At 26.8% G+C, this 71191-nt stretch overlaps 1 protein-coding gene across 1 annotated transcript; it reads left to right on the forward strand.

Moving 5' to 3' along the window:
- The first annotated feature begins 515 nt into the window (after positions 1 to 515).
- On the forward strand, positions 516 to 19156 carry LOC135931091 (peroxiredoxin-6-like). Its single transcript, XM_065467964.1, has 6 exons — positions 516 to 671; positions 12094 to 12259; positions 12657 to 12788; positions 13445 to 13518; positions 15033 to 15105; positions 18845 to 19156. Exons 1-6 carry the CDS (start codon positions 586 to 588, stop codon positions 18971 to 18973), a joined length of 660 nt encoding a protein of 219 aa, XP_065324036.1. The 5' UTR covers positions 516 to 585; the 3' UTR covers positions 18974 to 19156.
- The last annotated feature ends 52035 nt before the right edge of the window (positions 19157 to 71191 follow it).

A 71191-nucleotide genomic window follows, 5' to 3' on the forward strand; every position in this document is an offset into this window, starting at 1 on the left:
ATTTGAGACTTATGCGCTAACCAAAAAGAAACCGAGTACAATCGAAATGGAAAAAACTTCTAGGACAACAAGCTCTCAAGGACTGCTGAGAAGAAGCTTTGTTCTTTGTAGAAGAGGGGGAATGTTGATTAGTCTTATTTGAATATTATTTATTTTTAAAATATATTAACGTTATATCATTTGAATATCTTATATTATTTAAGTTGATTGTTTAATATTTTTCAATTAACTTTTATATATATATACTGATATTTTTTTAGTTCTTTTAGACATAGAATAATAATAAAATATTTTAAAAAATAATTAATTTGAATAGCGTTTATATATATACTTTTTTTTTATAAATTAGAGCTAGAGCGTAATTTAGTAAATAACTTTATGTTCTTTAACAAAGAAAAATACTAAAATCCAAATATGGGCTACTATAAATATCATTTTACGTATTAATATTCTAAATCATATTTGATGGAAAAGTTCCAAAATAGCCTTTTTACTTACTCAACATAGATTAATGTTTGATGTTAACCTAACATTTCTCTTTCAATTTATCTCTCTATTCAATCAGTGTTGTAAAAATTTTTTAAAATGCTTCTCTTGGGTGATATTGTGCCAAATCTTGATCTTAATACTACTGAAGGAAAGTTTAAATTTCACGATTGGATTGGTAATAGGTATGCTTTCCCATATATAAAATGTTATAATATTTACATCAGAGACCTTCAGAGGTCTTGATTTTAAGCCTGACCTGGATTTTTTTAAAAAATTCAATTTTCTAGCTTGGCTTGAAAATTTTTTCGTTATTTGCCTGTATTTATTTTAAAGAAAAATTTTTAGAAAATATATATTTTTTTATATATAAAATTTTTAAGTCTGACTTGAATTCTTAAATTGACCCATTTTTTCACCAGGTTCTGGACCTTCTGGTTTACATTTTGTTTATGATTATAAACAACTTAGTTTTATATTCTTGATTTATTTTATGATAGAATTTATATTTTGATAATAATATACTCATTCCAATATTATATGGAATAGGATTGCCAGATCAAAATATAATTATGATGCACTGTTAAAAATCTTTAGATAAAAACTATGAATTTTACTGTAAAAAATTATAAAATTTTGAAATAATTATCTTACACCTATAACAATATTATAGATAATCCTTTTAATACATTGTCTAGTATTGCAAAATTACTTCATTTGAGCGAATTTTTAAAAATCTATTTCACTAATATATATCCAAACCTATGAGCAAAATCTTCAGACTTCTGTAATATGAGTTAACCATTCTTTAAAATTGGCTTAAATAGAGCAATTTTGCATCACTAATACAATAAGAGAATATTATATTTAAATTTTAAATATTTCATTTTAAACTTGTTTGATGTACTATTTTTAATTTCTTTCTTTCTTAGTATCCCAAATTATCTAACATTAACTACTTCTAATTTAACATAGATCAATCTCTTTTCTTTCCCTATTAAATAAAAAATTTGAAAATTTGATATTATAAAGAAATAAATTCCACATTTATGCTTTTAGCTCCTTCCAGTGGCGTAGCCAGGATTGATCCATGGGGGGGGGGGGGTTTGAAATTTTTTTTGGGGACTTTGCCCCCAAACCCCCTTATCAAAATTTGCCAATATTTTGTGTATTATACCCAGGCCAGCATAAATATTAAAAAATATTAGAATTAAAATTTTTGCCAAATTTATAATTAATAAGTGACTGAAAGCATTATTTTGAAAATGTTACTAATGTTTAGTAAATTGTATATTAATTCAATCTATTCGATGTAAAAAAATTTGCCTCCCCCCAAACCTTCCAATTTTATGATCAACTCAATATATCTTATTCTATGTTAAAAATAATTATTTTAATTAAATTTTTGCATATAACAATATTTTGCAGAGATTTTATTTATTATTAACTTTATTTATTTAACTATGTATTTATTTTAATAATATATAAAAAAATAAATTTCAAAATATATAAATTTTATACAGATTATTATATTAAAAATTGAATGTAAATAACTATATTTTAAAAAAATAAAATTGCAATAAAATATGTAATTCTTGCTAAAAAAATACAATTTAACAATTTTATTTAGTATAAACCCTTTATTTAACTATGTGTTTATTTTATATAAAAAATAAATTTCAAAATTAGAAATTTTATACAGATTACTATTTTAAAAATTGATTGTAAATATCTATATTTTAAAAAAATAAAATTACAATAAAATATAAGCAATTCTTGTATGCAATTTAAAAAAATATAATTTAACAGTTATATTTAATACAAATGAGTATATTATATAAATAATTCTTATTGTAGGTGCAATACTATTATTAAATATAGTATAAAAATATCATGACTAAAAATTCATTATAATTAAGTTTTACATATAAAAATTTTATGACTAAGAAAATATTACAATTATATGATTTGAATTTATAAAGAGAGGTCTACTTTTCTCTGAGATTTGGCTAATTCATCTAGAATCAAATTTTTATCTAGAATAATCTCCTTATAAATATTTAATAGGGCTAATCCATTTAAACGGTTTTCACCGGTGCTATTTCTTAAATAGGTTTTTAACCTTTTCAAAGTTGAAAAAGACCTTTCATTAGTGCAGGTACTAATCGGTAAAGTAGCTAAAATAAAAAACAATGTTTTGATATTGGGCAGGGAATCTAAAGTGCAATTACACATGGAAAGGGCCTGCAAAGCATTTTTTGGTCTCAAAGAGTACTCTATTCTGCCAAGATTTTTATACCAAAATTCGACATCACAAAGTAACTTATCATACGACCCTAATAAATCATCAGAATAAAACTCTGAGATGTTCTTAATATCCTCTCGCGTTTCAAGTGTAATCAACAATTCAGACTCAACCGGCAAAAGAAAATAAAAGCTTTTTAAAATAAAATTGTGACTTATAAATCTTTTCTTTAATTGAAATAAAAATGTATCAATAAGTGGAATAAAAATGTTAATTTTATAAAAATCCTCAATCGTAGATGCATCAATATTTGAGCGATTGGATTGTCTAGAAACTACTCTAGGTTTAAAAATTTCAATCCCAAACATAGTAGCGATCTCCTTTACTTTCTCATATATTTCGTGAAATTTTTCATCCACATTATCTCTGATATTTGTTAATATTTCAACAATATCCTTTGCCCTATTCATAACCTCCCTTAAATCCAAATCAATTTTTTATAACATTTTGCTAAATTCATATGTATAATTAAATAAAAAATAAACACATTGAAATGAAATTAAAAATTGAGGCAAAGATTTTCCGCATCTGCGGAATCTTTTTCTTTGCCTAATATGTATGATTCTAGTGCCGCAAAAATAACCTCATATAACTCGATGAAAACCTTCACCGATTGTTGTCTTTCAATGAATCTTGTGGGACAAAATCTTTTTAATTTTTTTTTGAATCAATTTCATCGAACGTTTGGGTAAAAGTCTCCCTCTTCTTAGGTGGGGTAAAGAAGTCACAAACCGACGATATTGTTTCTAAATTTTGAAAAATATATAAAAATTATATAAAGATATCTATAATACATAATAAAATCTAATAAATTTCAATTAAATCAAAATCTTTTTACGTAAACTGTTCCGGATGTCTCTAATTTCACATGCCTCAGTTATCATCAAATTCAGGCAATGTGAACTGCAGTGAACATAAAGAGCTGTGCTATAAAGCTCTCTAATTCTTGACTGGACCCCTTTAACATGGCCACTCATCGAGGGAGCTCCATCGTACCCTTGGCCTCTCAGTAGATTTAAATTTAAATCCAGGTTTTGAAGTGATTTAATAATTTGATTAGCAATCGTTTCTGACTTAGTGTCAGGTAATTCAATAAATTGAACAAATAGTTCCTTCATTTTATAATTACCTGATTCCATATCAATAAACCTTATTGCTATGGATAGTTGTTCAATATTACAAATATCGGAAGTTTCATCCGCCAAAACACTAAAAAATGGTGATGATTTGACTTTTGAAGAAACTTCCTTTAATATAAACTGATTGCATATTGATATTATTTCATTTTGAATAGTGGGACTTAGGTAAGTAGCATTTTTAGAGGAGCTTTCAAAAAGCTTTAGGTAGTTGTCATTATTATTACATAAAAATTTCAATAATTCCTTGAAATCTCCTTCATTGTGAGAAGGGGATGTAAGTGTTAGGGGGCCAGGAGATATCCTATGAGCTCTTAACGCCAAGCCCTGTCTCCCTAACCAAATGATAGCATCAATAATTATAATTATTCTTGATCGATTTTTTGTAACAATATCAAAATTTTTTTTATTCAATACATTGGATATTGATATCTTTTGATTCATTGAGATTTCTTTTAAAGAATCCATTATCTCACAGGAATTAAGTTGATATTTATTTTTTTGATGATAATTAAAATTTTCGAGCGCATCTTTCCATCTTGTGTACACCTGACTTACCAATGTTTTGAGTTTTTGTAACCCATTTCCAGCATATCTTGGGGAAAATATGGCGCAAACTTTACAAAATGCGCCCTTTTCATCGGCTGAGTAAGCAAGCCACTTATATTTGTTAAACCAGGATGCTTGAAAGGTTAAATTTCTTTTGCCCAAGGGCAATGGAAATTTATAACATTTGTCAGGTATCCAAATATTTTCAACAGCTAACAATTTTTCATTATCATTTTTAAAATGAAAATTTAAGTAAAGTGAAACATCTTTTTGAGAACGGTGTGGTGTTTCTATATTTTTTTTTAGATTTTAAATGATATATTTCAATATGAATTTCAATGTTAAGAGCTGAGCAGCACAAGAAAAAAATCTGGATTATAAAAAATGTATCTCAGATAGATATCAAAGTTTCTTAATAAAAATTTAAAGACAGATACAAGTATAAGGAAATTACTATAGAATATCATTACCAATTTTAATTAATATTTTTATATTTGTAGGATGATTTACACTCATGGAAGTGAAGAAGGTAGTAATATTTAAATTATGAAAATAAGTTCCTAAATATTATAAGCTGCCCAAGATTGTATATACAAAAGATTTTAAGAAAATAATTATGTTCTTCACAAATAAATAATAAAAACTGTATTTTATAAACTATTCTAGTTTAATTGGTAATGGTAAATCATCTGTATCTAAGATTCATTTTTTCACAACAAATCTGTATCTAGATTATTTTTCTGGAGGGCCTGCCCAACTCTGTTTGTATTGTAGATACAAGTTTTCAATACTGCTCAACTCTGTTTGACTTATAATACCTGACAAATGTTATAAATTTCCATTGCCCTTGGGCAAAAGAAATTTAACCTTTCAAGCATCCTGGCTTAACAAATATAAGTGGTTTGCTTACTCAGCCGATGAAAAGGGCGCATTTTGTAAAGTTTGCGTCATATTTTCCCCAAGATATGCTGGAAATGGGTTACAAAAACTCAAAACATTGGTAAGTCAGGTGTACACAAGATGGAAAGATGCACTCGAAAATTTTAATTATCATCAAAAAAATAAATATCATCTTAATTCCTGTGAGATAATGGATTCTTTAAAAGAAATCTCAATGAATCAAAAGATATCAATATCCAATGTATTGAATAAAAAAAAATTTGATATTGTTACAAAAAATCGATTAAGAATAATTATCATTATTGATGCTATCATTTGGTTAGGGAGGCAGGGCTTGGCGTTAAGAGCTCATAGGATATCTCCTGGCCCCCTAACACTTACATCCCCTTCTCACAATGAAGGAAATTTCAAGGAATTATTGAAATTTTTATGTAATAATAATGACAACTACCTAAAGCTTTTTGAAAGCTCCTCTAAAAATGCTACTTACCTAAGTCCCACTATTCAAAATGAAATAATATCAATATGCAATCAGTTTATATTAAAGGAAGTTTCTTCAAAAGTCAAATCATCACCATTTTTTAGTGTTTTGGCGGATGAAACTTCCGATATTGGTAATATTGAACAACTATCCATAGCAATAAGGTTTATTGATATGGAATCAGGTAATTATAAAATGAAGGAACTATTTGTTCAATTTATTGAATTACCTGACACTAAGTCAGAAACGATTGCTAATCAATCACTTCAAAACCTGGATTTAAATTTAAATCTACTGAGAGGCCAAGGGTACGATGGAGCTCCCTCGATGAGTGGCCATGTCAAAGGGGTCCAGTCAAGAATTAGAGAGCTTTATAGCACAGCTCTTTATGTTCACTGCAGTTCACATTGCCTGAATTTGATGATAACTATATATTTAATAATTAAATTTATAAATATCTAATTTAACTATGCCAAGCCAGAAAATATTTACAAAATATCTTTATTGTTATTTAATAAATTTAACTATGCCAGAAATTATTTACATACAATATATCTTTATTCTTTTATTGTTATTTAATATTTTAGTTCATATAATTTATATATATTTTTAAACGATGTGATCATTTAAAATTAAAACTCTTTTTTTTATAAATATATTTCATTGTGATATTCATATTGTATTATATATAATATATTATCTTATTTCTCTAAATTGAAACCGTTTTTTAAATATAATAATTCGCAATAAAAAAATAATAATTTTTTATTTTATAAAAAAAAAAAATTAAAAAAAAAAATTATTTTTTCCATGGGGGGGTTTCGACCCCAAACCCCCCCCCCCCCCCCTTGTCTACGCCACTGGCTCCTTCACTTATAATGGTTGAATATCAAATTTTGGATTCTGCTTCCAGTTTCTTAAATTTGATATATTTACAAGGATTTTAGTTCAAAACTGTTTAAAAAAAAACAATTTTAAAAAATTTAAGCAATAAATAAATCCTCTAAAATGAAATGATATTTTAAATGATATATATATATAAATTTCTTGCACTTTTGATAAAATCGGTTTCTGCAAATTTAAAAAGGTTTTTTTTCTATAATTTTAAAAGTTCTGGTTTAAAACTGATTGCAAAATTGCCAGATTTAAGCTAAGCAATGAAAAATAAAAATTAAGAGTGGCAAATTATAGACCAAGTTTTTACATGAATGATGGAGGGTAGCAGGATCAGTTTGTTCACAATTTTTATAGAATCAATTTACCTTCAACTTATCATGTTTTCCACTATCATATGTGTGAATTACATAGTTCATCCTAAAATAAAAATGAATTGCCATTTTACATTTCAAATATAACAATGAATATAAAATAAATGAAATTATCCATTAAAGGCGTTACTTATCGGTTGAATATAGAGTGATTAGGGTATAAAGTAATTATAATACCGATCGAATTGCATATTAAAAAATCAGTTCCTTCATAATAATTTTTTTGCACCCATTCTTGTGTTTTGGTAGAAAATAGCGAATAAAAACTAGGAATATTTTATATTATATTATAGAAAATGTCGAAATAAATATTGAGAATAATATTGGTAGATACTTTGGTAAAAAATCGCTAAGGGAGATTTTTTAAGATGTCGCTTGAGAATTAGATTTTATAATTTTACGGAAGAGCAATTTTAAAAATTAAGTTTATATTTTTCTTAATATTGGCTTGAATTAATTTATTTTATAAAAAAAAATTGATTTATGGAAAATAAGTCATTTTTGACAAAAAGTGACGATATTCCCAATAAATTTCTAAATTGGGAATATTAAAAAAAATCTCCCATTTTTACCATTTTTTAAAAAAAACTTGATTGAAATAAAGGTATTACCTTTTTTTAGTATCTACCCTATTAAGATTTTCTGGAATATATATATAAAAAAAATATTCCCAATTTTTCGCGTTTTCGATCTCATATCTTTTAATATTCATTTCATATGTTTTTAAAGCTATTTAGTGAATAAGAAAAGTCCATCCGAACGCGCGAGAAAGGATCATTTTTATTCACTTATATAACCCTGATATCAGATTTATTCGCAGCGAAGAATACAAAATACAGCACATATTTCGTATTCAGTTTATTATCAAATATTTTTTTTATAATACATATCATAAAGTTTTAACCCTTAGGAAATATTAGTGTGTGAAACAATTACAAATTTTTATAAAAAAAATCATAAAAGTAATATGTAAATTTTTTCATTATCATAAAGAAGAGAAGAAAAAAATACGCAAATCATAAAAAGTTATAATAAAGTTAATATATTGTGTCGATTAATGCTTAAAAAAATTTTTTTTTTGCTTTGATTAGAAATGAATTCATAGAAGATAAAAAAATTCAAAAATAACCCTCTCCTCTTCCTATAAGGGTTGCTTTTTTCGGGAAATTATCCTCCGCTTACCCTAAAAATATAGTAGATAAAAAGATTTGGCTTATTATTATTTTTTTTGCCTAATCTTAGCGGGAAAGCTTATACAGGACCTTTATGGATGCAATATCATGATATTGATAAAAGAAGTAAAGAAGAGTATTACGAGTTTATATAATTTATGGCTACATAATATAAGGATATTTATTGTATATTCTTCAAATTGTGAATTTTTAAGGAATCTTCCAGGTTTTCAAGGATTTTTTTAAAGAAAAATTGTAATACGTTTTTTAATTATATGCCCTAACATCTTGATTTTCCAGAATACATTATATTTACAATCCATTATTTTTTGTTTTAGAGATTTAGAACAGATATCCACTAATTTATGCATATAAATATTAAGAAAATTTTTTTACCACTTATTTTAAATTGTGATGGTATTATTAATTATGTCAAATCAAAACTGATACTTTGATGGCAACGAATTATAAAAAAAACATAAATTCTTAATTAAAAAAATAATCCATGAAATTTGATTTATGAAAACAGATGACTGATCAATTGACTTCGTTAACTTTTTAAGCTTGAGAGCAAAAAAATAAAAAGTATAAATTCGCGAAAAATAGAGGAAACCAAAATATAAGGGAATCCATACATTTCAGATTATTTAGGCGGCTTTTGTCGTTTTCGTTCAGGCTTCACTGACTTCTAAATTGGTTTTTATAATTAAATATTTTTGTGGCAAACTAAAACATTCAATAAAATTAAATCTTAAAATTTATTATTAAAATGATAATAAAAATTAGTTAAATAAATGAATCTAAAATAAACAAAATAAATATTATCAAATTTCTTATTACTTTATAAAAAAAAATTAATTAAAATAATTGCTTTTAATTATGTATAACGCATTTTTCCATTAACATGAGGTTCTTACTAATTTAAAGGTAATTTAATAGTCGATAAATCGATAATAGAGTTTGTAACTAGGGAATTAAGGTTATAATCATGTGAGTTATCCGAATTCTTATTGGTAGTTTATCTTACTAAAACTCTAAAATATTAAGTTAAGCAAAACACACTGTTGTTAAAAGTTACTTTTGAAAAGTAACTTATTAAATCCCTAGTATAGTTACATTTAAATTTCAAATTTAACTAATTATTTTATAAGTAATTTTTATAACCCATGAATTTTAATATTATTTATTTATTCTATAAAATTTTTATAAATTTTGATAAAAGAAAATTAAAATACAAATTAAAAAATAAATAATATTATATGATATGTATACCGATAAAATTTGCCTTTTCTCCAAAAATAAGCTTCCATATACTTAAACATTATATAGGAGCGTCTTATGTAAATGTGACATTATATTTGATAATCAGTGATTTTGAATTTGTGAAATTATAGGATAATAAATGATATATAAATATTTAACCTATTATTGAAAAGTAACTAGTTACTTTTGTAGTTACATTCTGAAAATATAACTAGTTAGTTACTTTTTTGCTAGTTACTTGCACCAAACTACTTAAAACAATAGTTACAACACTATAGAAAGAGTTAAGAGTTAACCTTCGTTCTATAAAAAAAATTCATAAGTTATTGATATTTCTGGTTTCGTACATGAGCCTTATCTCCGAATATTGCTAAGGTAATTATTAGTACATACTATTTGGTATTTATTAATGAGATTTTAATTTTATTAATTTAATTTTAATTAAGACTTGATTTGAGTTTTATTTTTTTAAATAAAATTTTCATAATTCTATTTTTTTTTAATCAAAAAGAATAATTGGGGCCGTGCCACGTTGATCTCTGATTTAGTGACGAAACCGATGATTGAATGATATGAGTCACATAAATTATCTTTTATAGTGCACACGAATTGAGCGTTTACATTATGCCATAATTTTTTAATTATTAAAAAAACGCATACCTTGTTTAAATTGAGGTAGTCTTTTTATTAATATCGTCGCTTCAAAATTTTATAATTTATTTTAAGAATATTATGTCCATAGTACTTATTTCTTCAGATGAAGATGATTTAACCCTTCCCTGGCCACAATTTTAAACATATTTTACACCAATAAAGAAAATTAAGAGTACCAAGTCTAAATTTTGTAAATTATCTCCCAACGCAAATATTATAACTTAAATGTCCAGCAGTAAAAACTTAAAATAGCATTTAAAGGTAAAAAGATGAATTATTATATCATTTTAAAATAGAATAGTATTCTTCCATAATATGTTGAATAGCTTAATCATTAAATTAAAATATAAGCAATTAAATTATACTATAGTATAGGGCTGGGAACCAACAAAGATTAACAAAATATTGATATTGGTTCAAAATATTATATTGTTTTTTTAACAATATCTTCTATTTCTTGTTTTAGTATTGCTATTGGTTTAACTTCAAATTGTTAATAAATTTAAAGAATAAAAAATTAAGTTAGAGAAAAGATCTTGATAAAGAAAGCAGGATTGATTCTTTTATCCAACACATATACAATATTTTCTGATGATAAATTTTTTTTGATGAGTAAATGAATGAGGATTCTTGCGAAGATGATATATTAGGTTTTTTCAAAATAAAGATAATTCCTTAAATATTTTTAATAAATTCCCCGAATTAAAATCTTTATTAAATATAATACAACTCTCCCATCCTCTGCGCCAATTGAACGTGTGAGCAAGGCAAAAGCTGTGTTGAGCACTGAGCCCTCTTGTTTGTCTGATCAAAATTTTAGATCAATTGTGTCTAAAAATAAATAAAAAATTGTTACAAAAAGATGTTATCTTATATTGTCGGAAAAAAATAAATTTTTTTTTGAATATAATATTTAATTTTTTTAAGTAACGAGTAACCCATTACTTTTTGAATAGTCGGTTACGCGTGTTTTTTTTGAAAAGGTAACGAGTAACGTTAACGCTTTCCTTTTTTGTAGTAATAAATTTGTGCACACTATATTAGATGTTTAATTATTATTTTTTATTTTTAAAACTCACAAATGAGAAATTTATGCGACATAAATTCAATGTTCATGTCAGCATTAGTTATGTAAAATATGATTTAATTTTAATTTTGAGCAGATATCATAAAAAATTCTATCTAAGCCATCAGTGAGATATTGGAAAATCTTATAATGGAGCGCCAAAAATATTCCCGACCAAATATTTAAAATCCAGAATTTAAAATAAAAAAATTTCAAACCCGGGCAGGGCCTAAGATATTGATTTTTACTGGGCTTCTGATTAAAATTACAATACGAAATGTTGTTGATTTGCCGCAGTATAATTTTTTGCTTTCATGATAAATATTAAATATATAAAAAAATTGTATCATCCTAAACGTTTTACTGTTTTTTTTTCGGTTGGAAATATCATGACCTTAACGTTTTTTTTGCATATTTTACAAGATGTGAATACTACATAAGCCCACCATTTGGGAAGAAAATATAACTATGTCGTTGAAACTCTTGACTCTTATTTTAAGTTAATAAAGTCGAATCGAAAATGGGTTGATTTGAAGAATTCAGTGAATTTTTATGGGATTATTGAGTGCATCTTTTGGATAATCGGTTTTTAGAATCCTGCATCGGCTGACCCAATCCAAGAAAATTAAAAAAATTTGCTTTACCAATCCGAACCGAAAATTTTTTATTTTCAAAATCTGAATCAGAGAAATGTTATTTCAAAAAATCTGAGGTTTTGATTTTTTAAATTAAAAAGCGTTATTACTTAGACTGACGAATAGTTATATTTTTAGCAAATTTAAATAACAAAATTTCTTCCAATTATATTTTAAGCTGGGCCATTCTATTTTCACATCCCGCTGATTACACTCCCGTCTGTACGACCGAACTTGCCAGAGTGGCTCAACTTATGCCAAAGTTTGAGACTAGGGGTGTTAAATTGATCGGGTTATCTTGCGATAGCGTCGAAAGCCATATGGGATGGATCAAAGATATTCAGGTATCATTAACCAATTTTACATGGATGAATAGGAAAACATTTCTTAATGGTTAATAAAGCAATTAAAACAATTATAAATCCAATTAACTCTCTATTTTTTATCAGGGTAGATAAGTAATAATCGATATTTCGATTTAAATCAAGAGATTTTTTTCGAAAAAAAAGTTTTTAATTTATTAATTTTATGTCACAGTGTCGAAATTACTTATAAAGGCTGTGTTCACGTTATCGAATTAGTGTAGGTTTTGGGAACACAATCAACCCTTGTATAATTTCTAAAATTAATTATCGTCCCACCCTTCCACTGGCACCCTATAAGCAATAAAATTCATAATAATAATGACTTATATTTCACGATTCACATAATTATTTTAAATTTAATGTTATACAAAAAAAGTGCTTCGGAAAATTGAGTGGCGACTTTCCTTTCCCTCTCATTGATGATCACAAACGAGAAATCGCCATTAAATTAGGAATGCTGGACCCCGAAGAGAAGGATAGTAGCGGCCACGCATTGACATGTAGAGCCGTAATTGAATCTAATCAATTTATTAATTACCATATAGGATAGGGAAGGCCAACTCGGGCGGGTTCAGACAACTCCACGGTCATGACATCGATCAGCATGGAAAAAACTCTGACCACGGAGAGGTGGTTCTGGCCCACCTTTACTATTTAATTTTTAAAAATTATTATTGTTATGAATTAATTTTAGCCAAATTAGATTTTAAAAGCTAGTTTAAACAATTATTATAATTTAAACGTTTTATTCAAATATGAAGTAATAAATTGTAATTTCAAAGAGTAAAAACAAAAAAATGGTAAGAATAAAGTGTATTTCTTCATTTCTTTAATAATAAAAATTGTCCACCAAAAATTTACATACTCGATAAAATAATAAAAATTATAATTATTCAAATATAAAATCATTCGATTTACTTCAAACGAATAAAATGAATAGACTAAAATATATTAAACAAAATTATAACAGACAAAAGATAAAAATAATTTAACAACACCAATGTTATTCAAATATCAGAAAAACATATAATATATATATACTATCCTAAAATAAGTCATAATATTACCTAACCAAATTCAATATTTTACTATATGACGACAATTATATTTTGATAAGTAGGTTTTATTTTAGCAACCAAAATAATTACTTGATTTATTTGTTAGGTTTTTATTATAGGGCCTGACAAAAAGTTGAAATTATCAATATTATACCCGGCAACGACTGGAAGAAATTTTGAGTAATATATTTTTTAATTTTATACCACCCAATTTATAAAAATCATTATGTGATAATTGTTTTTGGTTTGGATATTATTTGATGAGAGATATAACAGTATGAATAAAGCACTGCAGGGCCGAACAGAGTAACTTACAGCTCGAAATATTATTTTTCCCTTCTCCATTAGATCAATAGTCTCTTCATTTTACAAGAATATATTAGACTAGTAGGATAATAATGAAAAAAATTATTTCAAAACTTAAATAAACCAAAAATGTTTAATTTAAATTTTACAAAGTTCCGGCTATTTTTACCACAAGGATTCGGCCCTCGTCAAAAGAAAATATAATTGTCAAAACATTTATTATAGATTATAAAGAGCTCTTTGTTTTTAAAAACACATGGTACTTAGTACTTGTATCAGTCTATACCTTTGATGTTAACCGATACTAATCGCCAAACCCCCAAAATTATATTATTAATAACTCGTATATATATTTTTTTTAATTTGAGCCATAAAATCATTATATTAATATTAAGAATAGTGATAGTATCAAGGTAAAAGTAGGGCTACATCAGAGTTCCGTGTAGAGTCTTATTTATATAGCAAGGAGATCATGGCTTAGAGGAACTCATAAAGGACTACCATGAGAAATATCGTATTACAACGATTTAGTAGTGATAGCAAAAAGTAAGGCAGAATTGAATGATAAAATAGTTTGATGTAGAAGAGTTGAGGAAGAGATGGGATTAAAATATAGAAAAGACGAAGATGATTTTTGGAGGTGAAAACTTAGACGAGGAGACATGCATGTGATGTATGTAAGTGTTGCTAGAAACTCCGTCAATTGTCCCTACTGTCGTAAAGGGATATGATGTACGGCAGCGAGACATGGGCAATTTAGGCGACTCACGAAGCCAAATTAGAGAGAACGGAGATGAGAATGATTAAGATGGATATGCGGAACATCTTTACTAGAAAGAAATACAAGCCAGGAACTGAGAGGAAGGATTAGGAAAGAAGCAATAAGTGGATATCTTGAGAATAAATAGACTGAGATGGTTTTGACATGCTGAATGGAAGGCAAAGGATGATTGGCTGAATAGATACCGTTGGTTGGAAGTGGAGGGAAACAAGACTTAGAGCGCGAACAAAGACATTGCTAGACAATGACATGAAAAGGTTAGGTTTGACCTGATGCGATGCCCAGGACCGTGTAAAATGGAGAAGGAGGATTAGAAAAGAAAATGGCTATTTTTTAAAAAATTTATTTATTATTTATAATAATTAATTAAAAGTAAATGGAAACTATGTAGAGAAAACAATTTTTTTAAAAAATAACCCCTTCCTTTCTTATCGGGCATAAGAATTTTTTAAAAATTAAGGCATATATGTAGGCTAAATTTTATAATTTATAAAAATTATTTATCATTTTGGGGGTATCTGTTAAAATTAAATGTATCGGGCTGATATAGATTGATACCGTGATTATCGATGCATGCAATCTATATAAAATATTAATATCATAACAGTGAAATTTTAAGAGTGATTGATTCACTTCAATTAACTAGCCGCGCCAAAGTCTCCACCCCCGTTGATTGGAAGGTATGATATATATTTTTTGTTAAATTATTTGATTTAATATATTATGGGTCGAATTAAAACCTTAATTTACGTACTATTTTTTAAAAAATTATGATATTCATATTAGAGGTCCACGATGGGCAGATTTTAGCCAGCCCATTCTGCAGCCAGGCTATAAGATTTTAAACATTTGGTGGGTGATCGGTTGGGTTGAATTTTTTTTTAAAATGATGGGCGGGTGAATTTGAGATAATTTTTGGAAGAAAGGGGCATAACATTTTATTATTAAAAATCCTTTAGAATAAAAAGCCACACTGACCAATAAAATAATTTTTAAACATTGGTCGCGCAGGCTAAACAAATTTTTTGACAAATAAGCTGGCGGTCACATGGTGGGTAAATTTTTTTAAACTATGGGCCAGTGGGCGTTCGAATTAAAACCTACCCATTTCAGACCTCTGATTGATAAATTAATTGCAACCTAAGCTTCAGATTCTGATATTTTTTTTCCGTGATATACAAATTGGTGATCCGCATCGGGGCTAATTTTTCAAATCCAATCCGGCCCGAAAATTTTTTAAAAAAATTTGCTCGGCCAGATCTCGAACCAAATTTATATTTATTCTGAAAAGCTCGGGCCCGATATCAAAATAAAAATTATTTGTCCACCTCGGTTCGAATTTATTTCTAATATTTGTAAAGTGTAATATATTTTTAATTTTAAAAATAATATTCTACAAATAGATAATATTGGCGCCCTTGTTTTCATGCAAAAATTTTATAATATATCAATTTATTTAACAAGAATATATATATTTAATAATTTAAGCCCGGCTCGAATTTTTTTAAAAATAATTAGGACCAGGCGCGTACGCAGCGGGGGGGGGGGCAGGGGGACAAATCCCCCCCCCCCCCCCCCCCCCCCAAAAAAAAGCCAAAAAATGCAGATGCCGGATATATTTTTCAAAAATATTATTGTTTATATTAATTATATTTGTTAATATTTATTCCTATCTCATATTAAATATTTAATTACATTTATTATCACATTTATCTACTAAGTTATTTTATCAATTAATTTCGATTTTAAGTTTTCCGGCGTAATATTTACTTATTATTTTCAAATTTTAGTGGCGTAACATTTATCTACCATTTTCAAATTTATAGTCAAATAATAATTATTTATGAAACTTTTTGTCCATCGGGGAAAAAGAAATTGCAATCTTGTCCAACGAGATAGAGTCTCTGCCATCAAGCAGTAACAGCTTTTAAGGAGTTAGAAGAGCCAATTATTTGCTATTACTGAAATATCACAATGGCCTGAAAGAAATATTTCCTCAGAAGGGAGAAAATTATTGGATTCTATGCTTATTCCAAATTTTATTTCTCATTAGAATGTATTATTTAATTATACAATTATTTTTTACTTTATAACTTTATTTTATTTAAATGATTTAATTTTTTTTTTTTATATAGTTTATTATCAATATAAGGTATAATAATTTAAATTTTCATTATAATAAATTTTATATTTAAAAATGTTTGAAAAATATATAATAATACTATTAAAAAAAAGAACGGAGATGGTGTGACGCAGGGAAACAAAAATGAAAAAGGGACGTAAGCGTTGTCTATGATAGCTCTTTGGCTAGAAGGCTACCATTGAAACTGATATAATTAGCTTTGTGAATCGCTATGGATAATCGTTGACGAAGAAAAAAACCCTCTCGTGGTTCTTCTGAGAGTTTGCTGATTTGTGATCCTAAGTTTTTGAAAAATGCTAAGGCGAGTTTGCCGAAGGTGCCAAGAGTGGTTGATATGATTGGGATGAAGCAATGATCGTTTATTATTTCTGTGTATTTAGAAATTTTAAGTTGTTCCTTCTGGTCAAGGATGTTGATGGCGTGGTTGGATGGGGCCAAGGGGTCAATACAGGAATAGTCCCATACCAAAAGTTGGTCTCTCCTCCATGGGATATTACTTTTCAAAAACATGACATTGACTTGATTAAGAAGATGAGAATAGCGGAGAGCATTTTATCAGAACTCAAGGAAATTAGGGCTAATGTTGATGAAGAATTTCATATTTTATATTTTATTTAATATTTGTCTCCCTCGACTTGTAACAAGGCAGGCTCATCGTTAAAACATTAATATAGGATCAATAGAAGAGTATATCTTAAATACAGATACATTTATAACCCAAATAAATGAATTTTTAATTCATCCTGCAGCACTTACTAATCTGCAAATATTACTTCCACAAAAGCCTTCCCAATCTTTTTCAGATGGTGATAGAAAAAAAAATATTTGTTAGATTTTTATTATGAAGATGTTAAAGTATCTTATGATGCCTTACTAGCTGAATAACTATGTTTATAAGATTAACTATGGTTGATATAGTCCCAGCTATGGATGCTCTGCATTATTTCAAACATATTTTAGATTAAATTCCCAATGTATTAAAAGGGTTTATAAAATCTTCCCATTAGTAAACTAAGGAGAGAACATTCTCTTTTTTAAGAAGAATAACAGAGGCCTGCAGAAGTACCATTTGCAGGGCACGGCCCGGATTTTTTTAAAAGATTTTTTACGGCACGGCCTGGGTTTTTTTTAAAAATTTTCAGGCCCGGCCCGGCTTTTTTTAAAAAAAATTTTAGGCCCGACTCGGCTTTTTTTAAAATAAAATTTTCAGGCCCGGCCTTGATTTTTTAAAAATAAATTATATTTATTTATGATTTTTATAGCTAATAATAACGATTTCAAATATAAGCTGTTTTAAAAAATACAGCCCGGATTGGGTGTTTTTTTAAAAATAATTCAAGCCCGGTTTGGGTGTTTTTTTAAAAAAATTTCGGGCCCGGCCAGGGTATATGTAAAAAAATTAAAATACTGTACGGCTTGGGGGCCTGGCCTGCAAGTCTCTGAAAAACATACCAAGAAGTACAACATCTGAAAGTAGATTGAAAGGTTTGGATGTGAATATTCATAGGCATTCGACGACAAGCAAGGATGAGATAATTGAAAAATTAGCTCAATCACAACGAAGATTGAATTTTACATTGTAAATATATAACATACAAAATGCAATTATTCCTAAGAAACTTTTTGTATAAAGGCTCAAAAAATTCAAATTTCTATTTTGGGTCATTTAAGTGATTCTTTACATATAATTTTTTTATAATTCACATTAATTTAAAATTGTGTATTAGAAATAGTTATTAGTCCTAATAAATTTATGCTTGATATTTTTAAAAAACAATAATATTTCTTAAAAAATTTTATTATCCCCCCCAGACCAAATTCCTGCGTACGCGCCTGATTAGGACCGACCCAACCCGATCTGAATTTTTTTAAAAGAAATAGGTTGCTAATCTTTAACACAAATTTTATAAAATTTTATATTAAAATTTTTTGAGCAAATAACAAGATTACCAATTTAATATTAAACTTTTTTTTCAAAAAAATAAATTTTTTATAAAAATAACGCTATCATAATTGTAATTAGTGTAGCTAAAACGGCTCGATTTTTAGAAAAAACTAACCCGATATTTTAGCCGAAAGTAACGCACGCCTTCCTAGATGGCAGATAGGTTTAGACATCTATTAACCAAATCTCGAGACTTGCATAATATTATTTTAGCTAAATTCTTAATTTGAAATAGATTGAATCGAGCCGTTTAACAACATTAATTGTATTCTTAGCTCTTTAGAATTGTTTATTTTTTTTTGATTTTTTTAAAAAATTTATATAAAAACAGCCAGGAACCGAATGCATGGTGCTACCTAATATTTCAACCCAGGACGCTGATAAAATATTTACCAAGGGATATGAAACTGTCGAGTTGCCTTCAAAAAAACATTATATGAGGTTCACGCCAGCACCATAAACGCGTCAATCATTATATATATTTCTAACATACGGTTATAATCCACTTGTTAAACGTTCTTCATTTTTATTTAAATAAGTTTTAGTAAATTTTAAATTTGTAATAATTTGAGAAACTTAAAGCAGGTTATATACTGTAATTACCTCATGAAATTTTTTTTTATATAAAGCAAACATAGCTCATAATTTAATAGTTTTAATAAATTGGTACGAATAGTAAATATTCGATCCGTTTAAAAGAATCGAATAAGAATAATTTAATTCATTATTGAATTGGCCGAACTTTAACATTGAAATACATATATAATAATATATATATAATATCCCTAATATATAGCCTGTATAGTAAGCTAATTCCTCTACAGTATGTTATTTAAACGTATCTATTTCATTATTTATAGATGTTTTTCCCTTTTCGAGATATTCTTATCTGTTTTATTGATCATCAGGTACGCATGCGTAGATATCTATTTTATGTTTTTTTTAACTTTAGAACGATTATTTTAAATTATACAATACCTTTTAGGTTAGGGTAAATGGTAATAGGAAAACACAGATTAGAGTAAAGTTTAAGGGGCAACAAAGATGCCTGGAAGGGTTAATATACTATTAAAAAATTACATATAATATCACAACATTTGTTTTGATTGAAAAATATTTGCCAGACGGTTTGCTTCAAAAACTTAGTCTTCCAGTTTAGATTAATAAAAATTGATTGCTTCAAATGCATTCGGGGCCATTTTTAAATTTTAACCAATAAAAAAATTCCTTGCTAATTTTGATTAGTGATTTGGTAAGAATATTTGAGTAAGAGGATTTGTAACCATAAAAGTGAGCAAAAAGTTTTGAAATTTAAAATAAAAATTTTATTCATTTAGTTAATCTAAGAATTGCGATGATTAATAGAGCTTGAATAATAGATGCCCATATGGAATATCTATTGATTCATATCAGAAATCATCCATCATCTATGCATTTAAGATGTAAGAAGGGTTAGAATAAACTAGTAGGGGTAGATAAGGAATTAGGAATGTAGAAATATACCATATGTTTATAGTATAGCTCATTTATCCACTTTACAAACCTCCTTAGATCCAGTCTTAAAATATATTTTTTAAACAGAAAAGTTGGTCAATCTTGAAAATAACTTAAAATTACTTAGTTGGGACAAATCGTATAATAGCTCTTTTAACATTCATTTACTGTCACATTTGCAGTTTTTTTAAATATTTAATTAACAAAATTTTTAAAATCTAGGCTAGGCTTAAAATTTTGTTCCCACTGCACGTCTCATATAGTTCTTAATTTGTTGTGTCTAATTCTTCGATTAGTTTAACCCTTCAAATTTCAACTCATATTTTTTTTAAATATTATTAATTGACCCGTTAACAGTAAAAAATTGGGATTGTTCAGTTTTTATAAGCCACTCAAAATGAATAAACGAATATTCATTGTTAGATGTGACACGGTTCAAGGTTTTATACTGTATTAACATTTAGGCTCCAAGAAAAATGAAACAAAAATCAGCATTACTATGAGAAATGCAACAAAATTAATTAAAAATAATTATCCTTATTATTGAAATTAAAAAATATTTAATTTTAATAGATAATATAACCTTTTTTAATGCCTAAATGTAATTTTTTAATTGACCAGAACTAACATTAAAAAATACTGAGTAAAAGGATAATTATAAATTCCTTTATCAGAATTGTTTTATAACTTTCTGAACAAAAACTAAAAATGCAAAACTGGTATTGATAAACGTAATCTAATAAGTTTTTTTTATTACAATACAATTTTTATAAAAGAGAAATATTGAAAAATATCGTAAAATAAATTAAGAAGGCTTTATACATTGAAATAAATGAAACGCAAAATTTAGGATGACAAAGAATGAATCATGATTTGAATATTTATCACCTGACTTTAATTTTACACATAACATAAAAATAAAGTTTAAGACCTCATTTATAAAAACGATCAAGAGTTGCGTTATTGCATAATTAAGCCAATAAATAGGTATAAATGTATGAATATGAAACGTTATGATGATAACGCTATGATGAGATTTGAAAAACATATGTTGCGATGCGTTGATGTAAAATATGCTGTACTATTATAAAAATAATAGCGAATTCGATAAAAAGGTATATGATTTTTCTTAAATATTATATAAAATAATTATATCTATTTTAGTTTTATCTTAAATTAGTTTTTAAAACTGAATCAGCTGTAATAACGCTGCGATAAATAATGCGTTTAATCTAGCGCAGCGTAAGAAACTTAAATTTTTCGCATCCTATTAATAATTTTGCGGGTTTCCATGGACACATCACATTGATTATATAATATCTATTAATTATCTATTAGGTTTTGCATGAAGGTTGAATAATAAAATTGCAAATTTTGTTTAATTATTTAAACTTAAAGCTGAGAATAATATAAAAATAGTTACAAGTGGATAGGAATAATTATTGAAATTTTCGCTATAAACTTGTTAAATCTAAAAATCTTCTATATTCCACTCGATAATGGCAGATGAAACAATGGATATAATATATAAAAGAGTAGCTTTTTTAGATTTATTTTATTTGGAAGAAGATTTAAATATAAATTAAATATTTTTAGGATTTTATATAAAATATCGTTAACAAATTTTTAACACTTATTTAACGTGATAAAAGGATGTATTATTTAGATTTACTTTCGACATCAAGTAATAGAGAGGGTATTGTTATGATGGCTTGCCTAAAGTTAGTAGACTGGCTTATAAATGAGGCGTTAGTGTTCTAGAAGTCATTTAATTTAAAACAAGAAATTAAGTGGGTGCCCCTTTTAAAAATGTTAGAAGAAAATGTCTTTTTAATTAATATGCAAAGTATGTTTTCAATCAAGTATTAAATAATCGTAACAAACTAGCAGTGGATCACTCAATAAATAAGGAACAATTTGCGATCAAAAAACTTGATGGAAATCATATGTCAAAGTTCTATTGAGATAATTTAGATTTTTTTTTAGATTACACGATGTTTGAAATATATACACTAAGGTTTAAATTTTTTAGTAGATACTATCTTAAAGGAAAAAATATTTACCATTCTTTTCTAAGTATAATGATTAAATTATTTAAAATTCTAATTCACCCTCCCTGTCACTACCGAAAGATCATTTTAAGGTCAACATGTTTAAAATCTTACCTACGCTCTAAAATAAAGCAACAAGGAGTAAATAATATGGCAATTTTAAATGTTAATAAGGAGGGGGCAAAAGAATTGGATTTAAATGCAATAATGAATTATGTTTATGAATAAAATTGAAATTAGAAGATTGTCATAATAACATTTATTTTATTATATAGATTATAAGCTAGTCATTCAAAATTGATAGATATTAAAAAACAATATTATTTCGTCATTTATGCTTCATAAAATTGAAATTTTACATTGTCCAAAACTCAAGAAAAATCTTATTTTTGACATATACTTGAAAAATGAGTCACCACCTCAGAAATATACTGGAGAATTTTGAATTGCTAACCTACTATTTCTTGCAAATTATTATTAAAGCAAATGGAGGATAAAAATTTATCAACCAAAATAAAATTTGAAATCGTCACAAAAGATAAAAAAAAAACTTAAAGGTAACAAAAAAAACATAATTTCTGAGATATATTTATCAATTTATTAGGATTATATTAAATTTTGAGAATTCTTCTATAAAATATTAAACAATGTGTTTTTGAAAATAATGTGACAAGTATAGTTTTTCCAAACATGTATTGACTGACATAATTTCTAATCACATTGACTATTTTTTTTACCCCACAAAATATAAGAAAGAAAATAACAAATACATTTTATATTATAATTGTACAAAAAAATATTGTTCCGTCACCTAATTTTTTCCTTTGAATATTTATCCTTTTTTTTACAATTGTTCATCAGCGGTAAACAGGTATAATTTTGTTTCAAACAAATGTTAAGCAAAATCTTTTTGGCATGTTTGGCAAAATCTTTTACAAATATCAAATAGACGTAAAAGTTAAGCATGTAATTCAGGGCTTCTAGTACATTCGTGAAGATTATTATTAACCGAAAATAGTTTTGTTGTCTCAAGTGCGGATTATCTATCAAGGCTGCCACCGCCTGGGGTACGCAACATATAAAATATTGAATTCCGGCACTAATCAACATGGATGTCAATCGTTTTTCATCCCTTTCATATTTAGCCTTTTTGCGTGTTACGGCTTTCAAATCATCTTTAGGTTTGTGGTTACTTTTGCTAGACCTGCTGGTCATTGAGTTAATAGGCTTGTCAACCATGTCTCGGGCATATTTAAACGATTTTTTAAAACTGAGTCTAATCGGTTTTATTTCTCCTGCAATATCGCTACTTAACTCTGAGCTCATTGTAGGAATCGTATCGTTAGCATTCAGAAACGACGAGTCTGTCGGAATTTCCAAAGAGTTTTCCATGGCGCTAACGTTATTTTTTTCTAAATCTTGTTTAATAGACTTCCTGATCAACATGCCGCTTACTGGGCTGGAGTTGTTTTCGTTATTCAATATGTTATTTGAATTTATACTATAATTCATCATAAATTTCTCCTTTAAAAATTTTTTTGACGATTTTTTCAAAATACCATTTTTATCTTTCATGTTTAAGCTCAAACCCGCATCATCTTCAATTGGATTAGGAATACTCTCTTCTATATTCTCGACACTAATCGAAGGATTGATATGCTTAATTTTATTGTTCATCAATTTTTCCTGCATACTAGGTTCACTAAACCCCGATTTCATTAACCTCTTTCTCATCACGAGTTTCCTGAACCTGAGAATTATTTGTGTATTGAGAAATATAATGACTATTAATGGTACTACAGTGAGTAATATTTCTCTTATCCAATCGTAGACCAGAATGACTTGTTTTTCTTTATATTGTTCGTTTAAGGTAAAATAGTATTTGTCATGCTTATATTTACTCGCGTATTTCGTGACATTTATAATAGGCGATATCGTAATATCCCTCGTGCTATTCAAATATCGTGGATAATTGTTGCTATTCAGTATCGGGAAAACTTTAAAACGCATGGTTCTAGGTATCATAACAATAAACGAGGTCAGAAAGCATACGATTATTATTATTATCACGCGAGGAGGGGAACTAAAAGCTTTGTATTTATGTGGAAAGGTCAGAGCGGTATAACGGTCCCACGTTAGGGCGCAAGTTAGTAATGTACTGGATTTCATGAAGCCATTTATTAGAACAAACGAGACATGAGCTAGGAAAAAATTCCAACCATATCTATAGTTTAGTTGCCATTTTTTAGACGAAGCCATGACGTGTAACAATGGCCAGGGAATCATAAGAAAACAAGAGAGTAAATCTGACATGGCCAAGAAGGTGATGTACCTTAAAAAGAATAATTTTTTTGTTAAAAAAATTTAATTTTCGATCAAATTCGCTTTAATAATATTACATTTTTTGTAACTCAAAAAATATTAAGTTTGAGTCATCAAAATTTAGTTTATGTTAACAGTTTAATTAATCCTATTATAATAGCGAACTCAATATTCCAGAAAAATATAATGCAAGCCTGAAGATTTTGCTCAGTGATGGCACAATAGTTTGGACATCTATTAGCGAAATCCTAGGATTTTGTAGAAAAAAAATCTCGAGTTAGCCGTTTTTAAAAAATCTGTCAAATCGAGCCATTTAACCACACTACTTGTTACTAGTGTTTTTAAATGGCTCGTTTGAGCCGATATTTAAAAACGGCTAACTCATTACTTCATCCAGAGAAAAATATTACCCAAGATGGAAGATTTTGCTCATAGAAGGAACAAGGGTCATATATTATCGAAATCTTGAGGTTTAAGCAATATTTTTCTGGCTAAAATATTGAGTCAGCCGTTTTTAAAAATCGGCTCAAAACGAGCCGTTTAACAACTATACTTGTGACTATAAAATATTGACAACTAATACACTAATTTAAATATAAATTAATTACAAAATAAATATATATAATAGACGTAAAAATCATTATAAAATAAATGTCTCGAAAATGACATTGTAAAAATGGGGAATTTTTTAAAGCATATAAAATTTGATATATAAATTTAAATTATACGTATAAAGAAATATTGGAAATATGGATTAATGCACAAAAAACATTCTTAAGAATTATTGCATATATAAATTCAAATTATTCTTAAAAATATATGTTGTATCTAAAATTTATTGTTGTAACATGGCTGGAATTAAGCCAATTTTTAAAAACGGCTAACTCACATTTAAGTCAGAAAAACTGCCTAAACCTCGAGATTTTGCTAATTGGTGTTCAAGCCTTTGTGCCATCTATAAAAATCTTTCGCCTTATATAATATTTTTCTGGATAAAATATTAGGTTAGCTATTTTAAAAATCGGCTCAAATCGAACTGTTTAAGATTACTATTAAATATAGTAAAAAATATAATTAAGAAGCCTAATTATATATTTTATGATGTAAAACTCAATATTTTTGAGATTGAGATAATTTTTTAATGATTTCATCAGTGCTTGGTGTTATCCCTATGTATATTAAGAAGGGTAAACACCCATTAAATTTATCAGAGGTATAACTTCTTAGTAATGTTATTAAACCTCCCAATTTGAGTCAATTTTTAAAGCAGCTCACCTAATATATTATCCAGGAGATTGAAAACCTGAAGAATTTTCTCATATGGTATAAAAGTTTGGACTAGAGGTCTGCAATGAGCGGGTTTTTCGCCCACCCATTCATGCCCCTCCATACTTAGGGCGGGCGTAGTTTGGGCGGGTGGCGGGCGGATTAAAAGAATTTTAAGTAATAAGAAGGCGTGGTTTTATTTTATAATATTGCATAGTATATATGTTTAATAAAAAATACATAAAATAAATAAATAAAGTGCTGTTATTATTCATGTTAAAGATGGAAATGTTCTCTTAATATGTGAAGCAAGCATTTTTTGGAACATTATCAACCATATTTAACCTTTTATACCACAATTTGCGTTCACTAGTAATGCATTATGGGAATAAAAATCTGCCAAATGTTTAATTTTTCTCTAACAAGACTTGTAAAGGAAGGATTCGGAAGGATTTTATTTTGCGGTAATAATATTTGCTGATAAGTGCCAAGAACCTTTCATTCATCTTAGTTATAGAAGTATACAAGAGGGTGATAACGAGATTTATTCTATGGCATTCTTCGACTGACCCTATATTAATATGGGAACGATAGGCTAGCCTTGCTGCATGTCGAGGTAGATAAATATTACAACAATGACATAATATATGAAATTCGTCATCTATATTTGCCCTAATTTCCTTAAGTTCCAATATAATGCTTTCAGCTTCATAGTCTCAATCATACTTTGAAATATTTTACTTTAGTTTTGCAGTGAAAAAGTTTCAGATGATTTGCGAAATTTTAAAATGGTAAAAAAATATAACGCCAAAGAAAATTTGAAATCGATATTAATTATAGAATAAATTAGTATTCTATTTATTTCTGCTGTGAATGTGATAAATAAAAGTAAATTGGAATATATATGCAATATGATTTAGTAATCAGTAAGGTTTTGAAAAGTATTCTAGCCGCCTTCTGGATTTTTTCACTTTAGGTGGGATTTGTCTCGCCTCCCTCGCTACGTACGCGCCTGGTTCTAAAGGGCGGGAAAAGTCCCAGATTTTCTCGGGAGAAATTTTAATAAAATTCCCGACATTTCACATGTCAACAAAATTGGCTAATATTTCATTTTAACATTTAATTAATTTAATGTATAATTAAGACATGCTTCAAAAACTTTCAAAATATAGATTTTTATCATTTGACAAAAAAAAAATTAATAAGAGTAATAACAAACAACAATCTTTTAATATTGTGTAAGTTTATAATATATATTTCCAAATAATATAAAATTGACAAAATTTTTAGAAATTAAAATATTCCTTTTTTCGTTAACATTATTAGTTCCAATTATTTACCGCACAAAAAATAAAATTAATTAACTCTGACAAAATAGTAAAGTTTATTAGGGTGTACAATGCACGTTAAAAGCGGAATACTGATTCTCATAATAATACACTTCCTAACTGGAATATTAATTTATATTGAATTATCAATATACTTATTTTAAAAAATAGATGTTTAATGATTATAAAATAAAAATTTCATTTAGCAAAAAGTTCAACATCCGATAGAATCTTCGTGAAATTACGATTTTTTGATAAATAGCAAAATTAAGATTTCCCCTCAAAATTTACAAATAAAAATTCTTAAGATTCGGAAACCACGTCTGACATTTGAAAATATTTCGAACAGTAACCATTTTTTAATGTAACCCTTTGGGTAATAATGCATAGCCGTTATTGATTTTTATACTGTATTTATTAAAATATTTTACGTTGTTATTTTTTATATTCAAAATAATTTTATGCTTTTGAGTAGCGTCTGTGGCTTAGTCTGTCAGTGATTGTCTTCGAAAAAAAGAAATAATCCGAATTTTTGGGTACGAATTCAAGAGGGATCATGCTTTTTTCTAAAGCTAACTAGGTGGTACATCCTGGGGGAGGGGGGTGATATACAATAGATCGGATCGATCAATGATTCCCTTAATATATTAAAAAATAAATGAGTCTTGTTGCATCTTAGTAAATTTTGGTCATTGTTTAGCCAGTGGGCTAACGCAACTCTTTGTCAATCTTATCCGATTATCAATTATTATTTTTTGCTTTTTTAAATTGATTTTTACAAGTTGAAATTTTTTTTATTTAAAGTTCATAACAACTTGGCAACTCTTCCATTTTAACAAAATTTTTGTTTATAACTTTATATCAAGCAACATTTTATTTAATTATTAAAATTCCCAATAAAATGAACCGGTCTAATTTGAGTAAAATTCCCAAGAAAATTAGATATATTTTGCTGTATTTTTTAAAAATAATTTTTCAATATATTATAATTTATAATAATCGAAACTTATGAAGCTTTGCACGAGATGAAAAACATATTGCTAAAGGTAATTATGGTATGAAAATATTATTTATAATTATTAAGGTGTAAATATAAATCATATTATTCTCTTCATTTTACAACATAATTTTTAAACTAATATTCGTGTCAGGTAAGGGTAGTGTAGTGGTAATAAATGATTAATAATGGTTAATATAATATAATTAAACTTATAATAAATTTAAAAAAAATTAGACTACTATTACTGTTACAAGTTTCCTACAAGCTTTGCCTCCAGCCAAGCCCTCCCACTCCCCCAATGATGTGCGCATTATAATCAGGGATAAGGTTTTCTATGACTTTAAGAGCACAAGACAAAATATTTTAATCTTATTTGATTCGACAGTTCTGGAGGGCAAGAAAATGGCATGATTTTAAAAGTCAAAAACGGGTTAGAGAATAATTTACAAATCCGGATCTAGTGATATTAAAGGGTTCGATTTTTAATAACGGATAACTCAATATTATAAATCAAAATATATTACGCAAGTTGATCATAGATGTCAGAAAGGTTTAGACAGTTTGGGCGTCTATTAATGAAATCTCGAGGCTTGCGTTTTATCCAAGCTAAAATCTTAATATAAAATCGGAGTAAACGAGTCATTGAAAACACTACTCTGGAATATTTTTCTTAAAAACTCGTGCCAGCAAAAATCCGGGCCAGGTTGGAAAATAAAATCCGGTTTCTAAATTTCGACATCAGCAACTCTCTGTTTACAGTTATAGGCCTATTCAAAAACGAATATGAAGCGAATTTGAATTATTCGTACTGTATAATTACGAATAGTAAATCACTTAATTTATTCAAAAGAATCGAATACGAAAAATTTACTATTCGACTCGTAGACATTTTTAAGCCTATATTACATATAAAAGTTGAAATTCGTAAAAAAAAATTCTCTTAAAATTTATGAGGAAAAATAGTTGTTCCAAATAAATATTATTTTGTGAAGTTATTTTTTTATAATAAATGAGATTATATTACAATGAATGATTTTCATAAAAACTTGCTAATTTATTATTATACAAATTACTTTAATTAGGTGAACAATTTTGAATTTAATTGAAATCAGATGTTAACTATAAAACTAATTCATAGTTAATTGTTTTAATAAAAGTCAAAAATATTCAAAATTTAAATTAAAAAATTAAATAAAATGAATATTGATATATCATTGTAATATTTTTCTAACTTAAATTTTTTAATTAAAAATATAAATACATTGGAAACATTTTTAAAATAATATTTATGCTTTATGATGTTTATAACTATAATTTAACGATTTTATTGAGTTATAATTATCATGTATAAATATTATTTTATTTAGATTTATAGGACATAATGATGATCTTTTAGAGTTCAGATTGAGCCCAGCTATGGAAAATACACGCTCGCTGGGTGAGCTCGTAGAATGCACAGGACCTTACTAAATAATATTAAAAGTTTAAGAAAATCCAATGCACTTAGCTACAAAAATCTGAGTTATCTTTTATCTCAAGGTGAAAATAATGAACCTTTCTAAACTAATTAAATAGTCTTGTTGTTCTAGATTATTGTTTTGAATATATGAGTGTTTGGTAGCCAACTTCATATAATCGAATTCTGAAGCAACTTCAGTCTTTTCACATTCTGTTACTTATATGTTATAATGGCAATAAAAGGAAAATCATTAATTAAAATTTCCTTTTATGATAAAAAATAAATTTTATATGATGAGTTGTAGATTGCATTAAGAAAATATTGTATTATTACTTATATAATAATTGATGGTCTTATACAAAAGATTTGAAACATCAAAAATTAGAATAATAAAATATATAATAATATTTCAATACCTTTTCTGTAAATTACTATCCTAATAATAACATATGATTTTGTTACAAATCAAAGGTTTTTATAGCAAATAATATTTATTAATTTTAAAAAATAAAATCGCATTTATTAATAATTTAAATAAAAAATAATTAATATGATTTTTCTTCTAATTACGATTCATAAATACTATATAGAATAAATATAATTTTTAATTATAAAAATATAAATCACGCCTCTACGCCGCTGAAATTTTACATCGGAGTAGCACCGACACTTTTGGCGGCGGGTTGACTTGGTAAAAAACACCGGCGGCGTATGTTACAATTTAAAATTAACCAAATAATTTATTTTTTAAATAAAGAAAAGTATAATGATGATTAAATTAGGGAATCAAACCGAACCCAAAGATGGAGTTCGTACCTTTACCTAATACCGAACATGAACCGTACTCCATAAGTTGCAAATCTGGTTCAAAAAGTTTCTAATTTTATATTTCGTTACAATTACAAATCAAATTATACATAGTATATATATACAATAATTCGATCCAAAAATTTTACTATTTTCTATTAATCAATTAAATGCCTATTAGGGCTAGTGTTGGTTTAAAATAAATTTTGATTCAGTTGAATTAGGGTACTTTTAATATACCCTTTAGAAAACTATGTCCATATATAATAAAAGAAAATATTTAAATTGATTGAAAATAATGAAAGTTAAAAACCGCCCGGCCCCAAATTTTTTTTAGTTCGGGCTTGGTCGGGCCTAATATATTTTTGAAAAAATTTCGGGCTGGGCGTAAAAAATTATTTAGATCGCTAGTAGAATTTGATAAATTTTCTGATGATTACAAGTGTTCAATTGAATAATTCTGCAAAATCAAAAATGAATTTAACATAACTTCTTAAATTGCTGTAAATATTTTATATATTACTAGTACTAATTGACTTAAATATATTTATATATCTTGATACCTCTCTATCAATAATACAATAGAACGAAGAAGTCAATCAGCTTTTATAGTTTTTTTATGGAATTTATGAATACTGGTTTCTGAAAATTTAAGATGCATGAATTTTAGCAACTCATTATTGCCAAAGGCTATCTCAACAGAGACTTTGGTTGATGATAATTTATATTAAAAATTTATTTGGATCAGTTTTACACGTTATTATAGCAATATATAACGAAAATGAAGATTTTTCAGCGGCAAAAATAAAAATGGAGATTTTTCACAAGATATCCCCGGCAATGTGGGCCCATCAAATTTTTAGATAAGCGGTCGGTTAAGTGTTAGCAAACGGTTGAATCACAATATTTTAATAATATAAAAAAAATTAGATCGATAAAGCCAACAAAAAGTGCCTTACATCTAAGCTAACTTAGAGATTAAATCTTTTTTTTAAATTTTTTAAGTTTTCCACATCAATCTACACCTGAATTTAAAAAAGGACTGATCAATAATCATTCGCGTTTCTAAAAATAATATTTTAATATTTATACCATTAACGTCCCCTTATGGATATATATTTATTAAATTTTTAAATATATATTAACATTAGAGACATAATAGGCTAGAAAATAGATAAACATTTTCCGATAATATTAAATATAAATGTATATAATAGTAGATTATTAACCTCTAGTTTTTATTTGATAAAAATTGAATAGGAAATACAAATATGTTTCTGAAAATTATTTAAAAAAAATATTCATATCATAAAATTTGCCCGAATTTATTTATCTTGATAGATATCATGATTTGATCAAGAAATTAAAGTCTGATTTCAAATTTGATCTTAATTTATGGTATTTCGACGATGTCTCATTTGGCGGATCTATACCCAATGTTTTGTCGGCCATAGAATTCGTTGAAATGGAAGCTTCGAAATTTGGCCTTAATAGAAAAAATGTAAAATATTTTCTATCAACAATATGTATTTTACCCCTCTCCCAGATTTTAAAATCATTCTGCACGAGTAACTCTGTCTTTTAGGTTCCCCTATGGGTTCTTCAACTACCTCTTGTCAAAATTTTTTTGACAATGTGATTCAATTTCTTTTTAATTCGCTTAAGAATCTTCCCAAGCATCAGTTTTTTTTCCTCACCAAAAAATATTTTCTTACCTTAACTTCTACACATCTTTAAATCTTTCCCGGCTTTTTAATTTAATTCCCTCCTTAAGTCCTTCGTTAAAATTTACACATTTTATGGAATCCCTTCTAGTCCTAAAGTTTTCCTATTTTAATTGGTCATTTACCTCTATGCCTACTTACCAGGGAGGCCTTGGATTTTCATCCGCCTAATGGTAATTGCTTGTTTCCTTTCTTCACGGATATCCTTTAACGACTCTAACTTCGGCCATAGCTTACTCTAGTTTTCCAAGGATCTGAACACCAGTGTCAAGTATTTAAAGAACTTTCTAGTTTCCATGCTTCAATGTGCATTTGAAAAACTTTGTTTGTGTGCCGATCTAAGTCTTTCAACTACTCAGAAACGCTAAAAAAAATCCTAACGGCCATGAATGGCTAGATGCGATTCCGAGTGGTAAAAAGAATATATTACTCGCAAACGATGAGTTTCAAATAGCATTGGCAATAGGCTAGGGTGTCTTATCCCTTCTGTTGACATCTGCCTGCAATAAGCAAGTTGATCCATTTTCTAGACATTGTTTCTCCTGCTTCAAAGTCAATGCCCGTTTTTTGCGACATGACAATCTAAATAAGTTGATCGGCAAATCTTTGATTTCGGCCGGTCTCCAATAGTTTGGAGTCCTTAGGTCTTCTAAATGAGGATGGTAAGCGTCCTGATGGCATGTCTTTAACATCTTGACTCGGTGGCAAAAGACTTGTCTGGGATGTCTCATGTGTTACCTCATTTCCGGTTAATATAAACTCGGACCCCTTGGAACTTCAAATAAAAAAAAATGCAAAAAGTACAGTTCCCTCCTTAATTCTTTTATTTTTATTCCCCTAATTTTTAGTGTTTTGGGTAACCCAGGTCCCCAATCCTAAAAATTTTTAAATCAATTGGGTAAAAAAATTTCAATAAGGACATAAGTCAAAAACGAGTCGCTACTCCTCAAGCAAAAGATCCAATTTGAAATCCTAAAAGGGAACTACAAGTGTTTCTTCGAAACACTCCCTTTCCCTTTTAGCTTTCTTAGTTTTTTTATTCTTTATGTATATTGTATTATTAAAAATTAATTTAAATTTTATATTGTTAATTTAACTTCATTGATTTTTTATTTAAGAGTTAATAATGATTGTCAATTTCTTATATGTTTTATTCTTCCCAATTGTTTATTTAAAAAATTAAAAAATTTTTTTTTAATAATTGCGAATAATTTTATTTAAAAAATAAGAATAAATCCTTTATTTATATTATAATGTTTGGTCATATGGAAAAAAAATTCGATATAATAAAATTTCTCTTCATGATTAATAATTTAATTTTTAATTAACTTTTTTTATTCAATAAAGAAAAAAAATTAAATATATTTGAAATAAGAAATTAAATATGATTGATTATGAATGGGGTATTATTATTTTTTTTAAGGAAAATCAATTGCAAATAATAAGGAAGGAGAGGAATGGCTATGATTAGGCAAAAAAAAAGGTTCCATGTCAATTCAGCGAAACTTTTATCGCGAAACTTTTATCGCGAATGTCGTTTATCGCGAATGGATTTTATAGCGAAACTTTTATCGCGAATCCATAATAGCGAATACTATTCCGCGAATGCAATATCGCGAATTTTTTATAGCGAAATCTTTATCGCGAAACCTTTATAGCGAATACAATATCGCGAATTTTTTATAGCGAAACCTTTATCGCGAAACCTTTAATGGGAATACATTACCGCGAAACTTTTATCGCGAATCAATAATCGCGAAAATTTTATAGCGAAACCTTTATCGCGAAACATTTGAAGCGAATACATTACCGCAAAACTTTTATCGCGAAAATTTTATCGCGAAACTTTTAAAGCGAATACATTACCGCGAAACTTTAATCGCGAATCAATAATCGCGAAAATTTTATATCGAAGTTATTATCGCAAACCCAAATCGCGAAGACAATGTAGCGACAATTATTTCGCGAAACATATCGCGAAACATATAGCGAAGATATTATAGAGAATTTAATATCGCGATAATTGCTAATTATGACTAATTTATTTTGAATCATTTTTTTATAATTATATTATTTGAATAATATTTTTTTAATTCACATAGTTTGATTTTCTTTTAACCTTAAAAAATTTATATAATGATTAATAAACTTAGATCTGGTTTATGAAATTTGTTATTGAAATACACTTTTTTCGCTATACTATCCTTTTCTTCGAAGTTCTTATTTTATATAATCGCGCACAAGGAACTCAGCTTTATCAATATTTAATCATTGAGTTTATTAGTTAAATCTTGATATTTACTGGCGAAATTGATATCTGGGTAAGCATTCCTATTCATTGTCTGATGACTTAATATTTATAAATTTATCAATCAATTTTGGCCAGGGTTAGCAAGTCAGTCAATTGACCAGTCAAATGACTAGATTTTGACGGGTCAATTGAACGGGGGAATATTTGACCTGGTCAAATGGTCAAATATTCTATAAGATCTGAATATAAAAATATGTTTGAAAAAGAAAAAACGATATAAATACATGTGTTCACATTGCTGCTATTTATTGAGTTCCTAATATTAAGGAGAGCATTTTAATCTTAGTAAATTTAATGAAGTATGTAATATAATAAAAGGATTAGGCATACAAGGTGGTGATCAAAATATTTCAAGTTATATCATAAATTTCAGAAATAAAAGCGGCTTGTTTAATAGAAAATCAGTGGAATTAGTTTTGAACACCATGGCCATTAAGAGAAGTAACATTACTAACTATTCCTACTACTTCTTCTTCTTCAGAAAAAAATTGGTAGATTTGTGTCAATAATATTACTAAAACAGAAATCGATTGAAGATTTAGACAAAAAGAAAATTGATTAAAAAATATTTAAGAAAATGATAATATTCAATATAAAAAAATATTTATTTTATTTTAACCATATTTGATTGGTCAAATGCACAACCGTGGTTTTGGCAGTCACTATTCATAAACAGTGTAGATGAATAAAGTCCACAACATTACTGTTTAGAATGTCAATTTTGAATGGCAATTCAAAAATAAATTACATCTAAGTGAAATAAGGGATTTCCCCAATTTAAAATATTTTTTAATCTTATTATATTACGATCTTTATTCATATCTTTTTATCTTTTCTGTTTATTTAGAGAGTGAGGGGGGGGGGGCGTGATAAAATTTTTAGTATAATATCTCGGCATTAATCTCAATTAATTTAAATATAATATTTTGATATGGATTCTTATTGAAGCTTAAATAATTGTAAAATATAATAAAAAAATAGCTACACTAAAAATTAACAAATAATTAATGACATATTTGATAAATTATAACTATAAAAAAAAAGTATTGCCGAAATTAAAAAAAAAAATTTTCTCGTGCTGGTGCCATTCTTTTGGTTATAAATTATAAATATTTTCGCCATTTTTTCCTCTTTATTTTGGAGTCTTATAAAATATGTTATCAAGCAGGAGATCTTAAACTTAAAAAATTTTGTTCCGCCTGGATAAAGTAGTCTCAGATACTAATTATTATAGATGCATTAATCAAGATATATTTAAATGTCCCGTATGACTTACAAAAAAAAATGGTTAGATAAAAGATAATAAAGAAATACACAATCATCCAGAAAATCCAATCGAAATGGAAACCAAGAAAATAATCAATTCAATTAAGAATGAAGCTTTGAATAATACTATGGAAACTCCAACTTTATTGTGGCGAAACACGTATCTCAATTAAGTGATTCCTTATCAATGGCACTACCATCACCGAATCTTATGAAACGTATAATTCACCGAACGCGGAGTTCAAACAGTTTTGCACCTCCGAATCCTAGCAGTCTTATTGATCTGGTAATTCCGCATGAATATTCAATTACAGATAAGTATGAGGATCTCATAACTTCTTAGCTTCATGCGAACATTGGTTTTCTGATGGTACATTTTCGTCGCCACCTTTATTTACGCAAATTTATACAATTCATGGGATTAAAAATTAAAATGTTTTACCTCTCATATATATATTGACCAATAGAAAGGATTATGAAACATATAAAAGAATATTTACTGTTATAGACAACTTAATATCAACTCCAAAAAAAATTATGAGGGATTTTGAAATGGCCAGTGTAAAAGCTTTCAATGAAATGTTTTCCAGTTCGCAACACAAATGTTGCCATTTCCATTTTGGCCAATCCTTTTGGCGAAATATTCAAAAATATCCAGAAATATAAAACAGATGTGGAATTTAATATACAACTTAGAATGATGGTTTGCTTGGCATTTGTGCCACCCTTAAATGTAGTTGAAACATTTGAATTACTAATAAACTCAGAATTTTATTCTAATAATCAATTGTTACTTCAGCCTCTAATTGAAACTTTTGAAAAAGCTTACGTTGGTAAAACGTTTGGAAGAGGCAGACTACCTGCTTTGTTTAATATTGAACTATGGAATTGTTAACAATCAACTCTGAACGGGGAAGCGAAAACCAACAACGCGGTTGAAGGGTGGCATAGATGCTTTAGTTCCCTCCTAACAAGTTACCATTCAAACATGTGGAAATTTAGTTATCTATATATCTATTATTTTAAAATGATTTAAAAAGTATAAAGATTTACTAATAAACTATATAATTTATATTCTAGGCTTAAAAAAACAACAAGGGTTGACAGAGCTAAAAATTGTTCAATATAATTCTGGTGAAACACCCTCTACCACGAGAAAAAAATATCGAAATCTACATGCGAGAATAGTAACAATTGTTTCTGACTTCGAAAATCGATCAAGATTAGATTATCTTAAAGGAATCGCTATTAATATAACATTGAATGTTTAATTTTTTAAAATTCTTATCTACAATAATAAAAATTTTATTTGTTTTTATATAATAGTCTCAAATTTTTTATATTTGCATTATTTTTTGTGACAAAAATATAGGAAGGTCTACTTTGGTATAAAATTTAGCTAGCTACATACAGATTCATTCATCAAGATACAGATTTTATGAGAGTATTTACAAATTCTTTTATATGTGACGCAGATTTACAAATTCTTTTATATGTGACGCAGTCTTTCTCTACCACATCAATCCCACAATTAAATTTCAAAAATAACTACCTTTCATCATGCATTATAAAATTATTTTAAAACTAATATTCCTAGCCCTTGAGTCATATAGTTGTTTTCCCTTACAAATATGATCATTTTTGATGAGCAACAATATTAGAAAAATATTATTATAAAATAACACTCAAGTATTACACTAAAGGGCAAAGTTTAAAACGAGGATTACATTTTCCTTTTATTTATTAAAGCATGTAAATTTTTTTATATTGGGGTGTTTTTGTCCGATGTTTTTTTCCATGGTTATTTTTAACCAGTCTTTGTCCAAATTAGTGATTCTTTTAAAATTTTACACTTCAGTTATATATTTCACAAACAAACTATTGGTTTAGACGATATTATATGGCAATGCTCTACTTCCTTCACATATTCAATAAATAAAAAAATCATTTTTTAAAAAACTTTTTATAATGAAATTTATTTTGTAAGGATATTTATTCTATATGTAAATTAGATATAAAAAAATATGACCTAAAGGGATCTATTAAAATAAGAAAACTTGCTATACCATTTCCTATTTTAACTTAAGAAAAGGACTGCGGAGAATATAATCAGGGGCTTGTATACATATCTATAAATGATATCAACCCTCTCAAAACTTTTAACCTCCTACCAAATATAAATAATTAAAAAAAGAAAATACCATTCATCCCTTTCCAATTTTATTCAAATAATAATAATTATTTCATAACTAACTATCCCCCCTCTAATTTCAATGATACTCCTCCAATGAGTTCGCAGTTCAAGTTACGATATTGACCTTGATATAAAAATTTGGAAAAAAATTGGTTGAATTAATTTTGTTATATTATAACTCTAAAATTCCTTAAGGTTATTAATTATTTAAATATTGGCATTTGGTTAACTTTTTTTATATATTCTATATACTCATTTGAACAATGTAATTGAGCTTGGGTGGCTTCATGTCATGTCATGAATAATAAAAATAAAATTAAAATACATCATTTTTTTGGTTATATTTTTTAAAAAATTATTTTTATTTTTTTTACGTCATTAAAAATAATCTAATTTTTTTTTATTAAACAATAGCTCACTAAAAAATTTTGCAATCTATAAAATGAGAAAATTGAATAAGACACAGACAGACACCTATTTAATCAATTAAAATATAGCCACATTTTATAATTATTTTTTATTATCCTTCATTTATATACTTTTTTTTAAATTTAGAAAATGTTTCTAACAAACCACCCCCCCCCCTTCATCCTTGTCGTGGTAAAATATGTAAGAGTAAATAAATAAACACTCCATTTTGCCCTGGTTTCCCGATATTGGAATATCTTTATTTTCTTGATTTGGAACATTTTCTATTTATTTTCAAAAAATCCTGATTTTTTTTAATTCCATTTTGAAAAAATAATAAGTAAAAGTGCTTACAAATTGAGTAGAAGCGTTTAGTGGTGTTTTCATAAAAACGCTGTGATTTAAATTGAACTGGTATTATTTTAAAAAATGATGAAAACTATTTTACGTTTTTTAATTTTTATATTGTTTAGTTAGACTTGTGAAATCAGCAAAAATAAAAACTAAAATAACTGAAGATCTAATGATTTATATCCATAATTTATTCTTCATAAATATTACAAATTTATGTAATCCAATAGAATATTTAAAATTTTTTTTTTGATTAATCATAACTTTGCAGTTATTTCTATTTATTAAAATGCGAAAAGGAGAGATCAAAATATTCAAATGAATTAGTTACTATTATATCAGAAATTTATATCGATGTGCATTATCTAAAAATTGTAATTAGGAGGCATTAATTATCAGTAAAATCTTCTATAATTTTTAAAAATAATCTGAGAAAATCAATAAAAAATTCTTAGCTTTCAATATATTTTTTTTATCTAGATTGGAAAATAAGTATTTGATTTAAATGACATAAAGCACACTTTAAAATTTTATGTGGGGGGGGGGGGGGTTTAAAATATTCTGGTAAATGTCCCCTTCATACTTACAACCATGAGTGAGTAAGACCAGAAAGACTAATATATTTTCTATCACATCAGATAGAGGTTACATGCTTATTAAAAACAATACGTAATAAAATATTCTTAAAACATTCGAGTTTATGATTTAAGAAACTTCGGTTGGTAAATTGATATTGAATATATCAATTTCACTTAAAATGAATTCGCAATTTTCGCGGTCATGCGCTCGCTATAATAATTTCACGCAAATACATTCGCGGTAGAAAATTCGCTATAAATGGTTCGCGATTAAAGTTTCGCTATAACGAGTTCGCGATCAAAGTTTCGCTAAAATGTATTCGCTCTAAAGTATTCGCGGTTAAGGTTTCGCTGAAATAAATTCGCTATAACGAGTTCGCGATCAAAGTTTCGCTAGAATCTGTTCGCTATAAAATATTCGCGGTGCGGAAATAAATTCGCGATATTGTCTTCGCTATAAATGTTTCGCGGAAAAAAATTCGCGGAATTGGTTTCGCTATATTACTTTCGCTATATTACTTTCGCTATAAAATTTCTTCGCGATAAACGACATTCGCGATAAAAGTTTCTCTGAATTGACCTGATACGAAAAAAATAACTAAAAATATTATTATTTTTAGAAAGATAAAAAAATTTTTAAAATAAATTTTGATTTTTTAACTTTAAAAACTATTTTAGTTTTATTTTTTTTATAAATTTGGAGATTTTTATTTTATTTTCTGACACCTAGATAATAAAAAATTATTATTATTTTGCCTATTTATGTAATTTTTTATATATTTATTTTTTTAATATTTGTTAAATTGTTTTTATACAAAAATAAATATAATGATATCTTTTTTTCAGTGGTTTTTAAATAATTTTGAGCTATCCTTTAATATCTTTAACTTTGTTTATGCTAGAAAACCTGCTTAATAAAGATCTTTCAATGGTACGGTAAAATCCAAATTGAGCCATTATTATGTTAATTAGTGATCTGCATCGGACCTAATTTTCAAACCCAGCCAGGCAAGAAGTTTTTAAAATTTTTTATGCCCGGCCTGATCTTGAACAAAATTTTTTTTTATTTGTCCCGAGATGCCCGACCTGAAATAAAAATTAAGAAAATTTTTTTCCCCAAACCCAGCTCATATGGAAAAATTTCATTTTTTTTTGATAAAAATAATATTCTACAAATAAAAAATATTATCGCTTTGTTTCTTGCAAGAAATTAAATTTAAGCTCGCCCCGGCCCGAATCAGGCCATGATTTGCAGATCTATAATGTCAATCATATCCTTCATAGTTGATAATAAATTTATTATTATGACTTCATTTGCAACAGAATGAGATAATGAAAAAATGCAAATCTTTACAAAATTGCAACATTTATCATTAAAAACATTTACCCATTAATCTTCTACTTTCTTTATCTTTTTTATTAAATGTGTATTGAGTCTGATAGGAGATTTCTTAAAAAATTTCTTTAAAATTTATACAATTTAGCTAAATGGCCATAAATTATATAAAATTCCCTCTTTTGGTTATCAGACAAAACATTGCAAATTTAAGATCAGGGGGTTCAATAGAAAGACAGAATTAAATATCTTGATTTTAAAATTTCTTTTTTTGGGGGCATAATACATAATATTATTATTTACAATTTTTAAAAACATGATTAAAAAAAATTAACCCTTTACTGAAAATGTGGGTCCATGCAGATCCCAGTCATTTTAAAAACTTTAAATTCCATATTTTTGCCTGAATCTTTTAGTGGCTGAACATTTTTAGATAAAGTATATGTGTGCAAAATTAATTTTGATTTTTTTCACTAGTTCAAGAGTTATTAGGGTTTTTGGAGCTTGAGTTACATAGACCCCACCGTCATCCGTGTAACTTTTTTCATCAGTTTTGGCGGCATTGTTATATTAAGCATAAATATACACTCTTTTATATATATTTTTATTAATAAAAAAATCAAATATTATATTAATAAACATGATGTATCAGTGATTTATTAATATATCATTTTGTGGTATTTAATAATTTGTGTCAGTTTTAATCATATTTTTGACTCACTTGACAAAAGTTGAAATGGATAAAATACAATGTGGCAGACCTGGAAACCATGCGTATGTGGCTCATCAAGCTAGCTTGATTGTGAATATATTTGTCCGTTCAAAACTTGGCAGTTGTATGGACGCGTTTTCTGTTTTGGCATCTTTTTTTACTCTATTACTTCGTTGCTAAAGGATTGATAGCGTGAATCGTTGGTGTCTAGCGTTGCAATGGAGCTTTTCTTTAGGACTTAAATCTCTTTTAGCTAGTTTATTGATGATACAAGAATTTATCACGCGATGGGGTATATTGACAGGAGTCTCTGGGCCTTTATTTTTGCCCCAAAAAACCCTCAGAAGAATTATGTATGGCACGCAAATGGGTTAGTAGGAGCAACTAAAGTGCCCACAAAAAATAAGCTGTATAATATCTGGGCGACCTGCGGGAAATCTGGGGATTCATCATTATGCAAGCCGAAAGATTTTGACCTCCGAATTCATATTTATATATGAGAAAAATTAAGAATACCGGAAATTGAACAAGAAAAAATTAACCCAGACGTTCAAGATTATCTTGATGGTAACGCCGGGTTGTACAAAGGTACATGCTCTTCATGGGGTATATCTCTACCACGTTATCTCATGACCGAAAGCGTGTACAATACACGCTAACATAGTCACACACGTTGATCATGTAAGGCACGCATCGGCACCACAAATCCAAGATGGGTCTGGGCTAGTGCTTAGTAAAAAAAATAACTCTCCCATATACATTATGCTACCAAACTCGATTTCGTAATTTTCAATAATAAAATTAATTTTTTAAAAAATCATGGGAAAAAAAATGGAAAAAAAATGGAAATTAAATATCAAAATTTGCCTAAAATATTTTATTTTGGCAGACCCGGGTCACTACCCTTTCCTACCCCCGTTATCGCGGACTAGGTTGTAGGAATCACAGAGTTTAGCTTTTAACATATTTTTAAATAATAATTAATACACTACAACCAGAAACATAACTGTATCATACCTCTAGGGAAATTATAACTCTCCTTTATTTGTAATTACTTATTCACGACTACTAATAATAACGAAAAAAAAGGATCCAATAAATCATAGGAGTCTTTATATCAATTTATTCCTTTATTCTCACATAAGATAAATAAAGATTAACAATATTACATAAATACCACCATAATTAGTTTTTTTATGTAGAAAAGATATTGTGATAATTTTTTCCGGTATTTTATTATTAGCTTATTGATATAAATCTCTTATTACTGCAATATAATACCATATCAACCGATGTTATAAAATATAAATAAATAATAATAGATCCATCTCTTAAATGTATAAAAATTATCATATCTAAGTAAACTCCGCGCCTAAAACTTCCTACCTCCGAAAATTCCATGCGAAAAGATATTCATAAAATAAAATCATAAACCACAATTATAACAATTTTGACTGGGTAACTCTGATTTTATATTGCACGGAGTTTGAAAAAAATTACTTATTTTGCCCTATTTTTTGAGCAAAATATCTTTTGAAGATCATAAAATTTAACAAAATCATATTTTTAAAAAATTTGTGATTTCACAATCATGAAAATTTATTTTGCATAAAAGTCACAAAAGCTACTTATATAAGTTATTTTTATCAATTTGGAATTTTTCACAAAAGAATCTTCAGAGATCTAAATCTTTGAAGATTTTTATTTTGAAGAATCTTTCAGACTTTGAATGTTATGTAGCTTCAGCTGATTCAAAATAAATTCCTTATTTCTATTTCCATCCCCTCTTTTTAGGTTAAAATTCGAATAGCAAAAAATAATATTTTTTGTATTGGTTGACGGTAAACTACGACATATCATATAATAATCTTTATTTCAATTCTTTAAAATATTTTATGATTAAATTAATAGTTCACAAAATTATAAAAATTTTATAACTTGGTTCAAATAAAATGGTTAAAATTTTTATTAAAAAAATGTTATTTATTTATAAAAAGAAGAAAAAAAATTTTTTTTTTTTTATGCGGGATTAGGTAATTTGGATTTTCTAAGTCCCTTATTATAAATGCGTTTTACTTAATTTGAAAATATATATATATAAACTAAAGCTTGTTGGTCCAAGGGATCAATATTAATAAGTTGATGGTAATATTGATATTATAATTATCTCATTCTTAAATATAATTTATTATATTTATTTTAAGGTCTCTATTCTTCAAGTTATTCTATTCTATAAAAGAATGTGGGAATTTTCTATTCGTTCCACAAGATTTGAAAATCTTGGAGAGACCCTAATTCGTAGGAATTCGATTTAATGCAATTCAAATTCGCGTTATTTTATTATACCATATTACTCAAGAGTTCGATTGGAAGAATTTTGGGAGAATATGCTTGGCCCAACCCGAAATCCCGGCCCGTTCATGTTAATTTTTTTCTGCCGCCCGGGCTAAAGTTTCGTAGAAAAATTCTAAAACAAAAGAATTCGAGTTTACATTTTTTAGAGCACTAATAGTTTTTCATAGCATAACAGGCCACGTAAGTCACAGAAAAATTTTCTATGGACCGGGGAAAAATATTTACAGCCCAGGTCATTGGAAAACCCCTTATAAAGATCTTAACGGGCCTATTTTGGCCGGATTGCGAATAAATGAGAGATCTAGAGAAACCTAGAAACAGGATCGAGATAATCTGATAATGTGCAAAAGGGAGAAGTGAAATAGAATTATTAAATAAATATTTTTTAATAATAGTACACTCTCCATTTCATTGTTGTATTTAACAAATGTTTTGATATTAGAAATAATGTTAATTAATTGCCATGGTCATATACATATATAAATTAGCATAAGAATTATTAGTGTTTTCAAACGGCTCGAACGTTGACCCAAGATTTTGGTGAAAAATATTAGTCAAGCCTGGAGATTTTGCTCTTAGATGACAGAAAGGTTTGGACATCTATTAACAAAATCTGGAGGCTTGCGTAATAATTTTTGGCTAAAATATTGGGTTAGGGGTTATCGAGCCATTTAACAACACTAAAGAAGCATATGTAATAAAACATAGCGATCTTAAAACTGCGTGGTCAATTAATCTATAACCAAAAAAAAGAGAAGAAACTTCCTAAAATAATAAGTAGGTAGTTATTGTGTTAAATTGATATATCATAAACGATTATTCCTTTTAATTATAAATAATAAACATTTTTTTATAGAATGATTTTTTTTGAAATACTTTTTAAGAATTCTAAACTCATATTTATAAAAAATATGGCTTTGTAAAAAACATTAGAGAATACTAAACTTTTTTTTAGGAACAACGAACAAATTGAATAAACCTTGGAAAAAACTTTAATAAATTCCAATTTACTGCTAATGATACCTAGAGGAATTGATAATATTTCTCAATTAATTCACTTTTTAAAAATATTTATTTAGCCTTCTTCATATCAGCAATTCTGGATATATATAAAAATTTATTATTACAATTAATTAGCAATAAAATAACCATAAAGGAAAAAAAATCAAATATTCATTGTGGTATCTACGTAGTATATACTTATATAGCATATCTTGAAAGTAACTTTTCTGGTGGTGACGAAGGTCACATCTGGAAATGAATCAAAATATATACTTTAAAGATTTCTAGAATGATATAAGGCAGATGCACACAATAAATCTTACAATTTTAAAATTGATTTTAATCGGTACATTTTTGTTCTTCCGATTTATTCCAAATTGAGCAAATTTTTTTTTGAAAATCATATAAAATTGAAGATTTTCTTTTGTTAAAATTTTGATTTCAAACATGAAACATTTTTTAAGTATAAAAATTACAAAGGATTTACGTATGATTTGGTAAAATTTTCAAAAATCCTTTAAAAATCTCCAGAGATCATAAGTCTTTGAAGAGCATTTCAAACTCTGAGTTTAACATACTACCCTTCCAAAACAACACCTCTATAAGGCATGTTACAAAAATTTGTTAAAAAAACATAAATTTAATAAAAATAATTGTTGTAATTGCGATGTTAGTTATCAAGTTAATTAGATATAATAAATCTGATAGGTCGAAGTTAGCCGCCAAAAATGGATATAAAACCATATAATAATCAAGAAGCGGTAAGGAATAAAATAGTACTAGACTTTATAGGGCTAATATATAATATTCAATTAAGAAAAACAGATAGCCATCCCATTACTTCTCTTCTCATATAAAAATTTTATTATTTATTTTTATTATTTTAATTCTGTATAAATAAATTAAATCCCCCCCCCCCCCCCAATCAAATATCTCTCTTTAAAATAAAATGCTTATCACCAGTCATAAAATTAATTGAATTTATAGTAAAGGATTTTTTTGGTCTAAGTTTTGTAAATTACATATTTAAGTATTTCAAATATTATATAATAAAAATTAATATTGATTTTACATTTTAATAAATTATTTAATATTTTTTAAATTTAATTAATTAGGTTAATGGTACAAATAAAATTTTAAACTCCCATGTTATAATCTTATTTTTTTATAAAATAATTAAAATCCTTTAACAAATAGTGAAAATATTCAAAAAAAAACAAAAAAATGTTTGATAATATATGTATATATAAATAAAAAAAAAATCATGTTAAATTAAATTAAAGTGGGGACGTTAGAATCCATTAGTTGAAATATTAGGCCTGAAATAAAAATTTAAGAGGCTGCTATATTTCCTAATGACGTATAATCGGATATAATATTGATGCAGGTAAAATCCCTCTTTTTCCTCTAAACCATAAGATATTAGTAAAACTTTCTGGTCCCTTTGCCATCGAATAAAGAATAATATCAAAAAAAATATATAAATATAAATATATTTTTTGACCATCATGTCTCTGTTGGGCCAACCTATTACCATTTTTTTGAAAAATGTATGAACAACTATTTTAGTTAGCTTGTATTTTGAGGATACATGAATATGTTTTATTTATCCAGCTTCATAATTCGAGTAATTTTGAACTCTATTTAGCCAATTTTGATAACAAGAGTTTGATCAAAAACGCTTTTCTAAAAGATCAGAACCTGCTCCGGATCCCGGGTTTAATTTGCCAATTAATCGGTCTCTGTTTGTCTGTGGTATTAGGCCCAACCAAACAATTTTAAATTTCTTAATTTGAATTTGGGTTCACAAACCTGAATTTTATCGAAAGGTATCCTAAATTTTTCCAAATAAAAATTTTTGATAATTTTGTTTAATAGATGTTTATTCATGTTATAAAATGATAATTTTATTATTTAAAATACCATGTTGTTGTTATCTTATTACATTTGAATTTATCATTAATGATTATAATCAGAGTTTGAGAAAAAAATAATCAAAAATTTTTTCTTAAAAATTCTTTAATATATAATTAAATTTTATTATCTTAATTTCTTGTATAGAAAAAAAAAGGCTTCAAAATAAAATCACAATTTTTTTTATCAAACAGATTAAAATACATTTCCTGGTCTCTCCCGGAAAAATTTAAAATGTTAGTTATAAAGTTTTGCAATGAGAACCGACTAATATAATCTGTATTATACTTTACTATACCCATTAAATTTTGATTTGATGTTTAAGAAATAGGGAATGTTCAATAAGAAATTCAATAATCTATAAGGCCGTGCTCTCCTGATTTGCCTTATTTATGAACAGAAATCTATTTATTCGTCTATATAGTTTCCTCGAAACGGGATAAAAAGAGACTATTTAGATTTAGTGCACATTTGTAACAAACCAGAACTAGGGTATCTTAATTCAAAGTTCTAATAGACTGGTCTAAACAAAGACAAGGCCTAACTTTAAAAAAAATCATTTCACCGAAGAATAATATCATAATATATCTTGGTATTTAAATCCGATAAAAGGAAAATTGTAATAAGGGGATAAAACAAATTAATTAATTATTACAACTCAAAAATCAAATATTTATTGTCTTGTATAGCGAATCTTACAAACCGTTAAAAAAAACTAATCCTTCTCCTCGAGCATATAAAAATTTACTCGATAATTTAATAAGAAAAATGAATAAATCAGTCCTCCCAAACTGCATAAAAAAAAGCTTGAATAAAATATTTCATTTATTAACTTGTAATTTTTTCTTAAAAATTTTTTCCTTCATGTAAATACAAAAAAATTCATGGTTTATTTTGAGGAAAATATTGGCTCATGCTGTTGGAAACCTTTTCTATTATTTTTAGCCTTTTAAGCCAAAGTTTGGCATCGAGATTTTTCTTAAAAACATATCAGCTCAAATTTGATAGAAACTAATAAATTAATTATGCGGAAGGCTTTTATCCGGTGCGCGTCTGTAGATATTGAGCCGAATTAGTCTACATGCCATTACCCAACTATAATCCTTACTCGTTACATTCCAAAAAAAGAAACTCGTTTTATTACTTTTTCAAAAAAGTAACGACATTCTTTACTTTCAAAATAAAATACTTTTTTTTCTCTCTCTAGTTATTATGTTTCAAAAAATAAAGCTATTAAAAAAATCAAATAAATGAAAAAATATCCGTTAATAAAATATATATAAAAATAAATTATTTAAATAAAATTTATTATAATAAATAAAATACATTTTCTAATCATTTTTATTTTAATTTAGTTTTAATTTTAACTATAAATTGCTTTTCAAAATTTTGATCAGATAGTCAGAAACGTTTACCTTCATTGGTTTTGCTATCTTTTATTCTTAATCTTGAGTTGGTCCAATGCGAAAACGAAGTATTTCTATCAGAATTAGCACAAATAAAGTGATATAACCTAAAATTTACAAAAAATAAGAATCATCTAAAATAAATTCATATTTATAGGAGAATGGCTCTTCGAAGTTTTCAGAAGGTTTGAGAGCATCTTTGTAATGGCTGCTTTGTTAAACGATGACCTTTACCTTTTTTGGGACTTTTTCTCTTTCGATTGACACCTGCCTTTTGAATAGGAAATTCTCTCTAATTGCATTAAGTTTTAGATTTTAAAAAAAAGGGTACGATGGAAAAAAAAATTTATAACTTGAATCGGATAATTTATTACAGTGTGAATTCAATTTTCAATTTGTTTTTTATATCATTAATTTTTTAGGGATAAAAAAACGATTAAAATTAATAAGTATACAAACTTTATTAATATTATTGTGTTATTCTAGACTAAAGCTTACACAATTCATAAAGTAAGTAGTAATATTATAAATATTAATTGACATTTTTTAAAGATATTTCACATATTTTTCTATATACTAATTTTATAAAAGTGAGAATAAGATATCTAAATTGTAAATTAAAAATATTCTGCAATTTTTTTAAAATTCTTGTAAATTTTAATGAATTGACTAAACTCACCTTTTTGGACACTAAAATAAATTAATTTAAATTTAAGATATGCGAGAGACTTTTTCTGTGATTATACTATGTTTTTTTTAAACGTCAAACTAAAATCATTTCCTAACATTGGCCTATCCAATGATTTCCTTACGGGAAAAGACTTTTGGGTAGTTTTACTTTCATAAAACATAGGTTGTCTTATTATATATCTATTTTTTATAAATTTTCTACCCTCACCCTTACCCACTATACCATTAATGATAACCTTAAATAAGTTAGCCCCCCCCCTCCTCCCCTTTTCTCTCAAATAGTAATTTCTCTCGCATTCAATTTTTTTGGCGACCTATTTCCCATTCTAATGATAGTTTCAAATGGGATAATATTACCTTAAAACTTTGCGCGGCATATTTATAGTTAATTAATTAATAATGAAATTCATTCTTCTTAAGAGTTATGATTCACATATTAAGTCTTGATTTTAGCAACCTTTTTGTCTTAAAATATACGAATAAAATTAAAAAAATTTAATAAATATTATTTTATAAAGATATCCTAATATGGGAAAAATTTAAATCTTAAGAAAAAAACTATATATAAAAAGAAAGGTTGAATTTCTTCATTATCTATTATTTTTTCCCGCAAAAATAATCCAATATAATTATCCCGAAAATACTTATATTGCTTCAATTATATTTTCGATAATTCCGATTTTTAAGTAAGTAACGTATAAAGGCTAAAGTTAATTTATAAGAACAATATTATCATTTCCCAAAATGATACTGCACAATGCATATTAAATAAACCAAGCCTTCTATTGATTGGAAATGATCTTATGAATTTAATAATTGAAAACATGATTAACTTTAAAAATTGTTCCCAAAACAAAAACTCTTTCTATAGAATCAAGTAGAATCATAATCCTTTTATTTAAATAAATATTTTTTGGATAACATTAATTATTTTACCAACTCTTTTACATTTACGCTTTATATTTCAGATTTCATTGTATTTTTCTTAATCCCTTCACCTGAATAATCAAAAGAAAACTGTTATCGATATTGTGTTGGATGATTATTTTTAAATTTATATTATTATTTTGGTCTTTATTATAAATAATATAATAACATATGATGAATTAATTAATTTTAATTGCTTTTTTATTTAACATTTAAATGTTAAAAAACGACTATCATATTATGGATAAAATTATAAAATATAAATAAGATAGAAATAATGAAAAATTATAATAAAATAATTTTGGAAAAAAATATTATTTGCATTAGAGTTTATATTTTTGCGGAAATCAATTTGATATTAGATCAGTTAATAATTATCTGTTTTGATTTTGCAAAGAGGGGGGGGGGGGAGTATTAACCTACCTACTTAGTATTGTTAAAGACCTCAATTTAGCCGTTGCCAACGATATTACGACTAACCTTTAACTCCCCCAAGCAAAAAAAGAAAATTCAAATCAAAATTAAATACAAATTAACAAAAAAAATTTACTTCCAACTCCATCCCCCACATATTAGATTATCCCCATGGTAGCGGTAAAGTACCTGAGGGTGGAGGCAAATGTCAAATATAAAATTGTTTTCCGCAAAAAACGGACCTGCATTTTTTTAGTCTGGGTTCGAACCATTAGTGTCGCTAGTTAAGGTGTTGGATGATCATGATAATGTATATCTCATTTTTTTTTAAATTCAACATCCATTTTTTAAATAATTAGCACCCATTTACGCAAATACATTAATTTTTTTAAATATACCTGGACCGGGACTAAAAAAAATTTTTAAAAATACCCGGGCCTGACAGAATATTTTAAAACCAAATATTTCAAATGGTCATTATAATCCAAAAATCCAAATGCGCTAAAATATTTTCTAGAATATTACTGAGTATAACATCTTATTGCATATATATTCCAGTTAACATTTATTTATCACATTCACAGCAGAAATAAATGCGCTACAGATTTATTATATAATTAAAATATATTTTCCTTAACGTTATATGCCATTTTAAAATTTCTCAAATCATTTGAAACTTTTTCAGCAAAACTAAAGTAAAATGTTTCAAAAAAATGACATCGATATGATTTAGAATATGAGAATAGCTGAAAGCTTAATATTGGAACTTAGGAAAATTAGGGCAAATGTAGATGACGAATTTCATAAATTATGTCATTGTTGAATTAAAAGCAGAGCTCTCTTTAATATTTGTCTTTCTCGACTCGCAGAAAGACATGGTCAGTCGAAGAATACCATAGAATAAATCTTTTTATCCCTGTCTTGAATACTTTTATACCTAAAATGAATAAAAGGTTCTTAGCACTTAAAAATCTGCAATCGCAAAATAAAATCCTTCCAAATCCGTTTCAAGTCTTGTTAGAGAAAAATTAAACATTTGGCAGATTTTTATTATGAGGATGTTAAAGTATATCATCATAATGCATTACTAGCTGAATGCAAATTGTGAAGGTTAAATATGGTTGATATGATAATGTTCCAAAAAATGCTATAGATGCTTCGCATAATTTCAAACACATTTAAGACTAACATTTCCCTCTTTAGCAAGAATAAAAACTTATCTGAAAAGTTATAAATTTTATTTAACCCGCCAGCTCGAATGTTTAAAAATTATTTTAATGACTGGTTTGGCTCTTTATTTATTTATTTTAATATATATTTAATTAAACATATATAATATGCAATGTTATGAAATAAAATTATTATTTTTAATTAATTGAATTCTGTTCTGCTCAGCTCATTTCGCTTGAAAAATATTTTTAAAAATTCATTATCACCCCCCTCACGCCCGATTGTTTTTTTTTAAAAAAATTACCCGCTTGCCACCAATTTTTTAAATATTTTAAAAAACCTAACCATGCCCGTCCTTAGTATTGGCAGGGGGGGCTAAAAACCTGCCCATTGCAGACTTCTAATCCAAACTTTTATGCTATCTTTAAGCAAAATCTTCAGGCTTGCTTAATATTTTTCTGGGTTATATATTGGGTTAGCCACTTTAATAATCGGCTCAAATTGAGCCGTTTAACAACTTTACTAAAAATTACTATCTCTGAAAATAGATTGAATGGATTTTAGCCCTTTTTAATATACATAGTGAGTTACCACAAGGTACTGATGAAATCATTGAAAAATTATCACAATCCCCAAAATATTGAATTTCACATTATAAATCTATAATTATGCTTCTTAATTATATTTTTTACTATTTTTAGTAGTGTTAAACGGTTCGGATTTGAGCCGATTATTAAAAACGGCTAACTCATTATTTTAACATGGAAAATATTAAGTAAGCCGGATGATTTTCCTCATAGATGACTCAAATACTTGGACAGCCATTAGCGAAATCTTGAAGTTTAGGCAATTTTTTCCTTGCTAAAATATTGAACTAGTTTTTAAAAATTGACTCAAATCAAACTGTATAACAATACTAATTTTTAGATACCCCATATTTTTTTCATGAATATTTTGGAAATTTAATGCGATATAATTCTTAATATTATTTTTTTGCATTAATCTATATTTCCAATATTTTTTTTATATATAATTTTAATTTATATATCAAATTTTATATGCTTAAAAAATTTATCCTTTTTTTACAATGTCCCTTTTCTAGATATTTATTTTATAATGATTCATACGCCGATTATATATGCATTTATTTTTAATTAATTTATATTTGAATTTGGTCAATATTTTATAATCATTAGTGGTATTGTTAAATAGCTAGATTTGAGCCGATTTTAAAACCTGCTAACTCAAGATTTTAGCCACAAAAATATTGCCTAAGTCTTAAGATTTCGCTAATAAATGTCCAAACCTTTGTGCCATCTATGAGTAAAATCTTCAGGCTTGCCTTATCATTTTCTGGATAGAATATGAGTTCGCCGTTTTTAAAAATCGGCTCAAATCGAGTAGTTCAACAACACTAATCACTACTTTTAATAAATTTATGAAACTTAAATTATCTTAAATGACTCCTAGAATAATTTTTATAAATAAATTTAATTATCCCCCCCCCACCTTCACATCGAATTCCTGCGTACGCGCCTGATCCTACACATCAACATGCCACATTAATACAAGTAACAATTTAGATATTCAAAATATTTTCAATAATTATCCCTAAATCAAAATATTCAAATAATTATTTTATTTTTCATTTTAATAAAATGTGCCTCCTCAACTCAATATCAATTACTTTAAAAAAGGGAAACAAAAAGATACTCTAAATTTTATTATTCTTTTTTTTTATTAAATGAAACTAATAAGAATTATTAAATAAAAAATTTAATAAAAATTAAAGGTTATTTAAATTCAATATTCATTTTTATGCTGATTTTTTGGGTATATAAAAAATTTTATGCTTATTTTCCAATTATTATTTCATTTTGGAATTAATCCCACTTTTAATTCAGAAAAAAAATGTAAAATCAAAGAAAACAAGGTAATAATATTTTCTAATTATTTTGATAAGAAAATCTAATTGAGAATTAGAACTATTTAGCAATTTTTGGTTAGTACTGAAGTCCAACCAAAACTTGGCCATAGGCCCAGCTAACAAAGCTAGAGACGCCCTTATTTCGACCCATGTGGTGTTTAAGATTTAAAAGTTTTTAAGAATCAAATATAATTTTATTTTTTAAATGAAAAGATCAAAAAGATAAATTAACTTTATATATTGATCGAAAGTATATTTACGATAGTCAATCAATTACCATAAATTGTATCCTTAAATATAATACAATTTGTTGAAAGTTAATACATTATATATAGAAACCCACTGTTTTTTGAACGGGAGTTTTACAACTGAGCCAAACCATTTAAATGATTAGCAAATTTTTATATATTTATTTAAATATTATAGGTGTTTTTCGGCAAAAGATAAATAGACCTAAAAAACTGTTTTTTAGCCTAAGCAGGGTTCGAACCCCCCAGCTGTTTCTTCAGAATATTTTTACACCTGAGCTAGCAAAAAACAAATAGCAAGTATTTATAAAATTTTCTGCATAATATTTTACAACTATAAATAAATATACAGTTGTTATCGTGAGAAATTTTGTTATTGGGTTATCACGAGATCAAACATTTATTTTTTGCAAATAGGGCCACAATAAAAATTCAATGAAAATATAATGAGAAATATTTTATATCTGATAACCCCCCCCCCCCCCAAATAACCTCCACACCTAGGAGATTTGATTGCTTTAAAAGCCACTCAACCCGTTCTATTAATCCTGATTTATGTAGTTTGGAATAATGATAGTTTAATAGTATTGGCGTCAAGAGAGAGGATAACTAAGTTTAGCACATTCTAAAAAAACAGTTGCACCCCCCCCCCTTCCCCCCCCCCGGTACTCTCATAAGGTTATTTATAAAAATATATTTATGTGAATTTAAATTGATATAACATTTATCAACACTTATTTATTATATAAACAAAATTATTTTTTTAAGCACCCATATTTTAAAGAAAGTCTAAGTATTTAAGAACTTCTTCTAAATAAAAAAGAAAGCCATAAGATCGTCTCCTGGTTTGTCTTATTTCTAAATAGTAGTCTTCCTCTAAACAGCCTAAAAAGAATGAGGCGATTTAGATTTAGGTATGTTAAAATGTCTTTGCGACTCTTTCTAAACCAAAATATTTATTTAAGGTACACCTCTTTAAAACAAACCAAATATGGTGTCCGAAGTTCAAAATCTGTTCAGCATGGGCTTAGAAATAAGCTTTAAAAAAATAAGACAAACCTGGAATGCGGCCCTAAGAATTACGGTATGATATACAACTAATTATAAAATAAACATCCCTGAGGTAAAAAAAAAATGTTATATCAAATAAAACTTACTTATAGCCGGTTGAATTTGTATTTTGCAAGAAGCAAACCAACATAATGCATATATTACCAAAGACTCCCAAGATAATTATGATAGGAATAGATGTCATATAAAAATAAAATTTAAAATCGTCGTCGAATTGGACGTCCGGCCTGGGTGTGCTGGCATTTATTGTCATTTTAAATTCTCTACCCGAAGAAAGTGTCCTATAATTTAATTATGGTAAATTTTTCCTTGAGGGAAACAAAAATATTTTAATTTAAAAAAGATAACTATATATTATTTATAATTTGACATAAAATCAGCCTTCGCCTTGTTTGGGAACTTTAAGAAGAAGAAGAATAAAAATGATGCTTAAATTATGATTACATTACACATTAGAAATATTAGTTTGAGTCATAAAAAAAAATTTTTTGATAACTTTTGTTTTCAATATTAAATAATAAAATAGTAGATATTTTTTTCCTCAAAAAAAATCTTTTAAACAATATAGTTTATATATTTATTCATATGCTGATATATTTATTATATTATTATTTAGACAAGTTTTCTGAATATTTTTTTTTGTAAATCGATTAATATTTTTTATTGTATTTGATTCAAATTAAGTGGGACATTAAATGATAATTTAAATATTTTGTTTAATAATAGAAATATTTTTTTATAAAGAATATAATTTGAATATATAGTCTTATAATATCTTTTATTTTATGATTTTTAAAAAAAATAATTTACTTTTTTATATTTTGATTGTTAAATGGTATATAATGAATTTCAATCAATATTTTATAATTAAATAATTTTATCTATAAAAAATAGATTAATAAAATATTGACAATTTTTTTTAAATAATAATATTTTATTAAATAAAAAAAATTGTAATTTTCAATTTGATATTGCTAATTGCTAACAATAGCTATTATATAATATATAAAAAAAAATTAACAACCAACAATTATATTTTCATTTATCATTCATTTAATCAAGAAGGGCATATACATTACATAAATATCTAATAAACTTATTTTATATGAATGATAGATAATATTTAATGGAAATGTTATATGTCATACTTATGATGAAGTGAAATGTATAATAATTTTAGAGAGTACAGCAAAATCACGTATACATAATTAAATAAAGCCATTTCCATAAAATAATATAAATTAATAATGAGATCAGAAGAGTGGCATAAATAAACCACCATATAATTCATAATTTATGAAATGAAATAAAATAAAACAATCGTAACAAGAAAATCAATGTTATAACTAATAATATAATCAAATCATCTTAGTCCTATTCAGGAGTTTCGCAAGATGGAGTAAATTTAAGGACCTTATTATATTGGTATTAACTGTGGATCTAAACCGAACCGGTAGTTTTATTTACAGAACCTAACTCACAGGTGCGTTAAAAATCTCGCCCGATATGAATCGAAACAGAAGTATATATTTTTGTATATTGCTATTTGACGGAGTCTGCCACCCAAGTTAAAGTAAGCATATGTGGACCATAGAATTTATTTCTTCTTATTATATATACAGTGTGTGTATGATTTGTTGTAAAACATTTCAACATATGGACAAAAGCAATTAGTATAAAATTATTTTCCATTTAACAATTATTGAAAAAATATGATGAGGAAAAATATAATTTTTAAAATTTATAAAAGCTTGTTAAAATATTTTTCAACTTAAATTATAACTTATAATAAATTTTAAAATTATATATATAAAGTTAGTAAATTTATCGATATAAAATTAATAAATGTGATTATATATTAGATTATAGAGAAACATGTATATAGAGAAAACCAAGGATGGCAAATTGAACGGTCAAATTGGAGGAGTATTTGACCTAGAAAAAATCTGAAGAAAATAAAATTTATTTGAAAAAAAACGATATAAATTGTTCATAATGCTGCTTATTTATTGGGTCCCTAATATCAAAGGGGGCATCTAACTAATAGTGAATTTAATGAAGTATGTGTTATAAAATAAGAATTAGGCATTTCACAAGGTGGCGGTGGTCAAAATATTTCAAATAAATTTCAGAAGCAAAAGCGGCATGTTTCATAGCCAATTATGTAAAAAGCCGTAACTTCAATAAGAAACAATCAGATTCCGCACTCAAGCTAGTGGAATAAAATCTGTTCACCATGCCCATTAAGAGAAGTGACATTTTATTAACAATTCCTGGTCCTACTTCTTCTTAAAAAAGAAACTTGTCGATTTGGTTTAATATTCTTACTAAAACAAATCGATTGAAGATCTCGACAACAGGGAAATTGATTGAAAGATATTAAAGAAAATGATAATATTGAATATGAATCAGAAAAAGACTCTGCTACGGAGAGCTAAACATTAGTTATTAAATGACAATAATTTCAAAAATTTTATAAAATTATAAAGTTAATATTGACTTTAAGAAACATTTATTTGAATTTAACCATATTTGACCGGTCAAATATCGGTCAATTGACTGAAACATATTTGACAGGTCATTTTTATAACCCTGGAGAAAACAATTATAAAAAACGTTTATAGAGAATTACTATATAAAGTAATTTGTAGAGAATGATTAATTTTATAGAGAAGGATTTTATAGAGAATATTTTTGGGTCAATAATTTTATAGAAAGAATTAGGAGAAACTCGTTTCGTTTATATAGAATTATAATTTGGATAAATTAATTTTTTTATTAATACATAAAAAAATAATTAATTAAAAATATGAATTTTCTTATTCTGCTTGGAAATAAATTATTTAAAAATTAATTTAAGCCTCAAATTTTACTATCTAATTAAATTATATTCGAGATTTAAAGAAAAACTCCCCACATATCCAGTTGTTACCGTGACTACTTTTTAGGTATAAGGAATTGCTATAAACTGTGGCCAATTTATACTTTTGTTTTTGGACCCGTTTGAAAGCTTCTTGTAACTTAATAAACTAGACTAAAAAATCAAATAACAATATTTTAAAAAAATAATTAATGATATATATATATCATATTATATTTAATCCCAAATCTGGAATTGATATATATTGGACGTTCTGGCCAAAATCACAAAAATGTAAAAAATTTGGATTGAGGATTATAAATATGTATATATATATATTTATTAATTAAAGATTCTCAATTATCTAAGTACATCTTTTCTCAGAAACTAAGTTTTTGGTGATTTTGGCCAATTATTTTCTATATTTTTTCCTGGATAGAAAGCGTTTTCTATATTTCTAGATTTTTGAGAATAACCAATTAACTATGCGTAGCATGTATTTGATCTGAAAACTTCATGATTATTTTCAGAGACCTGCAGGCCCGGCCCTAAGCTCGGCTCGGGTTTTTGTTTTTTTAAATATACCTGAGTCGGGCCTAAAATTTTTCGAAAGAAGATACCAGGGCCGGGTCGTATATTTTGAAATAAAATATTTTAAATTGCCATTAACTAAAAAAAATCGCCATTTATATAGATAAAAAATTTTTTAAAAAAATGAGCCGGGCCTGAAAATTTAAAACCCGGGCCGGGCCGGGCTGAAAATTTTTTAAAAGAAAATCCGGGTCAGGTCTTGCAAATGGGACCTCTGCAAGTTAGTTTTTTCATAGATCTTCAAAGTAAGGATTATAGGTACATTATGGCTATATAACCTATGACATATGATATATAGTAAATTTAATGATTTATCTCAAGAAGTCTCAGATTTTTTTTAATGATATAATATGCAGAAAATTAGTTTTATAATTAAAATAAATGGCCGACCCATAAGGAATTCGTCATAGAAATTATTAGATTATTTTCGCTTCAACACATTTATATTATAAAAAATAATAGAGTTTTCTCCTAATTTTTACTTTATCAATAGTTAAGACAATAAAATTTTATCCGCTAGGGGATCGATTTTAAATATTAAAATATTTTATTAATCTAATTACTTATTCTTTTTTAAATATTTTTTTTGTTTATAAACCAAAACTTATACATTTTTTATAACTTATTTATAATGAGATATATTATTAAACAAAAAAATAGAGGTAAAATATTTAGCATAAAACGTAGAAGAAAATAAAGATGGAAGAGTGAATCTAGGTATGGGAAGAAGCTGCCGCTGAATCTAATTTAAGTAAAATAGCTTTTATAAGAAAAGATGCCTTCTCGAGGTCGCTAGAGAGCTTGCAGATGTTAGATCCTAATTCCTTAAAGAATGATAAAGCAAGTTTACCGAAGGAAATTAAGTTAATGGTTTATATTTTTTTTTTAGAAAATATAAAATCTTTATATTTTAAAATATAATTCTTTATAGTATTGCACAATTATATATAAATATTATAAACATATATTATTGAAAATTATTAATAGATTAATAATACAATCAATAAATTTATGAAGCGGATGTAATTAGTTTCGAGTGTATTCAGTGTTATTATCTGCCTATGGTAAAAACCTTCTATTGAATTAACATTACCAGGCAATGTTCTAGATCCTAGAAGAATATAAAGTTATGGGTGACAAAGTAAATTAGAGTGGTAGCTGTTTAATTCAAATTACTAATTATTAAAATCAAGAATTGAAGATGACAAATTAATTTATTAAAATATATAGTAATCAAAATTATTCTAAAATAACTAAATAAAACTAAATATAAAATCAAAATATAAAGTAAAAATTATAAATCTTTTTTTTTCTTCCTTAATACATTTTCAATCTCACTATTTATAATACTACTAAAATTTACATACCATCGAAAATTATTTCATATAATTGTCATTTAATTTGATTACAATTCAAACCCCTGGAAATAAAAGGTAAGTCAGAAATAATGTTAAACGGCTCGATTTGAGTCGGCTTTTAAAAACGGCTAACTCAATAATTTGTCCCGAAAAATATTACGCAGGCCTGAAGATTCTGCTCACAGATAGCACAAAGGCTTGGACATTTTTTAGAAAAATCTCGAGGCTTAGGTTATATTTTCCCTGCTAAAATATTAAGTTGGCCGTTTTTATGAATCACGCAGAAGTATTTTTGGCAGATTTGATCTCTTCTAACTCGGCTAAAGTTTCGTGGTTGTTGGATGGCGTGATAAATAGACACAAGAAACGTTTCTTGTTATTAAATCATTGCACATTCAGGGGATCTTGGCTAAGACCTTTAGAAGTTTGTCATCAGTGTCGCAGAGTCCCTTCGCCAATATTGTGGAACTGGAAAGAATGCCAGCAGTTTTAAAGGCACGAGCTATGGTGTCATTGCCTTTGGTAATTCTAAATTTGCCGCTACATCATGCACAAAACAAGGGGTAGCTAATCTTCGAGTCATCAAACATTTTTAGCCTAGATGGTTTTATTAGACGATAACCCATTGTTTTTAATGTCAAAAAAGGTATATATATATATATATATTAGCATTCTGTGGAACTGGAAAGAATGCCAGCAGTTTTAAAGGCACGAACTATGGTGTCATTGCCTTTGGTAAACCTAAATTTGCTGCTACATCTTGCACAGTACGAGGAGTAGCTAATCGTCGAGTCATCAAACATTTTTAGCAGAGATAGTTTTATTAGATGATAACCCATTGTTTTTAATGTCAAAAAGGTGTACATATATATAAATTAGCATTTTGTCATAGAAAAAAAAAAATTTTTCAAAAACTTAAATTTAAAGAAAAATATATGATTATAAATATACTTAAAATTGTTAAGAATCTCAATATGTTTAATTTTTGATGATGGAAGAAGGTCAACGTTTTAACCAAGGTATTAAGCCCTCAGATCTCAACAGGTAGAAAATATGTCAAAAATAGCCTAACCAAATTTTTTATTGAAGTGGGGAAAATATCTAGTACCAGATTTTCTTAATAAATTAAAATAATATTTTAAATTATACTTTTAAAATGAAGAGGAAAAAAAAAATATATTTAGTAGAAACAAAATATAGATCTTTCGACCATATTCTACAAGCCCAACTTCAAACTGGATACTAAGAGAACTGTTTTTACCTTTGATTCTATATTTAAAAAATCATCTAAAAGTCCTGACAGTAACCATTATACAAATCAAATAGAAATAGGGAGGGGGGGGGGGGTAAAAAATTTTTATAATTAAAAATAATGTTCTATATAACGGGAAAACTTAATAAATTTAAAATATTATATAAAAAATATAATTTTAAAGAAGAATATACCTTATTTATTTAATTACTTATTATAATTTAAGTAAAATTTTAAGCATTTCTAAAAAAAAATTTCTTAAAAAAAATATCACGCCACTGAGCACTTATGAAATTCACTTTGAACCCTTATATAAGTATTATAATATATTATTGTTATATAGATATATAATATCATCCGATTTCCCCCATTCTTTTCTATTTTGTACCATTTTATGAAAACTGGATAATTGATGGCTGTGATTCATTATTAAATAATTAATATGTAATAAGAGGTTTTGCACGTCTTTTACATCTAAAACCAGCTTTTGAGAATGTATAGAAGAGAATGTCGCGATGAAAAATATTAGTACGTATTTTATGCGCTATAAAATTTTTAGAAAAAAAATTATAATAATAATAAATCCCCTCTAGTTAACTAGGGAAATGTCACCCCAAAGTATTTTCCCACATATAAAAATCCAGGCTACGCCTATGGATAAAAAGAAATGACATATTATTTCTTTCTTTTTTTCTTGCTCAATCTGGTTTCCATTTTCCTTATGGGAAAAGGAAGACTTCTCGTTGTGCCTTAGCCTTTTATGACTTTGATACATTGCGCTTTTATTTCCTTAATTCTGTTAAACAAAACTTCGAAATATGTTTGAAATAATTAAGTAATAGGAATAAAGTTTTGCAAAGGTAAAACTAATAAACAATGACAAATAATGATAAAAGTAATAAGTTTGTATAAATAAAAATAAATTGGGGATGTTCCTTTCTGAGTAAAGTTTTTGTGGTATATTTTGTTACATGGAGTTATATAATTCATAGAATTATATCATGTATGTCTTGTTGCTAGATGGTAAACCTGGCAGATTTTATATCACGGATGGAGTTTTGATATTTGTTTTCTGAAGATTAGGGCGAGTTCATTGATATTTTGATGAGGTCTTGAATACAGGTATCATTTCCTTAGAGGTCTTCATGCTTTGACCTATCTCCAATCCATATCCTAGTAGGTTCATGGATTGGTATAAGAATGTTCTGAGATATGGTAGTAAAATTTATAATTACCAATTTTATTAGATTATGTCAATATCTCGATGGATGGTGATTTCGATCCTCCATTCATGTTAGAATCGGTAAAATTGTAGGGGGGGGGGTGAGAGGATTTCTATGGTGTTGGATGTGCCGGATAGTATGACTAAGAATCTTGAGAAGTAGAGTCTTCCATGTATTGTAAAACTGAGTTGTCCTCATATTTCAAGAACGATAATCTGATAGCAAAACATATGCATAGGAATATAACGCGTAAGAAGTATTTCATCGGGTTGGTTCTTGAAGGGCATTGATAATTGTCCTTATTTTGGTGGTATATCAATATTTTATTTTGCTGGTATTTCCTTCCTTTACTCCCTAGAAACTTTTGCTATAGGTTAAATAACTAAATATACTCTACTTTGCACATATTAATAAAAATAACGGAACTGAATCACATTTCCACAATATATAGATGCATTTCTGATTCATCCACATAAAAATAAGGAAAAATTTATGATTCGCGCGTCATTCATATAAAGGGAAAATTTCATTATTTTAGGGGAACTAGTTATAATTTTATAAGAGTTATAGACTTATAATAACAACATGTATTAAAATTATCCTAATATTTCCTTAATTATATTTATACTTCAACAATTTTTAAGATATCTCTAAAACTTTTATCTTATATGAAGAAGACCTTAGATTTTTCGTTACCAAAAATGACATATAATACTTTGCCTAGGCTGCCGATTCACTTATTAAAATGCATTTTGAAAGCGTCATTGAATACAAATCAGCTTGACATGCCATTTTTGGTTTCCCACAAATTTTTTTTTTAAAAAAGTCCTGATAAAAATTTCCTGTAAATTGTTTATATGGGAAATCAAAATAGCGTGCCACCTACTGATTCGTATTGGTATACACTTAAATAAATGAAGTCTATGCATTTATTACTGGGGCCATAAAATAAAAATAGACTAGAAATGATAAATAGAAAAGTAGGCCATCATGATTATATGAGAATAATAAAATATTTGTAGTTTAATGGAACCACAGACAGCTATATCAAAACGCAGAATCTTTCTTTATGCAGTGTATCTGTCAATCCTCTCTTGTAAGATTTCTGTAAAATTAAATTACTTGGTCTAATCTGGTAGGTGGATATTATTCTCTCATCCAGTATTTACATATAGAATAAATATATAAAGGGAGCAAAAAGATGGTGACGTATCATCTGAAGCAATTTTTTTGATATAGCAGTTGTGAATTCTTAAAATTTATGGAATAGGATAGCACAAGTAAAGGATTTTTATAATTAGACTAAAAAAATTGACCAATTTTTTATGCAGGGAAAAGTCTGACTAATGCACATAAATATATGAAGGCTTTTATAATGTGATTGAAAATATAAAAATGGATATTTTCCGAGAATTCGAATTGTCTAATAATTTTGCACATTTTTTTAAGGAGAATTTTTCATTTCGATTTGAGGGAGAAAATCTCACATGAGTCTATTTTTCTTTCTAAATAAATCGTCAGATCTCATAACATAGAATGTCAATGGTTGGTAGACCTGAGTGAGAGATTGTTGATTATTGTGAGGCATACTCCGCAATTAAATCATAAAACAAAACATTTCAAGAAAAATAGCAACATACTTGGAATTGAAACAAGGGTAAGAAACTCAAATCTGAATATTTAAAAGATTATGTCAAAAAAACGATTCTAATTAAAAAAAATAAATAGATCATTTATACTAATAATTTTATATCAATTTTTAGCATCGATATATTAAAAATTCTGATTCATAATTCCTTATGTTCTCAATGTATTCCTAATATTCAACATATTTTTATAAGTATATTCATTCTATTTTATAGAACCTGGGCCTGTATAAAAGGCTCGTTTTTAAAATGTGAAGAATGCCAAAATATCTAAATCTTTTTGCATTAAATAAATTTAATAATTACGGGTTTTAATAAACTAATTAGGTAGGGATGAAATTTTTTTGTTCTTAGTAGCTTCTTTCTAAATTTATATTAAACAATTTAGAAACCTTTATATATAAGCTGAAGGTATAAAATAATTGATAATTTTAATAGTTTTTACATTTAAATCATAAAATAAATTTTGCAAAATAATATACAAAAGTGGTACATCCCCGATTATAGGTAGATAAACAATAAAATATAATGTGAAAAAACACTATAACAATACAAACATAATTAAAAATTAATGCAGTAATAAAATAGTTTTAAAAAGGAAGACTATTATTTTAGTATATTTGTATATTTTTAAAAAATACACACCTTTAATTATGCTAATTAGTCTCAAAATGGAAGGGGAAGGGGGCTTAGGAAAATTTTATTTCATCTTACACAATATACAAATATAAATTTCATCTATCAAATATAAAAAAAATTACTGATAAAATCCGGAATTTATTTAAAATTAACTTCAAAATTGTATAAAATAGCTGTTTATCATACAATTGTTGAAATTGGATAAATAATAAATTTTACCTTCATTTGACGATGGATAAATCAGAATAGTCAAATGAGAGGAATAGATTATCCGTATTCATCCTTCCAAGATTTCTATAAATTTTTAGAGAAAAGGCCAAAATTTATTATGGAAAATATAGAATAAAAAAAATATGATTTGTGAGTTATGATATTTATCAATTCTTTTAAGAAATTTTTCACATCCAGACGCAATAGTTTTTGCTCTCTCACTTCGTATAAAATCTACATTATCAAATAATCATTTAAATGCTTTTAAAACCTTCCTAAATACTCTTTTAAAAAAGACCTGTCATCATATATTCGAATCTTATGGAGGCAAACCAGATTATCTCGTAAACACTGTGGTGGTATCCACTCCATTTCAATGGGCTATTTAGAAGATTATTAGCGAAAATAATTGCCATGGGTCAAAACCCAGGGTCTTTACTTATTGAGTATACGTATCAATTAGGATTTGGTGTTAAGGGAGAAGGTTAAATAGCTTCACATGCCATTTGTATTATATCCAAAATTCTCCTCCTATTATAGCTATTATCAAAGTAGACTTTAAAAATGCTTTCAATAGCAAATTTCGTAAAGACTTCATAAATTGTTTTTATCCCAAATTTCCTGTTTATTCAAAATTCCTAGAGACATATTCTTTATTCAGCCCTCATGTCATATTATCTGACGAAAGGATCCAGGAAGGGGCAAATGTCCTCGTTTATTTTACCTTGGTATTCATTATCTCATCCATTATCTTAAATCTAAATTTGATTTGGATATAAATATTTGGTATCTTGATGATGGAACAATCTGTGAGGCTCTTCCTAAAATAATTGGTTTTCAATTTGAAGCCAATTTTTAAAGACTCGTTCTTAATAAGTCTAAATCCGAAATCTGTTTCCATGAAAACAATATTCAAAACCTTCATCTAGCAAAATTAAATTTTTTAAAGAGTATTTAATATAATTAAAAAAAAGTATACAAAGTTAGATTAAGAAAAAAATATATTGCTGGGATTCGAACCCAAAGCCATCAAATTCGTAAGCGAAGCTCTTGCCGATTAGGCCACAGACGCTTTTCAAAATTGACCATTTTTTAAATATATGTTATAAATTGTGACACTGTGATTGTGACACGGCTTTTATATATATTATAGATAATCACATTTTAAAAAAAATTAGTTATATTCAAAGGTTATATGCAATTTTTTGGCTGCTTGATTTCACTAAGAAAAGCCTAACCCTTACTAGTCAAATGAGCAAGGTGAAATATCATACGGTTAAATCTAAATTATATACAAATTAGAGTGTTTTCTTTAAATCAAAATTTTTGCACACAGCACATTTTCCTGCAAAATCTCTGTTCATTTCCTTACGAGGTAAAAAAAAAAAAGAGAAGGAATTCTTATAATTTTAATCCATCCTGTGTTTCGTTAGGTTTTTAGTTAAGTTATAATATTTTATAAATTCATATCTTCAAACACGGCGTCATTACTGGAGGTTAACTCAATAATGTTTTAAACGGCCCATTTTAAACATTAGAGAAATCTCGAGGCTTACATTATTTTGGCTAAAATCATAATATATCTAAATCAAGCCGTTTAACACCATTAGAACTTAACTATGATACACTTATTTATCTTTCTAGCCATCTCTTATAAACAAATCCTATTCCAAACCCACATCAAGCCTTTATACTCCAAGGTTCAGAATGAAACTAATTACTTAGGGTTCAATTAAATATTATCAATTTTTCAATATATTATATTTTTAAAAATTCTAAATCGTTATAAAAAAACTAAATATATTTTCTTTTAACCCAAATGCCATTTCTTCAAAATTATGACAATAAACTATGTATATCGTTTTTCCCTTGTTTCTTTTTGTTTGTATAGAACATTTTTGTTTAAATAACATATTGTATTTATATCTTTAGGAGCAGGATTGAGTTTGCACAAGATAATTTATATTACTAGTCTTATATTAATATCTTCTATATTTAATTTAAAAAATTCTCAAGATTTATCTATATGATTAAGGTTAATTCCCAGGGTGAGATCTATATATTTTATTTAATAAAATAAATAGCGCTTGATTTATAATAAATAAATCGAGTCATGATTAAGGGTAATCCTGGAGAGCTAGATTTAGGTCTCCATGATTTATTAAATTCATTTATATAAAATTTAAAAAAAAAATCATTTTTGAAACTCAAAATATTAAAAATTAATTATTCCGAAATTTCAGAAGATCATGTTTTTGTTCCAATTATATCCACCACCTTGACTTTCTCCGATAAACGTGCCTTATCCTTTTTCAAAGATTTAGGATCTCACATATTCAAGCTTTCTGGCAATATTCGAGAAGGTTTCTTATTAAGACAGAGGCTTTTTTCCCAAGCAGCTTTCCTAGACTTATACTCTTTCTATCTTGACCAGACTCAGAACCCTACCCATGTGCGTACCCTTAGATTCTAAATATCTGGGCCAAAATTAAAAATATTTACTTACTAGAGCCAGGCCAAAAATGATTTTTTAAAAATTTACGAAAGACTGCTCAGGCCAATTATTTTCTTTAAAAAAAATCAAGTATCATTGGTTGAGTATTATAATGTTCTATATCCACATTTTTTATTAATTTGAAAAATATTTAAAATACAAGAAATTTCTGATTTTTTTTTGAAAATGGATATAGAACTTAGAATACTCAGCAGACGATATTATAAAATTAACCAGTTGAAAAAAATGTATGATGTATCATTTAACATTCATTCACTTCTCGAATGAACTCATTTACTAAATCCATCCAGAATTGTTTAGAATCACCAAATTTTTTAATATTCTGAGCCAGATCACAGACAATTTGGAATAAAAAGTAGTGTTGTTAAACCGTTCGATTTGAGCCGATTTTTAAAACCTGATAAATCAAGATTTTAGCCATAAAAATATCGCCTAAGCCTCGAGATTTTGCTAATAGATATCCAAACCTTTGTGTCACATCTATATAAGCAAAATCTTAAGGCTTGCGTAATATTTTTCTGAATAAAACATAGAGTTAGGCATTTTTAAAAATCTGCACAAATCGAGCCGTTTTACAACATTAATAAAAAATCTAATTACTAATTTAAATAATTTGTTTAGCGCCTTTTTAAAAATAAATATTTCAATAATCGGTACGTATTCCAGCATAATTTACAAAACATACCCGATATTTTAGAAAATATTGTTATATATTAAAAATATGGACTTAAGGCAATACGCGTACTAAGAATTGTGATTAGGATTGATTATGCGTTCCCTTTTAGAATATAGTATATAAGTTATATATTTTATTAAACTATTATCCAATGTTGGAACAAGCAAAGGGAGATGGGTGAGCCCATCCTCCCCTAATGGAAAACATGATTGGATAAAAATTTATGCTTTCACTATACTTTAACATAGATATCGAGATGAAAAATTTCTTTATTTACATTTTAATTGATTAAAACTAGTGTTGTTAAAAAGCCCGATTTAAAACAATTTAAAAATATGGCCCAATCAATATTTTAACCAAAATAATATAATGTAATCCTGGTGATGATGGCAGATCCATAATATTGTTTTGGCTAAAATCTTAATGAGGTCGGAGGAATTAATAAATAATATTCACGCACTAAATATTACAAATCAGATAATTAGTTCCTCTAATTTCCATTATGGCATGATTGGTAATTTAAATTTTGCTAATAATAATCCTTTTCAATTATGCTTTAGAAAATATATTAAAATATACAAGACACTATTTTATAAAATATTAAATTAAATGTTTACAGTCGCCTTATCATAAGATTGACCAAAATTTTGTTTCTAATAATTTTTTACTTAACACTCATAGTCTCTAATGCACTAAATATTGGCATAAGAATTTTGAATTGGTGTTTCCAATTGTTTTTTTATGGAGGTGAAAATATAAAGATATTACATTATTTCATTATAAAAGCCAAATAAAAACTCATGGGCCCCGTGGATGAATCTTGACTATGCCACACTGATACCCAAGTTTAGAAGATATGTGATTAATTTATAGCCGCTTCGACTAACTTATAGTTTATATAAAAAAATAACCATAGCCATCAGCTGTAGCATAGTATATTAACCGACTATAAGAATATTTGTCATGACCATCATATAAGTATACGACTAATAGGCTTAGGGCTTTTAAATATAACTCTGGCTAATAGTTTTTTTTTAAAGTTCCATTTTTTAAAATGGGGCTGGGTTGGGTTATTTGTTTTTTTCACTAAAAATTTTATTGGATATTTTTAGGTCTACACTTCGAAGCCTTTAATCGGATTACATTTTAAAAAAATATGGATTTTGTCATAATAATGTTGTTAAATGGCTAGATTTGATACGATTTTAAAAATAGCTCTCATTGGTCAGAAAAATATTTCCTTAGCCTTGAGATTTTACTAATAGATGTCCAAAACTTTGTGCCATCTATGAGCAAAATCTTCAGGCTCGCATTATAATTTTCTGAAAAAAAATATTTAGTTAACCATTTTTAAAAATTGGCTCAAATCGAGCCTTTTAACAACACTTCACCCTCTTTTTTTTCAAAAATTATAATTTTAATCATTATTAAAAAAAAAATTATTGGTGGGTGGAGTAGTCACTGGGCCATCTAAAAATAATTTTTTTATGATAAAAAGAAAATATAAGAGAAAAAATTAATAATATCGAATTTTGATAATTTTGATTATGACATTTATATTCATTTTTTGAGAGGAGGAAAAGGGAAGTTTGGGAAGAAAATTTTATAACCTATAAACGATATTTATTATGTGAATTGACAAATTATCTAAGGGCTTCGGTTGCGCCAATCCTAAATTACAGAACAATAAAATAATAAATACCTTTGTGATATGACTAATTTATGGAAGCGTTTATTTAGCTCCACCACATAGATAAAAAAAAATAATATAAAAGGTTTTAATTTTTTTATTATTATTACGAAAATCATTTTTAAAATTTTTCAACTCTAACAAACTTATATAATTTCGTGTCATTTTCCAAAATTAAAAAAGCTTTCGAAAATTTATATTATTATTATTATTAAAGTTTTTAAAATGTCATAAATAAAAGAATTAACATAAACTATAGAGTAAGAAGAAAAAAATTTATAAATTGTTAAAGCTTAAAGTTTCATAATATATAATAAAATAAAATATATTCTAAATTAATTTTTTGATTCATTCAAAATTAAAAACCTATCCAAAATTTGTAAAATTAATTTTATAATTAGTATGAATAATATTGTTGAATGAAACGCATAGTTGAAAAGATATTAGATAAATTAAATAACAGTTTTAACTAATTGAGAGAAGATTAAAAAAAAATTAGAGTAATTTATCGCCTATTAAACAAAAGACGCCAGCAAAAAATTTTCTTAGGGGGGGGGGGGGAGGTCTAAAAATAAATACTTCTAGAATATGATAAAATGGGGGGCATTTTTAGTTATAAAAGAATTAAAACAGCTTTTATATCATTTTGCATGCTTTTTGGTGACATTTTATGGGCTCACATGCAGAGTTGTTAAACGCTATTTTTAAAAGTAACGCGCTACCGCTATAGCTATTTGTCAAAAAAAGTAGCGCGCTATTAGCTACTTGCTTTAGCTACTTTTAAGCTACTTTTTATAAAAAAAATTTTAGAAACAAATGAAACAAATTTTTTTTATTTATTTTTTGCTTATAATGTAAATGTATAATAAATAATATATAAAAATCAACATTTATAAATATAAAAATATAGTTAGTTTAGATTATAAAAAAATAAGCAATATAAATAAATATTTATTTTAATTTGTTGCATTTTAATAATAATATCATTTCAATATTATCATCCCCAAGTCTAGAGCGACGATCAGAGAGTATAAGCTTTGCTTTACTAAATAATCTCTCGACACTAGCACTTGAGGGCAAGGAAGCTCTAAAAATATTTAATCAGATCAATTTATAAATATAAATAAGTTTTTACCTTCTGTTATGTGTCCAACTATCTGCCGGTGTACATACATAAGATATATCTGATAACTCTACTATTAGAGCATCTTTCATCACTTTGAAGTTGTCGGCTATTTTATTCATAATTGTCTGGCGACATACTGTTGTGCCAGGGGATAAAGTTTTAATCATCATAGTAAATGATGGATTATCAACCAAGGACAATGGCTAAACTGTGTCAATAATAAAATCAACAATTACTTTATCAGCCAATTTTTGTGAAATATTGGCATGTTTATTATCAGTTAATTTGGTTTAGATAGTATTTGTCTTTTTGAATGAAGATTCTCTTATACCAAATTTTTTTATATGTTTCTCTATTTCCTTATAGCAATTGGCGTGAACAGTCTAATAAAATAAATAATATTATAATGTAAAAATAACAATTTACCTTGAGGTGTTTCTTCAGGTTATAGCTACTCGATTGATTTGATGATTTATTTTTTTTACATTTTAAGCACAGGAATTTGAATCCAGATTTTGTTTTAATATTTATTTTAAAAAATTTTTCAAATCTAGGGAATGGAAAATCGTTATTAGAGCTATTAAGTACATTTTCTTCCATTGAATCTTCCATGTCTGAATCACTTTCAAGGATTTGGATATCCATGGGCGATGCCATTTTAGATTATTAACACAGATTGAAAATATAAATTGAAAATATATTTAAATTTCAAAATTAAATAATAAATTATAAAAATTATAATTAATTATGATATTATATTTAAATTTTCATATTTATACTTACATTCATTATATTTTTTAAAAGTAGCGAAATAGCGCTTTACTTAGCTACTTTAAAAAAAAGTAACGCGCTAAAAAATTAAATAATTTTAAAAAAAGTAGCGGCTATTAGCTATAGCTACCAAAAAAGATAGCGCGCTAAGTAGCGCGGTACTTTAACAACTCTGCTCACATGCATGCTCTTTACATATTTTCTGTCATTTCGCATGCCTTTTGCAAATTTTCTGCATACTTTATGCCGATTTTGTATCCTTTCTGGGTATTTTTGTGTATTTTGTATCTTTTGGATGCATTTCTCTGATGTCGCGTCATTTTTGGCTCTTTGTTCATTTATTTTAATGTATTTTTAAACTTATTATCGCCGGGGTGGTGCAGTGGTGTG

Source organism: Gordionus sp. m RMFG-2023, chromosome 1, assembly GCF_954871325.1.
Source record: "Gordionus sp. m RMFG-2023 chromosome 1, tfGorSpeb1-WG-v2, whole genome shotgun sequence".
NCBI classification, from domain to species: Eukaryota; Metazoa; Nematomorpha; class Gordioida; order Chordodea; family Parachordodidae; genus Gordionus; species Gordionus sp. m RMFG-2023.

Coding starts and splice junctions, on each gene's coding strand:
- LOC135931091 (XM_065467964.1), top strand. CDS start 586: ATGCTTCTCTTGGGTGATATTGTGCCAAATCTTGATCTTAATACTACT. Junction 13,519..15,032: donor ACGACTGGAAGAAATTTTGA/GTAATATATTTT, acceptor ATATCATAACAG/TGAAATTTTAAGAGTGATTG. Junction 15,106..18,844: donor CCACCCCCGTTGATTGGAAG/GTATGATATATA, acceptor ATATAAAAACAG/CCAGGAACCGAATGCATGGT.